Source organism: Bos indicus x Bos taurus, chromosome 8, assembly GCF_003369695.1.
Source record: "Bos indicus x Bos taurus breed Angus x Brahman F1 hybrid chromosome 8, Bos_hybrid_MaternalHap_v2.0, whole genome shotgun sequence".
Taxonomy (NCBI): Eukaryota; Metazoa; Chordata; class Mammalia; order Artiodactyla; family Bovidae; genus Bos; species Bos indicus x Bos taurus.
Genome location: NC_040083.1, coordinates 76,261,675 through 76,327,303, shown reverse-complemented (window position 1 = coordinate 76,327,303; position 65,629 = coordinate 76,261,675). Strand labels below are relative to the sequence as shown.

General features: G+C 39.7%; 1 long non-coding RNA gene across 2 annotated transcripts; it reads left to right on the top strand.

Annotated features, from left to right (window-relative positions):
* The first annotated feature begins 26,852 nt into the window (after positions 1 to 26,852).
* Positions 26,853 to 62,377, top strand: LOC113897387. 2 transcript variants are annotated; one of them, XR_003512334.1, is made up of 3 exons: positions 26,853 to 27,006; positions 45,743 to 45,818; positions 61,347 to 62,377. It is a non-coding gene; the product is annotated as an uncharacterized LOC113897387 (long non-coding RNA). The 2 variants fall into 2 exon arrangements; XR_003512335.1 differs by lacking the exon at positions 26,853 to 27,006 and adding an exon at positions 43,750 to 43,914.
* Positions 62,378 to 65,629: the final 3,252 nt, after the last annotated feature.

Below are 65,629 nucleotides of genomic sequence, written 5' to 3'. Positions count from 1 at the left end.
ATCCTGAACTGGTTATGTTTCCCTGTTTGCAGGAGTGGATAAATATACAGAAAGGAGTTTGTACAATATTATCATGAATTTTCATTTTTGTTTACTAAATTATATAAGAAGATAGTTTTATAAGTACTTAGAAGCATTTTAATAAATTATTTATTTATACCCTACTTTTTCCTAAAATGATTTGAAATATTTATGAAAATGTAAGAAATATGTTTCATTTTGTAAGATAGTAATATCAAAGCAAATGAAAAATAAGGGTCAGACAGAAAAAGTCAAGGGGGAATAAATACAGAGAAATGTACACTCTTTTTATCCTTTCATAATTGTAACATCACTGCACAATGGACTCTGAATTTTACTGGGCCGAGAGAAAAGAGGTGAATGTGCCATATCATAAAATTCTCATTGCTCAGAAAAGAAAAACAAACCAGTTACTTAGAGAAACAGCTTTTCATAGGAGCATACTGTTTGTTTGGGAGACACTTCTGCAGTATTCGTTCGTTTGTTTTTAGGGCAGTGATGTTACTGTCCATGTTCCTTTTTCTGATGCTGTTTAAGTTTTGTGTTTTATAAACACATTTTATCTTATATATGATGAATACATCCATCAGTCAATTTCACAGACACTGTTTCTAACACATACATATTAATCAATTATTTAATAAGTGCCTCTTTGTGCACACTATTGCTTCATACTAAGAGACACAAAGATGAAGACCTCTAGTTATCACGTTGCCTTTTGAAATAAATCTGGATAGGCAAATAATGACAGTGACAGTGATGATGATGGTGGTGGTTATTATGGTGAAATTACAAAGGTAGTTCTCAAATGACTGAAGTTGGAGAATGTGGCTGACAGTGATAGTGGTACAAATGGAAAGGTTTGGGTAAGGGATTAAATAAACAGTTTGTGGTTTAGAAAGATCACTTTGGTTGCCATGTGGAGAACAGATTGGCAGTGAAGAAAGATGGAAGACTGGCCAACAATAAAATCTTGAATTAATGCAAAGACATTATTTGAAGAAAGGCCAGCTCTCAGAACAATTTAATGTGAATCAAGAAGGGAGGAAGACCTGAGGAAAGTCCCTAGATACCTGGCTTGGATGAATAGACCCTTGGATGTAACTAACCAAAATATGGAGTAGATAAATAGAGACCAACAGACTTTGGGGAAAAAGGGAAATTCAGTCTTAGGTGTGTTTATTATTATTATTGAGGTGTTTGTGAGTCATAAAAGTAATGTCCAGTAGGCAGTTGGATTCATGGTACTGAAGTTCAGTGGGAGCAACTGAGGCATGATATATACAGAAAACAAAATGCATAAATGAGATATTGATATAAGATATATAGTAAAAAAAAAAATGTGAATGGATTAAACAATCTAATACAAAGGCAGAAATGTGTGTCAGAGTGGATAAAATAAATAGATCCAACTGTATGTTATCTATTTGACATACTATAAATTCAAAGACATGACATAAAGGGATGGAAAAGATGTATCGTGCAAACCACAGTCAGAAGAAAGCAGAAGTGGCCTTACTCATGTCATACAAAAAGATATTGAAGCTAAAAAATTACTAGAGGTGAAAGGGATGTTTTATAACAGTAAAAAGAGTAACCCATCAAGAAGATATAACAGTTATAAACACAAACACAACAGAGCCACAATAAATAAAGCAAAACCCAGCATAATCAAAGTGAGAAATAGACAGTTTAGCAGTGAAAGTTGGAGACTTAAAAATTCCACTTTCAATAGTAGAATTACTAGGGAAAATATCAACACATAAATAGAAGAATTGAACAACACTTACACAAACTAGATTTCTATAAAGCAGTCTACTCAACGAAAGCTGAATACACATTCTTCTCAAGTGCACATATAAAATTCTCCAGAATATATCAGATATTAGGCCAATAACCAAGCCTGAGTATATTTAAAAGAACTGAAATAGTACAAAGCATATTCTTTAGCCACACTGAAACTAAGTGAATATAGACACAAAGCTTGCAACAAAGTACTAGAAAACCAAGTCCAGTAACATCTAACAAGGATTTTATATCGTGACCAAGTAGGATTTACCAGAAATGCAAAGTTGGTTAACACAGAAAAGAAAAATCAGTTAATACTATATATACTGTATCAATAGAATAAAGACAATAGCCACATGTTCATTTCAATAGATGCAGAAGAGTGACTGACAAAATCCAGTACCCCTCATGATAAAAAAAAAAAAAATCAAAACTAAAACTAGGAATAGAACTTGCTCAATTTGAAAAAAGTGTGTCTATGAAAAGTCCACAGTTAACATAATACTTAGTGATGGAAAACTGAATGGTTTTCTCTATGATAAGGAACAAGCCAAAGATATCTGTTCTCACCACTTCTATTCTAACAACCAGAGCAATGAGGAAATAAAAAGAAAAAACAGGCATCCAGATTGGAAAGGAAAAATAAAAACTATTCACAGGTGACATGCTTTTGAACCTGGAAAATCTCAAAGAATTCACTTAAAAAACTAGTTAATTCTATTAGTAGAACTACTAAATGAGTGTACTAATATAATAGGATACAAGATTAATATACAAAATTTTGTTTTACTTCTATAATCCTACATTGAGTACTCTGAAAGTGAAATTAAGAAAACAATTCCATTTGCAAAAGCATCAAAATAATAAAACATTTGGAGATGAATTGAACAAAAGAAGTGCAAAACTTAGAATATTACAATTATAAGACATTGTTGAAAGAAGTTTAAGAGGATCTAAGTCAGTGGAAAGACATCCCATATTCATGTACCAGAAGACTTAACATTGTTAAAATAGCTGTGATCTCCAAATTGATCTAGAGATTCAATGTAATCCCTGTTAAAATCCTAGCTAGCTTCCTTTTGAAGAAATTAAGAAACTGATTTTAAAATTCATGTGGAAAATCAAGGAACACAATAGCCCAAACCCTCTAGAAAAGGAACAAGGTTGGAGGACTCACACGTCCTGATTTAAAAACAGGTGTCTGATTAAAGAACAAGATGTGATAATGTGATAATGACATGAGGACCGACTTACAGATCAATGGAATCGATTTGAGAGACCAGAAATAAGCTGTTACTTTTATATCAATTTATGTTTGACAAGGGTGTCAAAACAATTCAATGGAGAAAGAATTGCTTTTTCAGTCAATGGTACTGTGACAGCTGAATATCCATATGCGAAAGAATGTAGTTGGACTCCTTCACACCATACACAAAAATTAACTCAGAATAAATCAAAGATGTCACATAAGAACTGTAACTTAGAAGAAAACATGGGGGCAAATCTTCATGACCTTAGACTAGGCAGTGGTTTCTTAGCTATGTCACCAAAAGCACAAACAAGAAAGAAAAAATAGATTAACTTGATTTCATAAAAATTAAAAATTGTTATGCTTCAAAGAGTACCATCAAGAAAGTACAAAGACAGCCAATCAATTAAGAAAAAATCTTTTCAAGTCATTTATCTAATACAGGATTTGTGTCTAGAATACTCAAAGAACTCCAATCACAAAGATATAAAGACAAATTACTCAGTTAAAAATGGCCAAGGGATTTGGCTATGTAAATAGCCAATAAACACATGAAAAGATGCTCAATTAGCCATTGGGGTACTATAGATCAAAACCACAGTGAGATAACATTTCATACCCATTAGAATGGCTATAAAAAAAAATAACAAATGATGACAAAGATGTGAGAAATTGAAACTCTTTTCACTGCTGGCTTCCCTGGTGGCTCAGATGGTAAAGAATATGCCTACAATATGGGAGACCTGGGTTCAATCCCTCAGTCAGGAAGATCCCGTGGAGAAGGGAATGGAAACCCACTCTAGTATTCTTGCCTGGAGAATCCCATGGACAGAGGAGGCTGGTGGGCTACATTCCATGGGGTCGCAAAGAGTCAGACATGACTGAGCAACTAACATACTTCACTGCTGGTGGCAATGTTGGTACAGGCTCTTTGGAAAATAGTTCGGCAGTTCCTCAAATGGTTAAAAATAGTATTAATCTCACGATTCAGTGGGCCCACTTCTACATATATATTCAAGAGAACTGAAAACATACACCCACACAAAAACTTGTGCAGCATTGTTCATAACAGCATTATTCATAACAGCCAGAAGTAGAAACAACCCAAGTGCTCATCAACCGAGGAGTGAGTAATAAAATATAGTGTACCTATACCACTGAATAAAATATTCAGTAATATAAAGGACTCCAATATAAAATATTGATCCAACATGAATGAACCTTGTTAACATTATCCTCCATTGAAGAACCCCAAGGTTAGGACTCTGCACTTTAACTGCCAAGGCTTGGGTTTAATCCCTGGTTAGGTAACTGAGATGCAGCAAGCCACAGTGCAGCCAAAAAATAAAAAACAAAAGAACCCTCTCACAAAAGACCATGCATTGTATGATCCCATTTGCATGACATTTCCAGAACAGTTTAATTTAAAGACAGAAAGTAGATTAGTGGCTGCCTATGGCACCCCACTCCAGTACTCTTGCCTGGAAAATCCCATGGACAGAGGAGCCTGGTAGGCTGCAGTCCATGGGGTCGCTAAGAGTCGGACACGACTGAGCGACTTCACTTTCACTTTTCACTTTCATGCATTGGAGAAGGAAATGGCAACCCACTCCAGTATTCTTGCCTGGAGAATCTCAGGGATGGGGGAGCCTGGTGGGCTGCCGTCTATGGGGTCACACAGAGTCGGACACGACTGAAGCGACTTGGCAGCAGCAGCAGCAGCTTGAGGGAGGTGTGAGAATGGGGAGTGACTGCTAAAGAATATTGGTTTTCTATTTGGGGATGTTAAAAGCATTCTAAAATTGGTTTTGGTGATGAGTGTGTACAACTCTACAAAATTAATAACAACCTCTGAATTGTACATGTTACATGAGTGAGTTGTATGAGAATTATATCAATAGAGAAAAGAAATATAGGTGATGTATCCCCAACATTTATAGAACACTTTTTTACAAAATGTTGCTGTGTCTAGCATCTCATGAGCTTTCATCATCATCTTAGAAAGAGATTGGTTATTGCCAAACTAACCAAGTTGCAAAAAATAAGGCCTAAAGACTTTCGGTGATTTACCTAAGATATTGGCTGGTTTATGGGGAAGCCAGGAAACACCAGCCCTCATCCCTAAAGCCAAGTCCAGTGTTATTTCCACTGTGCTATTTTCTCCCTGGGGTTATCTGCTCACACATTTACTTTGTCTCAATTACCTTATTTCAGTTCAGTTCAGTCGCTCAGTCGTGTCTGACTCTTTGTGACCCCATGAACCACAGTACACCAGGCCTCCCTGTCCATCACCAACTCCCGGAGTTCACCCAAACCCATGTCCATTGAGTCGGTGAAGCCATCCAGCCATCTCATCCTCTGTCGTCCCCTTCTCCTTCTGCCCTCAATCTTTCCCAGCATCAGGGTCTTCTCAATGAGTCAGCTCTTCACATTAGGTGGCCAAAGTATTGGAGTTTCAGCTTCAACATCAGTCCCACCAATGAACACCCAGGACTGATCTCCTTTAGAATGGACTGGTTGGATCTCCTTATAGTTCAAGGGACTCTCAAGAGTCTTCTCCAACACCACAGTTTAAAAGCATCAATTCTTTAGTGTTCAGTTTTCTTCACAGTCCAACTCTCACATCCATACATGACCACTGGAAAAACCATAGCGTTGACTAGATGGACCTTTGCTGACAAAGTAATGTCTCTGCTTTTTAATATGCTGTCTAGATTGGTCATAACTTTCCTTCCAAGGAGTAAGCGTCTTTTAATTTCATGGCTGCAATCACCATCTGCAGTGATTTTGGAGCCCAGAAAAATAAAGTCAGCTACTGTTTCCACTGTTTACACATCTATTTGCCATAAAGTGATGGGACCGGATGCCATGATCTTAGTTACCTTATTTAATTACCTAACTTAATTACCTTATTTAGGGAATCATAAATTAGTCTGACTTTGTACCAGGTAGTTTCTAAGTCCTTCAGGTATGTTAACCACAGTTGTCTTCAGGTATCCATGGGAGAATGGTTTCAGAACCCCAAGTATACCAAAATCCATGGACTTTCATGCCCCTTGTATAAAATGGTGTAATATTTGCATATAAACTTCACACATCCTCCTGTATCTCTAAATTGCTTATAATACTCTAATACAACGTAAATGATATGTAGATAGTTGTAAATACAATGTAAATAGTTGTAAATACGACATAAATGCTATGTAAATAGTTGGTATACGAGGGGACTCAGTCAGTCTGTCAGACTCTGTGACCCCATGGACTGTAACCTCCCAGACCTACTTCAGGTAGTCTTTGCTTCCCAGGGATTGAACCCATGTCTCCTGTGTCTCCTGCATTGGCAGGCGGATATTTTACCACTGAGCCAACTACTTGGGAAGCCCAAATAGTTGACAGTGCATGGCAAATTCAAGTTTTGCTTTTTGGAAAATTCTAGAATTTTTTTCCTGAATATTCTTGTTCCATGGTTGGCTGACTCTGTGGATGCAGAACCCATGGATACAGAGAGCCAAGTATAATTAAATTCTTCCAACAACCCTCTGAAGAAGGTGCTACCTTGACCCCACTTGCAGATTAGGAAATGGATGCACAGAGATGAACTATTCCAGGCCACACAGCTGGTCAGTGGTGAAACTAGGATCTGAACCCAGGGAGTTTGGCTCCAGGCTGCATTGCTCTCAAACCTCTACACTCTGCAGAGACCTGCTCTTCCTTGATGGTTGTATCTTGGATCTAAACCTCAGTTGTAGAAAGAGATGAAGAGAGCCACTCTCTCTGTGCAGGTGTATAGAGCTCTGACCCTGGTAACCCTACTTGAGGGTGCTGGTGGCACTGGCTTCACCAACACTAGAGTCAAAGGCGGGTGTGATCACAGAATTAATAACTTCCAGGCCCAAAGCCTGGAGCAGTGTTTGCTTTGCAACTAAGCAAATCCTTCATCTGTCAGGTGATCCAGCTGCAGTGGGGGTGGGATGGGCAAGGGAGAGGAGGAGCCAGCAGAATTGATAAGTGTGTACTCAATCTTAAGAAAACCCCACCTAGAAACATACCACCACTGAAGAAGAAGCCTGGACAACAGCTATGAGACTCAAATCTTCCTCACTTCACGTATGCGTGTGCCTGCGTGTATAAACACACACACACACACACTTCTTGTGATGGCAGTAATACAGTCCTTACAGCGTCTAACTGCTGACACGGCCACAGACTTGCATATTATTTTACACTCTGGCTCCCAGGATCCTGCGTCAATGGGCAGCCCACAGCTAGTTCCTGGACTTGTCTTTCTGGTTGGTTGTTTAGAAAAGGCTTACGGGTATAATAGTGCTTTTCCTGTGACCTTCATCTCTATTAGCAACTCTGCGTGTCAAATGTAATTATGGATTCTTACCAGTCACACAGTCTGCACCTGACTGTCAGCAGGGAGGCCTAGCCACTCTTGTGTTTGCCTTGTGGACAAGGGCCAGTTTGCCTCTTTCATGATATGATGGGGCACACAAACAGTTAAACGTGCAGCTCCAGGCTTGGCATGGAAGAATGGGCAGTCTCCTGGCACCGACTTGGGAGAGCAGAGCTGCACTCACCTGCGCTAGAAGCTGTCATACTTGCTGTTCAGGTGGTGATTAAATCCAGGACCGTGCTCTTCATTATTCAGGGGACAGTGTGTAGCCTCCATGAGGATTAATAATGTGCCTTTAAGAGCATCCTTTTAGAGACAAGACTTCGTTTCTGTATAATCTGGTGTTTCTACAGTTTGTGTGCTTAGTCGCTCAGTCATGTCCAACTCTTTGTGACCCCATGGAATGTAGCCTGCCAGGCTCCTCTGTCCATGGGGATTCTCCAGACAAGAATACTGGAGTGGGTTGCCATGCCCTCCTCCAGGGGATCTTCCCAACCCAGGGATCAAACCTAGGTCTCCCATATTGCAGGCAGATTCTTTACTGTCTGAGCTACCAAGGAAGCCCAAGAATACTGGAGTGGATAGCCTAGTCCTTCTCCAGGGGAACTTCCCGACCTAGGAATCAAACTGGAGTCTCTTGCATTGCAGCAGATTCTTTACCAGCTGAGCTACCTGGGAAGCCCTTTCCCTTTAATATACCTGAGCATATCGTCTCCTTGATGTCCTCTTTATTCTTTATTTAATTTTGAAAACAACTTAAATTTGAGCTGTGATTTTATTTTAAGAAAAAAAGCGTTTATAAGTGCTTCTGTACTGAAAGTTGAAGAGTAGCTTAGAAATGTTGGTAGAATGAAAGGACCATTTAGTTTTATACTAGTTCTAGTTTATCCTTGTTTCTATTGACTGCAGCTTCCACCACCCTCTTAACTGTTCTCTGCCTTTCATTTAGCTCTTAGTTAGCTAAGAGGAAGAGTAATAAGAGATAAACAGACAGGTAAATTAAGCCAGTTTGTAAAGGTTTTATGACACCGTTATAAGAGCTGTATCTTTTAATGTGGAAGGAGATAAGAAGACATTGGAGATTATTGAGAAGACATATAAAAAACATACTTCTGACCCCATAATCATACCCTACAGATAAACATTAATGGTTATTAATAAAATTATTAATTAATAAATTAAAATTAATAGTAAGCCATTAATATCGTCACACACCCTACTAATATTCATACTTCTAGTTATCCCATGTCATACTTTGAAGTTTTTTTAAAATCAGTATCCAAATAAGAGACACACCTTGCAGTTGGTTGATATGTCTATTAATCCTTTTGAATCCATGGGTTTCTCTCTCTTTCTTTGTATCTGTCTCTCTCTCATTCTCTTTTTATATTCTTAAGCTTTTAGTTTATTTATGGAAAAAATCCAAACTGCTGTTGGATGTGCAGATTCCACATCCTGGACTTGTGATTGTATCTTTTGGTGGACCCTGACATAACTCTTTTGGCTCCTGTATTTCCTATCAATTGTTAATTAGACCTAGAGGTCTATCAGATTCAGGTTCGATTTTTTTTCAGATTGCTTTTTAGATGGTTGCATTATTCCAGCAGGAAATATACAATGTCTAATGTTTCTTTTGTATGTATGATGTTTGTAGCTGTTGATATTCATTGCTTAGATTTGTAAGTCCATTAGGTGTTGCAAAATGGTAATATTTAAATTCTATTAAACTTATCTTTTTCAAAAAAGGATTTCACTCTGAGTTGAGAATAGCTTGGGAGAAACAAGGACAGATGGAATAGAAATGAGAAGTGATGGTGTCTTAGCTTATGGTGCTGGCAGTAGGTAGGTGGGAAGTGATTGGATTCTGGATATATTTTACAGGTAGACCCAAAAGGATTTGCCTATGAATTTAGTGTAGGGTGTGTGAGAGAGAAACAGAGGTTTAAGATGACTTCTAGGAATTTTATAGTTTTGCATTTTAAATTTCAGTCAGATCCATTCTGTGTCCATTTTAAAGAATTATGTAAGATTGTGTCTAGATTTCATCTCTTTGTATCTGGATGTCCAGTTGTTTCAGAACCATGTGTTAAACAAACTGTCTTTGCTCCATTGTATTGCCTTTATATACTCTCCCACCTTTTTTTGCACATGTATCATTTTTAAAGTCTTTATCGAATTTGTTACAGCATTGCTTCTGTTTTATATATTGGTTTTCTGGCTGTGAGAGATGTGGGATCTTAGCTCCCAGACCAGAGATCAAACCCATATCCCCTGCATTAGAAGGCAAAGTCTAAACCACTGGACTGCCAAGGCAGTCCCTGCCTTTGTCCCTTTTTTAAAAGAGATTAGTTGACTATATTTAGGGAAGTCTACTTCTGTACCCTCTAATCTGTTCCATTGATCACTTTGTCTGTTCTTTCACCAAAAACACACTGTTTTGATTAGTGTAGGTTCATAACAAGACTTGAAGTTGGGTAGTAAGAGTCATCCAACTTTGTTCTTCTTCTTCAATATTGTATATTCTATTCTGGGCCTTTTTTTCTCTCCATATAAACTTTAGAATCAATTCATCAATATCATGAACTAGCTTGCTGGGATTTTGATTGGGATTGCATTGAATCTATAGATCAAGTTGGGAAGAACTGACATCTTGACAATATTGAGTGTTCATACTCATGTACATGACATATCTCTTCATTTGTTTAATTGTTCTTTGATTTTGTCCATCAAAGTTTTGTAGTTTTCCTCATACAGATCTTGTATATATTTTATTATATTTATACCCAAGTATTTCATTTTGGGAAGGTGCTAGTACAAACTGTGTGTGTGTGTGTGTGTGTGTGTGTGCTCAGTCAAGTCTGACTCTTTGCAACTGCATGGACTGTAGTCTGCCAGGCTCCTCTGTCCATGGGATTCTGCAGGCAAGAATACTAGAGTGGGTTGCCATTTCCTTCTCCAAGGGATCTTCCTGACTCAGGGATCGAACCCATGACTCTTGTGTCTCCTGCATTGCAGGAGGATTCTTTACCACTGAGCCACCAGGATATTATGTTTTAATTTCAAATTCTACTTTTCATTGGTGCTATATACGAAAGCAATTGACTTTTATAATAACCTGTATCTAAAACCTTACTATAATCACTTATTAGTTCCAGGAGGGTTTTTTTGTCAGTTCTTTCAAACTTTCTACATACACAATCATATCATCTTCAAACACAGATAGTGTAATTTCTTCCTTCCCAATCAGATGTGATGCTGCTGGGGCTATAGCCACAATCCAGGATTGTCCTAAGCAAACCAAGAACGTACTAGAGAAAAGGATGTATGATTACCCCACTATCAGATAGTCAAGTAGAGATAGTCATGTAGGCAATTAGATAAAAAAGCCTGACATTCCTGGGAGGCATCTGTTCTAGAACATATTTGGGAATATCTGTGTTTGGGAATCATCAGTATGTAGATCATATTTAAAGCTGTAGATTGGAGGGGTCACCTATGGGAGTAAGTGTACTCAGGGAAGAAGAGAGGCCCAAGACTACAAGCTCAGTAGACTCCGTCATGGGGAAGGAGATGAGGATGAGCAACAGAGACTGAACCAATTGCAGAACGTCACTTATCAGATTTCAGAGAGTGCTTGAATTTCAGAGAGCCAGAGTATTCACTGAGTGTTTGCTATCTGCTTGGAGTTTTCCTATCCTTACAGGGTTGCTGGAGAAGAAGCTGAACTCAGCTATACCCTACAGGCCTGGGCAAAGAACACAAACCCCATTGCAGGTCAGTATTAGAGCAGAGGGAGGAGTGTGAGTGTGCCAGACAGGTAAAAGCAGACTTCTTCTAAAGGAAGTCTTTTACTTTTACTTTTCACAATCTTGAGAATCAGGGGAGTAATGCCTATGGGCCAGATATGGCCCACAGGCCCTACATTTGTGATACCTGCTACGTGTGAAAACTTTTCATAAAGGTATCCCCATGTTCCCACGCAGGGTAAAAGCGTCCCAGGGCCACATAACTATTAACTGGCAGATCCAGGGTTGGAAACTCACGTCAATTGACTGCAAAGTTGGCGTTCTTTTCACTGCACTAAACTGCTATCCTGGAATTTCTGCAAACCAAACTTTGCTAGAAATTGACTGATAAATCTAAGCATCGAGCTGGCTCCATCTGTATGTCTGTTGAGATGAATGCAAAAGTGGAGAAAATTATGTTTTATTTGTTCCAGAATATTTTCATTGATAGCTTTTAAGTATTTCCACTCCTACCCCATCCAAGTAGTAGAAAATGGAGACACTTTATATATATATATATTTCACCAGAAGTCCCATATTTTTGAAGTCTGAAGAAAAGGTATAGAACGTAGGGCCACAGATGTAAGAAAAGGATTGCAGAAGCATCCAGGAATCTTAAGGGCCATACAGAGTACTAATGACTACCTTAAGATGACTCTGAAGGATTGAATGACCCCAAAATGCTGCCCATTGTTCTTGGAGTCAATGACCTTTTTAATTTCCTTTCTGCTTTACCTCTGGATTCCAGCTTATTTCTGGATTCTGGCTGTCTATCTATAACAGAAGGCCCGAGTGTTCGTGCTGGCTATGCCTCTTGTTTTCCCTATGGAACCCACTAGGGGTAGTGGTCAGCATGTTGATTTTGAGTCAGCAGGCTGGTGTGTGAGACCAGGCTTGGCCACATACTATCAATATGGCCTTCAGGCAAGTCACCCAGTCTTTCTGGCCCCTATATTTTTTAATTCTAAAATAAGGATAAAAACACTTTTCTCCATTATTTCCTTAGGTGGTTTGTGATTTGTCTAAGGAAGAACACTTGATTAACTTTGTGAGCACAAGGATTCTTATTTTAAGAGCAAGGAGGGAAAAGGAATATGCTGGTGTGGAGAGAGGAGATTTGGGAGCAAGGGAAGAGAGAAAGATGGCCAGCTTAGATCAAAAACCTCACACAGAATTCACAGAGAGTTAACTCCAAACTTTCTATGCTTTAAAAGTTCTTGAATTTTTAGTGTTTGGAAGGCAATCATGTGTACCCAGGAAGTAAGCACACAATGTCAGGGCAGGGGAAGGGAGATTGGCTTGCTGACTGCACAGCTGTGAGATTTCTCACTGTGACTCTAAAGCAGAGAGGGAGCCAATGTTCTGGGGTTCTCGGTCCTTCCGAAATAACAGGACCGAAAGTGTGACTATGGATGGTAATTTCAGTGCTGTGGGGAAGGGTTCTAGATAGGTTTGAACTTTTAAATGAGATTTTTTTTGTCTTTTTTTAAATTGAAGCATAGTTGATTTACAATATTGTGTTAATTTCTGCTGTACAGCAAAGTAATTCAAATTGACTGAATTTATAGTGATTCTGCTGTACAGCAAAGTGATACATTCTTTTTCATATTCTTTTCCATTATGTTTATCACAGGATATTGAATATAGTTCCCTGTGCTGTACAGTAAGACCTTGTTGTTTATCCATCCTGTATAATCCCAGACTCCCATTCCATCCTTCCCCCACCCTTGGCAACCACAAGTCTGTTCTTTTTGTCTGTGGGTTTGTTTCTGTTTCATAGATAAGTTCATTTCTGTCAAATTTTAGATTTCACAAAAGAGAGTCTTATAGGCAAATGGATAAGGCAAGGAGGCTCTCACTCAAGTCAGTTTGCAGAAGACTATAGCTCATGGGACTTTCCACATCCCATCACTTCTTTCCTTTAGTAGCAACACTATGCAAACAGGGCAGATATAATTGTTCTTATTTTACAACTAAGGCTGCTGAGGCCATATTGACTGAGAGCTGGTAAATGGCAGAATGGAGACAAGAACATGGGTCTGCTATCTTAGTCTACTCTTTACCTACCAAGCCATCTGAGGTCCATATTTGTTGAAGCTTAGAGAAGTGACTTTTAAAAGGTCACAGAGCAATAAATAGCGGAGCCAGGACTTCCATGCAGGCATTCAGACTCTCTATCCCATGCACTTTCCACTATTACTCAGCTTCACTAAGAGGCAGTAGAAAGGTTATCTGACAACATCTTGGCACTCAGCAGGTACTCTCATCCCAGCCTCAGTGAGACGGCATTCCATGACAGTGGGTGATACACCTGGGCCTGCTATCCCTGCCTGGAAACATGCCGCACGGCCTTCACCACATGGTTAGGTGCTGCTTTTGAAGTTGTATCTTTTTATGTCCCATCTTAAGGACTCTGCTGCTAAGGACTAGAAGAGAATGTCAAAAGAAGGTAAATCAAACAGCCTCATACAATCTGTCTGGTATGAGAACACAGTGGTGTGGAGGTGGAATTCAAGAGTTGTAGACAAACAGCTGAATTGCTGGGTTGGAGGAGAAAGGCCTCTGTCTTGCCAGGGGAAGTATGGAAGGCAGCTCAGGGTCCCCATGATGAAGAAATGAAGCAAAAGGGGCCCCGGTAACTTGCAGTGGGTACAGACCTCCTCTGAGATTTTGACAGCATAAAGATGGGGACAATTTCATAGTGCCTTGGAAATTTTAAAGTAAATAGTGGGTTCCCTTGAATGCTCAGGGAACAATAAGTTTCTTATAAGCAATACATAGTCAAACAGGAAATGTCTTTATTGGGGTCAAGATCGTTTAATAAATGTCATGGGGAGACAGTAGGTCTGAAGTAGAGAAAAGGGGGATGGGAGGTGGTAAGGGGTTGTCTAGGATATGTCAGGGGAAGTGATGATGTTCACAATAATATCTCACTGTGAGCGAGTGAGTGAGTGAGTGAAAGTCACTCAGTCATGTCCAACTCTTTGTGACTCCATGGACTGTAGCCTGCTAGGCTCCTCTATCCATGGAATTCTCCAGCTTTTCCCTTCTCCAGGGTCATCTTCCCAACCCAGGGATTGAGCCCAGGTATCCCACTTTGCAGGTGGATTCTTTACCATCTGAACCACCAGGAAAGCCCAATATCTCACTGTAGGAGAGAAAATTGACTGAATTTACAGCAGTTGGGTTAGAATTGATCAAACTTGCTTTTCATTTCCACTGTATTTTATATTGCAAAACAAGTTTTCTGAAGCTGGTTTTGTGTGTATGTGTGTGTGTGTGTGGCAAGATTAAGCAGCACAGAGTCTTTTGATTAGGCTAGAGTAAAAACATTGGTCTATTCCTTTCTCCAATGGTCTGTTTTATTTTGTTCTGAGTGAAGCGTCACTAACTGCAGTGGAAGGAGTGTATGTGGCTAGCAAGGTTTAGTCTTGTTAACAGTGCTGAAGTTTTCTCATCTCTTTGTCACAGCTGACACTTTTAATACTGTGCAAGGGATCGGAAAGATAGACGGGAAGTAAATAAGCAGAGTTTCTGAGTGATGCTTCAGTTACAGTTTCCATTGTGTATGTATGCACATCCATATTCAGAGAATCAAGTGGCCTTCACTGATCGTTTTTAGTTTGTTATAACATGAATGTGGAATTCCCAGGAATGAACCCTAATGACACTTTTAAATTTTTATTCTTAATTGGAAGATAATTGCTTTACAGTATTGTGATTTCTGCCATACATCAAAATGAATCAGCCATAGGTGTATATGTGTCCCCTCCCTCTTGAACACCCCTCCCACCTCCCACCCCATCCCACCCCTCTAGGTTGTCACAGAGCACCGGTTTGAGCTCCCTGTGCAAAATGACACTTTAAAGAGAAAATATTGAGGGTAGGGGGAAGACCTATAAAAACAGTTTCATTTTAGTTCTATGCATGAAGAAAGATGGTGAACTTATAAGATGAATAGTGGTCTTCTTGAGAAGGAGAAGATGTGGATTCAAATCCTGACATCTTTTCTGAAATAAAGGCTCATTTTCAGCCTGGGCTTCCATAGAACAAGGGGAGTAAAGCAAAGAGATGGTGTGTAAGGCCCCTTCAAGTTCTGAATTTTGAATCTGTGATTCATTCTGATGAATGGAGAGCAAAATGCTACTTATCCTGGAACTGTTTACCCTTTCTGTAGAATTTTAGAGCTAAAAGACACTGTTTGGGACAATCTCAGATGAGTTAAAGTATTTGATTGAGGCTGCATGTTTGATTTTTCCTAGAGCTGGATCTAGGTCCAGGTAATTGATTCCTAGCCCAGTGTTCCTTCAGCCCAACTGATTTACCATCATTTTGCAATTATTGGGCACCTAGCAGCAGCAGCTGGAGAAGGCAATGGCACCCCACTCCAGTACTCTTGCCTGGAAAATCCCATGGATGGAGGAGCCTGGTAGGCTGCAGTCCATGGGGTCGCTAAGAGTCGGACACGACTGAGCGACTTCACTTTCACTTTTCACTTTCATGCATTGAAGAAGGAAATGGCAACCCACTCCAGTGTTCTTGCCTGGAGAGTCCCAGGGACGGGGGAGACTGGCGGGCTGCCATCTATGGGGTCGCACAGAGTCGGACACGACTGAAGCGACTTAGCATCAGCAGTAGCAGCAGCAGCAACCATGTGTGAGACCCTGTGTCTAAACACTGGGGATATTAGAAAATCCAGTCCTGTTCTCAAGGAGATCCTGGTCTAACTGGGGAGAAAATACATCTGCCTCAGGAGGGAGCCATTGACACAGTATAGGTGTCCTCTGTCGTGTCTTGGTTATAGTAATACCATGCTCTCCTGTTTTTCTTCTACATCTTCCAGCAGCCTTCCTGGACTTCCTGAAACTGTGCTTAAATCTTTTAAAAAATCTGTTTATAGAGAAAAGAAATCTGCCTTGCTGCCTTCATACCATCTGCTCTTTAAGTCTAAATTCCAGCTGTCCCAGAGACCATGACATCTGTAGGCAGTTGTCCCCTGGTGTGGCAGAGTGACAAGCCCTATATTTCTTTTCAGCATCTCCAAAGGATATTCCTAAAATGCAATTTGGCTGAGTTATCGGGTGCACGTGATGAGTCAAAAATTAACCCTGGGTTTTCTAACTTGCTGTGGAAAAGTGATGGAACCACTTTGGTTTTCCAGTTGCAAACTGGAAATAATATTTAGCAGTGGATCCTCTTCTAAATATTAGAGTCGTCATGATTGAGAACTATTACATGATTGAGAACAAATGCCTCTCCCCAGGCAATGGCATCAATTCTTATGGCTTCAGTCCCCCTCTACATACCAGTGAGACAGCCATCCCACTGGGTATCCCCTCCGAAACGCTAGGGGCTAGAATGCTCTTCTTCCTGCCCCACCTGCATATCCATGTAGTCACCAAGCCTTAACACCTAACACCTACATCTCTCTCAAATTCACCCTCCCAGTTAAGTCTCTATTTTCTCTCCATTGGCTTCTTTCCTAGTGGCCTCCTCCACATCCCTGGCTTTCCTTCAATGCATCTTTCACACCAGTAGTGTCCCGAGCACCGGGGGAAAGGGAAGATCTGCCCAGGTGCAGTCAGTTGCTGGATGATCTGACTGTAAAGGGTTGAAAAGCAAAAATTATATGTATTAAAAGTCAGTCTGTTGTTATCAGCATGCACAGGAAATTCTAAATAATTTCGGCAGTGAAGTACTAATCCCTGAAAAAAATCTTTTTAAGATATAAGTTCAATTGCTGCGGTAGCTGCTGAATTTTAATAATTTTAATAATGATTATATAAGCTTTAGTTAGCCATTTTAATACTTATCCTCTAATAAACATTCCATTCTATTGATACGTGGAAATTACTCAAGAGATGTCCTAGTTACATAGTAGTCTCCTGAAAATAGTGGACACTTCAGACCAATCTGCATTGATTTGAAAGTTGAGTTCTTGATGGATCGGGATCAGAAATTGTGGATTATTTCTAGTTCATGTCTCTAGTCCTTATGTGACTACACATTCAAGCATTTAACCAGTAGATCCAAACTAAACAGTAGCATAGGGATTATGAAGATAAGGAAACAGAACTTGAGTTACTTCAGTTCTATTATTCTATGTGCCCTCATAGACACGTCATAATTTTAACATTTAAAACAGCAAAACGTTGGTGCATGTACTTTTTTGTTCATACATGAAGTGATTTACTACATTTCAAAAGTGTCTTTAAAATGGAAAATACATTTTTAAAGCTATTGGGGCTTCCTAGGTGGTGCTAGTGGTAAAGAACCCACCTGCCAATGCAGGAGACATAAGAGACACAGGTTATGCCGATTTAAGAGATGCAGGTTCGATCCCTGGGTCAGGGAGATCCCCTGGAGGAGGAAATGGCAACCCACTCCAGTATCCTTGCCTGGAGAATCCCATGGACAGAGGAGCCTGGCAGGATACAGTCCATGAGGCAGCAGAGAGTTGGACATGACTGAGTGACTAAGCACAGCACACAGCACAGCCCTAAAGCCAAACAAGTCCAGAAAATAATAATTATTATAGAAAATAATTTTTCCCTATAGAGGAGGGGAGATTATTAAAAATGATTTATAAAACCTCCATGAGGTAGGCAGAGTGATATTTTCTTAAATTCAAATCTGATCCTTGCTTAATCCCATTGAGTTCAGCCTTCATCGTGCCCTGCAAAGCACACATAGTGTGACCTGACCTATCTTAAGCCTTGTCCTGGGTCACTCCTCATCACTGTCTAAATGCTAGTCATGCCTGCCTTTATTATTTTCTCTGTGCCAAGCCCTCTGGCCTCAGAGCCTCTCTCAACTGCCACCCTCCCACTTTGACATGTGAATTCTCATCCTCCTCCACTCAGTATAAATATCTCTCCACCCCTCCTCTCAGTGTAAGTATCTCTTCCTAAGGAAGGCTTCTCTAACTTTCCAATGTCACCTTGTGATATTGTGATTTGTAAGAAATGTATATTTGGTCATTTAGATGGGCAAAAATATGTTTTTTTTAATATATTTTGTCTTTGTCCATGTTCCTGGCTCACAGCTCCCCAAATCCTTGGACTTTCCTGAGCAATAAGAGCAATGGGAGTATATTTTGTTATCATATTTGGTCTCTTGTCTTCAGTTCCTGAAAATGCTTCAGAGCCATAAAGGTGGAACAGGTATCTTATTATTCATAACTTTTCCATCACAACTGGTTTAGTTAATGAGTGACTTTTGAAGACATGTATGGATAGGGCTGGGTACAGAGAAACTAACCGTAGAACTTGGAACTTCCAACTCGTGACCTCTGGAAAAGGAAGAAGGGCGGGACTCTGAACCAGACACCAATGGCCAGTGATCTAACCAATCATGCCCTTGTAAAGAAGCCTCCATAAAAATCCCAAAGGTTTTTTCAGAGAGTTTCCAAGTTGGGGAACTGGAACTCTTCCAAATACCACCTATTGGGCCTCAAACTGCCTGAGGACAGAGCTCCTTTGTTCAAGACTTTGTCCTGTGTATCGCTTCATCTTGCTGTAGATTTGTATCCTTTGATGTCCTTTGTAATAAACTGGTAGCAGTAGCAGGTAATCTAGTGAGTAAAAAGCTTTCCCGAGTTCTGTGAGCTGCTCTAGAAACTTAATTGAGCCCAAGGAGGGGTTCATGGGAACCTTTGATTTATAGCCAGCTGATCAGAAGCAAAGGTAGCCCCTGGCCTTGCAGTTATCATCTGATGTCAGGGACAGTCTTGTGGGACTGAGCCCGTAGGCTGTGGGATCTGACACTGCTCCAGATAGTGTTGGGACTGAGCTGAATTGTAGGACACCCAGTTGGAGTTGGGGAATCGCTTGGTGATTTGGGAACTCTCCCAAACACACAGTAATTGGGTTCAGAACCCTGACACTTCTAATATAATCGCTCAGCGTCTTATACTTTAGCATTTATCAGGGTTGCTAATTCAGTTTTGCATGTGACCACCTGATGAAGGACAGCCTCCCCACTAGCCTCTGAGTGGCGTGAGGGCCGGCACCATTTCTGTGTGGTTACATGTTTCCTGACACATGTTGGCGCTTAGGAAACTTTGTGGCACGAGTAGCCCTTTTCTGTGGTGTTGTTGAAGGGAGGGCTTTAAGGTTTATTTGTTATTGCTCTTTAACCCCCCCTCACCTTCCCAGGAGGAGAAGGCAATGGCATTCCACTCCAGTACTCTGCCTGGAAAATCCCATGGATGGAGGAGCCTGGTAGGCTGCAGTCCATGGGGTCACTAAGAGTTGGACACGACTGAGCGACTTCACTTTCACTTTTCACTTTCATACATTGGAGAAGGAAATGGCAACCCACTCCAGTGTTCTTGCCTGGAGAATCCCAGGGACGGGGGAGCCTGGTGGGCTGCCGTCTATGGGGTCGCACAGAGTCGGACACGACTGAAGCGACTTAGCAGCGGCAGCAGCACCTTCCCAGGGAAGCAGGTCCAGATTGAAGACTGCTGTATCCTGGAGGATCATTGGCAGGTGGCTCTGGTTCACTGCCAGCCCAGCTCTCTCACTCTGCACTGCTGCTGCCATGCTGGCCAGGCTATGACAGACCAGGGCCTAAAGCGACTTTTCCAGCACTTAAGGGGTGTTCTTCAGGTATCACCACAGGCCCCCTTGTAGAACAGTTTTTGCCCTGCAGGGAATTGCATGGATTGGATTCTAATGACTTTCTACCCACTTTCCCACTCCCTCCCCATAAAACAGTATCTCTTTTGTGTGGAATTATATAAAAATGTAATATAGTGAACGTGCCACTACATTCACTGGGTTTAAAAAATGAACATAGCATAAAAAGGCATCCTTTGAGAAGTGTCACTCTCATTCACATTGTATTAATTTGCTTGCGCTGTGTGTGCTGTGCTAAGCTGCTTCAGTCGTGTCCAACTCTTTGCGATCCCATGGACTGTAGCCAGCCAGGCTCCTCTGTCCATGGGATTCTCCAGGCAAGAATACTAGAGTGGGTTGCCATGCCCTCCCCCAGGGGATATTCCCAACCCAGGGGTTCTTACCACTAGTGCCACCCCAGAGGACCATTAATTTGCTTAGAGCTGTCTTAGCAAAGGTCTGTAATCTGAGTGGCTTCAGCCACAGAAATTTATTGTCTTATGGTTCTGGAGGCTGAAAGTCTGAGATCAGGATGTCAGCAGGGATGGTTCCTTCTGAGCCTGTCAGGGAGAATTCATTCCAGCCCTCTCTTCTTGGTTCTGGTGGTTGGTTGATAATCTTTGGCGTTCCTTGGCTTGTAAAGCATCACCCCAATCTCTGTCTTCATCTTCACATGGCATTCTCCCTATGTGCACATCTTCCTGACCCAGGAATCAAACTGGGGTCTCCGGCATTGCAGGAAGATTCTTCACCAACTGAGCTATCAGGGAAGCCTTATACGTATTACATCTTATTATGGGAAAGACACACGTGTATAGGTATATTGTTGGGGATGAAGAAATTTTCCTCTACCTTTCTAAGTTCTTCTGGCTGCTCTAAGAATTAAATTGGCATTAGATAGAGTAACAGGAAGACAATCACACAAAATTATAATAACATGTATACATGGGAGAGACTCAGAAAGACTAACTCACCAAAATGACTAAAACCCTCACCTTAAATACCATCTTCAACTAAAGATAAAACAGGATGTTGAGGGTAGTGGTTTGGGACTTCAAAAGGGGGAAAGGTAAATTCCATAAAGATGGAAAAGCAGATGTTTATAAACAGATGTTTGCTGGGCCACGAGACACAATGGGACACAGAGTGGACTCAGATCTCTAAGAGTCCCCCCACCACACTCAGCCCATATTCATTGCAGATGTCTCTGGTGACAGCTCTATTCCTGTAAGAGATCACAGCCTCTTTCTAAATTCTTCAGGCAGTTAGGTGGAAGGTCAAAGTTTCTTCCTGAGTTTTTTAGACCTTGATTGTTTTCAACTCAAAATAATCTGCAAGCCAAAGAGAAATTTTAGGTGGCAAATTTTGTTGCCCTATAATATACACACCCATACATACATATGTATAAATATATATATGGTATATGTATGATATGTATATAAAGATACATATTTGTGTTATCTGGGAGGTGCTGAGCATAATGACATTATAAAATGACTTGAAGATTCTACTATTACCATTTAAAATTCCTTTTTAGATTATTAATTTTTTTCTATTCTCCCTTCATTTATTCTCATCCAATTACTGGGGGCTTTGCCTTTTCTGCACAATATTGCCCCAAGTTTTCAAAAGCCCAACACATTTTAGTTATGTTTTCAGTTAAGGGTTTTTAATAGTGGAAAACATGCCTGGGAGTTTGAACACAATGTCCATTTAAAACAATGGTTAAGTGCCTTGTTTAGCATATGCACCTGTGCACAAATTAGTTTGAAAACTTGTCTGACAGAAGCTGTCAACAAAGAGTTTTGAATATTCAATAAGAGTTTCCAGGCTTCATCTAAGTTCAGAGATAAACAGTTTAGAAGGACAGAGGGTGTCTACTCTCTGTTGACTTTCATGGATCATTGGGTGTGCAAATACTAGACTCTTTCTGTCTATTCAGTTCAGTTCAGTTCAGTCGCTCAGTCATGTCGACTCTTTGCGACCCATGAACCGCAGCATACAAGGCCTCCCTGTCCATCACCAACTCCCAGAGTCCACCCAAACCCATGTCCATCGGGTTGGTGATGCCATCCAACCATCTCATCCTCTGTTGTCCCCTTCTCCTCCTGCCCTCAATGTTTCCCAGCATCAGAGTCTTTTCCAATGAGTCAGCTTTTTGCATCAGGTGGCCAAAGTATTGGAGTTTCAGCTTCAACAACAGTCCTTCCAATGAACACCCAGGACTGATCTCCTTTAGAATGGACTGGTTGGATCTCCTTGTAGTCCAAGGGACTCTTAAGAGTCTTCTCCAACACTACAGTTCAAAAGCATCAATTCTTCAGTGCTCAGCTTTCTCTATAGTCCAACTCTCACATCCATACATGACCACTGGAAAAACCATAGCCTTGACTAGATGAACCTTTGTTGACAAAGTAATGTCTCTGCTTTTTAATATGCTGTCTAGGTTGGTCATAACTTTCCTTCCAAGGAGTAAGCGTCTTTTAATTTCATGGCTGCAATCACCATCTGCAGTGATTTTTGGAGCCCAGAAAAATAAAGTCAACCATTGTTTCCACTGTTTCCCCATCTATTTGCCATGAAGTGATGGGATCAGATGCCATGATCTTAGTTTTCTGAGTGTTGAGCTTTAAGCCAACTTTGTCACTTTCCTCTTTCACTTTCATCAAGAGGCTCTTCGCTTTCTGCCATAAGGGTGGTGTCATCTGCATATCTGAGGTTATTGGTATTTCTCCCAGCAATCTTGATTCCAGCTTGTGCTTCCTCCAGCCCAGCGTTTCTCATGATGTACTCTGCATATAAGTTAAATAAGCAGGGTGGCAATATAATAACAGGCAAACAATAGCAAGTCTACTCTTCAGAATAGCAAGATTATAAAATACTCAGAGGGCACGTGTGTCGTGTGTGTGTGTGTGTGTGTGTGTCTGTGTGTGTGTGTGTGTGTGTGTTTAGAATTCTTTTTATCCAGGAAACAGCACACAGGACACATAGTAGGTGCTCAGTAAGAATTTAGTCAAGAATTACAAACATTTTTTCAGAGCTAGAAAGACATTTCTTAGAGATTATCTAGGTTATTCCATCTCCTTATCAGCTCCCCCCTTTTTGTAAATGATGATCCTGAGGTCCTAAGAGAGTGACTGAGTTGCTGGTGATTGCTCAAACACTTGACCTGTTTTGAGGGATCTTATAAAAAGCAGTCATCTTGCATTTTTGTACCGATGTCTTTAAGGATCACTTGTGAGTCACTGTGTGGCTCCCCAAGGAGTAGCACTATCAAGAATGCTTTCCTTTTTGATTTTTTAGCACTTTATTTGCCCTCTTCAAAGTTCATGGATTATTAAACTTTCAAGGCAAAGTATTCTTTATAGCTATGTTACAAATTGTCCTCTTTATAAGGGTCCATGAAATAAATTTCTCAAGAAACTCAGACTGAGGAATATTTGTCATTCTTCTGACAACTTGTTTGTGTTTACTTTATAGAAAGTATGATTATGCTTTCTTCTTCAACTTTGCTGTAAGGAAATCCAGACTCAGATTTGTGAAATTAAACATGTTTTTTAATGTAAAAATAAGTATTTATTTTGTGTATATGGTAGTTCTTAGACCCTGAAAGTGAAATCAAACATCTTAATAAGACAGAGCATGTTATGACTTATATTTTGTAAACTACCCTAAAACTTTGTCCTCAGTTTTTTCTGCCTTCTTTTCCTGTTTATTCTTATTTTCTCCCTTCTTGTTTTTATCTTATTGAACTATGGATATTTTTAAGCTGTGTGAGATCTTTTTCAATATTATGCTTAACAAGCATCTTCTACTATTTATTGCACATCAAAGTATGTGAGAAACTGTCAATAGACCCACTGTAGAATTTGTGGTGAGACAAACTTAAAAGATGGAGAATCCAATTACACTGTCTTTTTAGTACTGGAAAAAAATTGGGAGCCCTAATTTGTGTGTCTGCAAAGAGTTGGACATGACTGAGCAACTGAACATAATAGGTGGGGTCACAAAGAAGTGGACACAACTGGGTAACTGAACAACAATGATAACAATAGGCAGAAAGAATATAAAAAGAATAGAGGGTTCTTTCAACTTCAAAGAGGCACTAAATGGGAAAATAAATATTGTATTAAACACATATTTTAAAATATGGTATACCTTACAAATATACGGTTGACTGCTGAACACTGTGAGAGTGTGGGGATGGAGCAGGAAGCTGGATAGTTTGTAGAATCAGGACTCAAACCCTAGTTCTTTTGATTCCACATATTGTGATCTCTAATCAAATATAGACTTCCCCCGCCATAGCCAGTTAGTTAAAGATCTGTAAAATGAAAATACAGGTGCAATATTTACTGGAAAAAAAAATCCTCATGTAAGTGGGCCCATACAGTTGAAACCTGCTTCAAAGGTCACCTGTAATCTATTAAGAGTGAACATAACCCAGGATTCCCTCAAGTGGTTTAGTAGCCCTGAATGGCAGTTATAGGCTTAAGTCTGACCTGAAAATTATATTGTGGGATGACTCAACCCCAGAAATGTGGAATGTTTCAGTATCTCTTCTGTAAGTTTTATAGTCCTTGTTAAAGATATAAATAGGACTCTGTCTCATCTGTTTTTTGAACAAGATTTCAGTCTGCACTTCAGCTAATCATTCCAGTTGTTAAGGATTTTTAGAAAACTGAGGAAGCAGCCCCAAAAATTGATTGGAAAAGTAGTTTGGGATGGTTTAAATTGTTTTCTTTATGAGTTAATAGATTTTCATCTTAGAAGTTAAGACTAAATTGATGACAATCAAGTCCATATTTTGTGTAAAAAATCGGTAGGTATTTTTTCTATAAGTATCTATAAAGTTTAAGAGGATTTGACTTATAAAAATTTTAACAGATGATCTTATGATTCTAACTGAAAATGTATAACTGAATACACATTTTATTAACATAAGCTAGGATTTATATCCTTAAGACTCTGAGGTCTCTTTTTTCTCTGCCTCCTTGCAAATCACTGTAAGAAAATAATTAGTGTAATTCAATTACTCACCAGTTTACAGGTTAATGCTTAATTTCTAGGTGCTGTTTCTTCTTGTGTGCCAGCTGTCTTATTTTCCCTGGGGGTACTGTGCACTTTCACACCTATTGTGTTTCTTCAGGCTGTTGGACACTCCCTGTCCTGTTTCTGCTTGGAAAAACTTAACCCATCCTTGAAGGCACAGTGGAAAAGTCTCCTTGACTGACATCTTCCACCTCCTCCTCTACAAGAAGGATTTTCTACATCCTCTGTGTGTTCTGGTTTCCCTGCCCTGAAATAAGTATGTTTGACTGTCAGTGGTGTGCTCATGCATCCATAAAGGCAAATGTCCGGTCAATAATAATCACTTAATACATATTAAATTGAGCTAACCTAGTGAGTTAGATTGGCATAAGTTAAATATGCTGACCAGCTAGATAACAGACCATTCATTACTCAGCCAACTCTTATTTAGTATCTCATAGAATCACTGGGGGCTTTCCTGGTGGCTCAGTGGTAAAGAATTGCAAGAGATATGAGTTCAATCCCTGGGTCAGGAAGATACCCTGGAGAAGGAAATGGCAACCTGCTCCAGTATTCTTGCCTGGGAAAGCCCATGGATAGTGGAGCCTGGTGGGCTACAGTCCATGGGGTTCATGGAGTTGGACACAACTCAGCGAGTACAAGCAAAATCATAGGTATTTGAAAGATAATCTAGTTCTAGCTCATATTTTGTGTTCTATGGAGAATTTGATTTGAAGAAAGGTTTCTGTAAACATGGAACAACATGAAAGCCACTTATTCTGGACAAACTATTTTCTGATGAATAAACAAGATTTTTAAATATAAAATCTAGGTAGTCTGATTTCTTTTGAAAAATTAAAAGTCCCAGCAACATGGTTGCAGTTTCTCATTCTTGGAAAGTGTCAGTCTTCTTGGAACCCGTGCCACAGTCCTCACCACTCTCTGATGCAGAAGTGAGCTATCAAGAGCAGTACTGAACCCCCAAATGCTGACTCTGGCCCCATAGAAATACACCTGGCTTCTTCCTTCATGTTATTTGACTATCACTGAAGGCTATTGAACTTGAGGCTCCAGAGATTTGCAGTAGATGGGTTTCTATGAAGTATTGGGGGGGATATTGTTTACAAATTAAACTCCTTCTGAAATGCATATTCTCTGCTATTTAGAGGAATCAATTGTAACTGTAAACTAACTCTTCATCAGACGAGCACTGCTGCTGCTGCTGCTGCTAAATTGCTTCATTCATGTCTAACTCTTTGTGACCTCATGGACTGTAGCCTTCCAGGTTCCTCTATCCATGAGATTCTCCAGGCAAGAATACTGGAGTGGGTTGCCATTTCCTTCTCCAAGGGATCATCCTGACCCAGGGATTGAACCCTCAAATAAGCGCACTTGATTGTATTTCTGTTACCTTGACAAGAGCTACGGCTCAGTTTGGCAGACAATTCTGAGAGCTCAATTTGTCCTATTAAAATTCTATAAAATTTTTTTCCTTTTATTATTTACTTTTGCACAGGGGAAGCTTGGGTTTAGTGTGATTGTTCTTCCTGTGCAGTAATCTGTGTGGCTTTCTTTTCCTACATGGATAAGGTCATAGTGCTTATACAGTTTTTGGCATGAGAATAAAATGGTTGGCAAGACAAGTTGGAGTCTGAGCAACAATAATTTCTGCCAGGGGCATGGTGAGCTCATTAGAGTTATAAATTCAAGCTTTTTTTTTCACCATAGGAGGTTTTCCTTTTTATATATGATTTAAAAAAACTTTTATTAGTGTATCAATTTCATATAAAATTTGCACATGCTTAGTGGTAAAGAGTTCAGTGATTTTTGGCTTCAGAACATTTTCATCATCCCCAAAAGTCCCTTTGTCCTCATTTGCAGTTAATCCCTTCTCCCTCCCACTTGCCAAGTCCTAGCAAAGCCTGAGCTAGGAACATACTCGCGCCAGTCCTGACCTCATCACTCCCACCACCAATGCTACTGGACAAGGGTGTTGCCATCCCTCCAAGTGGAGCGAACTCCCTTCCCCCGGAGCACAGCCTGCCCCCTGCCTACTAAGCTGGAGGGGCTCCAGGCAAGAATGCTTCAGACTCCCACTGTTCCTACTTACAGGTCAGCTCTTTTTTTAAGCACAAATGTTTCACAGATTATTGTTTAATGCTGTTGGGGGGAAAGGGTTTGTTGACCTCCTCACTCAGCCTTTAGCCAGAAGGCTCCCTTTTATATTGGTTTTTCTGGATGATATCAATGGCCAGCTGATTGGAACTTTGTAATCTATTGCTGTCTCTTTTTATGTTACCATCTTCATCTGTTTCCTTTGCTCTGCACCACCTTCAAGATGGGCTGTAGTTAGCTATTGCAACACTAGATTTATTTACATTAATGTCATTTCCTTGCTGTTGACTTTTTATATCAGCCTGGTATCTCAGTTCTGTTTTTATTGGGTTTTTTCATAATTTTGTGAAGTTACTTTCTTCTGTGTTTTTGAAAATAGATATGTTTTTAAAATTTTTACTTGATTTTGTAATATTAATAATTTTTCTCTGTATTTTTATAGCAAGAATATTCTTTGGTTTGCAAACGCCCCATGTTATATAACTTTCCAAAGTACTCAACTGAACAAAGAAGAATAGGTTCCATGACATTTGACCGCTGAGAGGACCCATATTCTCTTGTCATCTACCAATGCACCATCAGAATTCCCTTTTGGGAAATATGCTAGAGGCCAACCAGATACACACATCCCTAGCATTTAAGTTTTTAATGTCTAGAAGACATTTATCCTGTTTAATATTACTTTATTGAGGTGTGACTATTTTTGTTCCCATTACCTGGTTTTCTAACTATAGTGTACGTATTACTGAAACTTTGAATCAGCATATAGCTCATGCTTTGTTGGAAGTAGAACATCCAGTACCCCAAGTGGATGCCTTCCTCTTTCTGCCCCCACCTACTCAGGTCTTAACCCGACAGAGTATAATTTTGATGGGCGCTTGAGCTCATGCTGCTGCTAAGTAGCTTCAGTCATGTCTGACTCTGTGCGACCCCATAGACGGCAGCCTACCAGGCTCCCCCGTCCCTGGGATTCTCCAGGCAAGAACACTGGAGTGGGTTGCCATTTCCTTCTCCAATGCATGAAAGTGAAAAGTGAAAGTGGAGTCGCTCAATCGTGTCCAACTCCTAGCGACCCCATGGACTGCAGCCCACCAGGCTCCTCCGTCCATGGGATTTTTGACAAGAGTACTGGAGTGGGTGGCCACTGCCTTCTCCGCCTTGAGCTCAGGTTCAAATACCGGTTGTTGTAAGTTTCCCTAGGAATGAAACACTGAAGAATCCTCCAGGAAGAATTCTTTTAGGGAGGAAGATTCTCCTCAGGAACTAGGTCTCTAATACAATGGTTATTTTTTACATCTGCGTTGCTATCTTTCAGAGACCTTTATATATGAGCTCACCGGCCATGATTTCTCAGTATGACTCATCTACATTACGGTTAGAACTAATTCCTCACGGTGATTTAAAAACATCCTTGATATCACTGATGATTTAGTTTCTACTGCTATTTTATTTTCTTATCACATTGCTATTTTAAAGTTGAAGTGGAAACTTAGCAACCTGCTAGCATGTAATAAAAGTTTCCAAATACTGGCTAAACTAATGAAATGTTCTCTTGTCCAGGGGAGATTTTTTTCTATGACCCTTAATATTTTTAGCTTAAGTTCCTTAAAAATTTGCATTTTCTGCTCTACTTTGTATACAAAGAAGTATCTTGGAGGAGTGTGTACTAGAGCAGCAAATCTCAAATTTTAATATACAAGGCATCTAAAACTTTGTGTGCACAGATCCCCTGGGGGTGCTGTTAAAATGCAGACTCTGCAATTCTCACAAGCTCCCTGGTGATGTAGACACTGCTGTTAAGAGCAGTAAGGTGCTGGGAGGGCTGACCTGATTTGGAGCCAGCTTGGATTTGGGTTACCATTCAGGAAGATACAAACAGGGAAAATCCTGAAATATCTCCATTTCCAGACTCACTGAGGGCCCAGTGTTCTATAACCTAGTGTTCTATGACCTCTCCCCCCAAAGCAGAGACTGTCACCAAGTGATTACTCTGTCAATAATGTGTGCCATTTCACATTCAAATACTCATGGCCTTTTTTTTTTTTTTAATCTGGGAGGGGATTGTTAGAGGACGAATGTGACAGCCACAGATTAGACTTATCATTTCCATGACACCAATCATATGTTATTTATTTATTTAAAATGTCTAAGAGTTTGAGTTTGTTGTGTAGCAAGTGATGTTACAAAAATTCAGACTGTCCTTTGAGGAGCAAGAGATTACGTAGCTTCACAAAAGGATTTCTGAAAAGAATGTAATCTTCCTAGGAAAATAGCCAAGGTTGTGTCTGGAGCTATGGTTTAGAAAGTTGGCCTTGCTCTAGAAGAACTGTGTTGTGGCTGTTGTAACATTCCATAAAAGTAAATACCCTTTTGATCTGGAAGATTTGACAGTCAATAAAATAAATGCCCTTGTCAATTTGGATGATACGTTATAGAAGTCCCCTCAAAACAGATTCCATTGTAGTGTTCTGTTTGCCAAAGGTCCGTCTAGTCAAGGCTATGGTTTTTCCAGTGGTCATGTATGGATGTGAGAGTTGGACTGTGAAGAAAGCTGAGCGCCGAAGAATTGATGCTTTTGAACTGTGGTGTTGGAGAAGACTCTTGAGAGTCCCTTGGACTGCAAGGAGATCCAACCAGTCCATTCTAAAGGAGATCAGCCCTGGGTGTTCTTTGAAAGGAATGATGCTAAAGCTGAAACGCCGATACTTTGGCCATCTCATGGAAAGGGTTGACTCATTGGAAAAGACTCTGATGCTGGGAGGGACTGGGGGCAGGAGGAGAAGGGGACGACAGAGGATGAGATGGTTGGATGGCATCACCGACTCGATGGACGTGAGTTTGAGTGAACTCCGGAGTGAGTGATAGACAGGGAGGCCTAGCGTGCTGCGATTCATGGGGTCGCAAAGAGTCAGACTCAACTGAGCGACTGAACTGAACTGATGGTGTCGGACTTAAGTCAGAGTTAATTTTCAGGGTAAGACTGCTTTGATCCCCCTGCCTACTTGTCATCCACTATTTCCTAGACATCTCCTCCAGCACAATTACTTCCTTATTCTAGTATTTTCTTTAGAGAATCTTCTTCATGACTGACAGTTTCAGTGTATGGGTTATATATACATTTTTTACCAGTAGGTCCTTCTTGGTTATCTGTTTTAAATATAGCAGAGTGTGCATTTCAATCCCAAAGCCCAATTTATTGGTTATGTTGTGGCTGAGCATTACAAGGCTGAGAATTCCATACAAGTTGTATGGAAATGCCTAAATGGATTTGGCTCCTTAGCATCATGTTTTTAAGGTTCATCCACATTGTAGCATGGATCAGTATTTCATTCTTTTTTTATGGATAAGTAACTCCTTTGTTAATTGATGATACCACATTTATTTTATTTTTTAACTTTACAATATTGTATTGGTTTTGCCACATATCATAATGAATCCACCACAGGTATACATGTGTTCCCCATCCTGAACCATCCTCCCTCCTCCCTCCCCATACCATCCCTCTGGGTCATCCCAGGGCACCAGCCCCAAGCATCCAGTATCGTGCATCGAATCTGGACTGGCGACTCATTTCATATATGATATTATACAAGTTTCAATGCCATTCTCCCAAATCATCCCACCCTCTCCCTCTCCCACAGAGTCCAAAAGACTGTTCTATACATCAGTGTCTCTTTTGCTATCTTGTATACAGGGTTATTGTTACCATCTTTCTAAATTCCATATATATGCGTTAGTATACTGTATTGGTGTTTTTCTTTCTGGCTTACTCTGTATAATAGGCTCCAGTTTCATCCACCTCATTAGAACTGATTCAAATGTATTCTTTTTAATGGCTGAGTAATACTCCATTGTGTATATGTACCACAGCTTTCTTATCCATTCATCTGCTGATGGACATCTAGGTTGCTTCCATGTCCTGGCTATCATAAACAGTGCTGCGATGAACATTGGGGTACACGTGTCTCTTTCAATTCTGGTTTCCTCAGTGTGGATGATACCACATTTTGTTTATCCATTCATCCATTCATCTGTTGATGGACATTTGTATTGTTCCCACTTTTTGTCCACTATGGACAATGTTGCTATGAGCATTTACTTATGAATTTGTGTGTGGACGTGTGTTTGTTTTCAGTTCTCTTAGCTAGGTACCTGGTCGTCAAATTGCTGTATCACATGAGAACTCTATATTTGATATTTTTGAGAAACTGCTAGAGTCTTTTCCAAAGGAGCTACATCATTTTACTGTCTCATTGCAGTTGGCCTTTCCTTTCCTTTTTCATTTAGTTATTCTTCTATAGTGGGCATATATTACTTTAATAATTAGGAAACAAGATGGACTTTTAAAAATTTGTAAACCCCAATCTGTAGGTCCCAGGCCTGTTGCAACGGGCTTTTAATCCATTTGGGTGCCAGTTTTGTCTTTAAACTGAGCAAAGACCCACTTATGCTGTATATAGAAGCTATTGTGATCAAAAGGAAACAGATTCTTTGTTGGAGGAAAGAATCTGCACCCAATCAGTTTATCCAAAATTACAGACCTGTTGCAAAGAGGTGTGAGCTAAATGTTCTTCACAGGATTCCCTGTGTGAGTTGTTAAGGTCCTATCCTAAGTGTTCTCTGTTACACCTACCTGTGAAAGTGCACTGAAACCACCTCTGCTGATCAGGAAACTCAGGATAGGGAAGGGGAGAAGAGGGATGGGAATAACTGTGAGTGGAAAAAATCCATTTCAGTACATTTGGGATAGGTTGCTTTGTCTATACAACCATCTATCTATATACGTCTGTCTGTATACCCGTGTTTATGTCTGTAACTATATCTGTTGAAGTTGGCTATCAGAATTTGACTCATTCAAAGTATGGAAGTGATTTGCTTAAATAAATACTATAACCTATATGTAAAAGTATGTTTCTGAGTAGTATGGGAGAACCTAAACCAATGTAAGCATCGATTTCTTGTCTGTCACAATCATCATGTGTGAGAAACTGGTGGAGCTCAATTTATGTAACTTTAAGGGCTCGGTAACAGTTCTGTGCTGAGCTATACTGGAGCCTGAGGGTAAAAAGAAAAATCAGTAATATTGATCCTGACTTTGTTGAAGGTTTGATGTTTTGTTCATCATGGATTTTGTTTGCATTAACTTTGATTTTTAAAAATATTGCACTATACTAACGCATATATATGGAATTTAGAAAGATGGTAACAATAACCCTGTGTATGTGACAGCAAAAGAGACACCGATGTATAGATCAGTCTTATGGACTCTGTGGGAGAGGGAGAGGGTGGGGAGATTTGGGAGAATAGCATTGAAACATGTATAATATCATGTATGAAACGAGTCGCCAGTCCAGGTTCGATGCACAGTACTGGATGCTTGGGGCTGGTGCACTGGGACGACCCAGAGAGAGGGTAGGGGAGGGAGGAGGGAGGAGGGTTCAGGATGGGGAACGCGGGTATACCTGTGGTGGATTCATTTCGATATTTGGCAAAACTAATACAATATTGTAAAGTTTAAAAATAAAATAAAATTTAAAAAAAAGAAAAAAAATATTGCACTAAATATTATGTATCTTAATAACTAAGATTTTTGGTATTCTCTTAAATTGTGTGCCCAAGGGGCACTAAGGCTTCACCTTAGTCTCAGCTCTGACACTGACTCTATTTAGAATTCTTTAGGTAAAGAAACTAGAAAACTGAGTGGCGATTTATTCATTGAGAAACCAAGACGTAGATTAGATTATTTGCTGTAGTCATACAGTGACCTAACTGGGGATCAGAAGAATTTCTCCTCACTCCTAGTCTTGTATCAAATCATAGGTGATACTCCCTTGTTATATATTTACTGAAGTCTGATCCCTTCACCTCAATTCCAATTTCACATGTTCGATTAGAAAAATGAAAAATTTCTAACTTTTTCAATATTGCCTCTCCAATTTTTTAATACTCACAAAAGCAGTACAAATTTCCCAATCACTAACAATTTAATCCTCATTCCCGACCTTTTAGAATTTTCTGTACAGGAGAAGCACTCTGTTTTAAAACCAAGAAAGAAATTAATACTACCCTGGAGTGGAATTTGGATTTTTTTTCTGCATAATTCCTTCATTCCTCTCAGAGAGATTAGGGACCAAAATCTCTGAATCTTTCTTTTTAGCCTACTTCTAAAAGCTTTTCAGTTTAAAAGTAAGATAGAAGGGCCAGAGGGTTATGGAAATTTAATGCATCGAAATGTTTGTCAAACCCATTGGAAAAACAAACAGCACATCCTGGAGCTATTATTGGCACAGCAAATAATGAGTGACATTCAGAGTTTATGCTGTTTGCTCTCTGATACTGCTGGAACGAGTGTACGTCACACACGGGAGTTACCAAGTGGTGACTCTTTCTGGGCTGACCAATAATTATTTGTTCTTCAGTTTATTATCACAATGAAATAAAATCTTTATTTTTTGTAGTTCAAATCACTGGGGAAGAAAGAAACAGACCCATGAAAAGAGGGCATCATTTTAGCCCAGCATTTTCCAAAGTTATCCCTTGAGGGTAGTTATAAAAATGGTTTCTTGAAAAAAAGAATTGGAAAACACTGCATACTAAGTGCCAGTCTTGGAAATGTACATCCTCATTAACATAGGGAGGCTCTGAGAAATCCTTCAAGGGGAAACAAAAATCTATAGCATTTTGTTTAACTCAATTTTGCCCAATTTTTGTTATAGAAACTTTTTTGTGAAACAAATGCCCCCAAACTTAAAGTCTGAAAACAATAATCATTTCCTTATTTTTCATAGTTTCTATGAGTCAGGAATTTTAGAAGGACTCAGCTGGGTGGTTGTGGCTTGGAATCTTTCATGTGGTCCAGACAGGTGGTGACTGGTGCTAGAACAGCAGGTAGGAGCAGATGGGAATCTCTCTTCATATCTCATTAGGGCTTCTCCTTGTGATCTTTCCATTTAGGCTCCATTGTACTTCCCAACAGCATGGCGTCCTCAGGGCAGTAGGATTGTTCCATGGAAACTCAGAGTTCCAAAAACGTATTTCAACTCATAAGGTGAAAGCCACCGTGATATAACCTTGACTATAACCTTAGAAATTATGCAGCATTACTTTCACTGTTTTCTGTTAATTACAGGTGAGTTACAAGACCACAAGAATAAGGGAATTCAATTCCACATCTTTCTGAGAAAGTGGCAAAGTTCCATAAGAGCCTGTAGACAGGAGATACTCTTGCTACTGTATTTGGAAAATACAGAACCCTGTTTTTCCTATGGTATCTATTCAATGTTGGTTCCATGAAACATACTTTGTGAATTTGCTTTAAGCAGTAATCACCGGAGCTGTTTCTGGTAGAAGCAGAAGTAGAAAGACAGATTGACTGGTCAGAAACATCTGTCTTCACAAGTTCTGGAGATACCCAGATATACAAGTCACAAAAGAATTACTTGGCATGACTGTACTAAAAGATACCATTATTTAAAATCCTGTATGGATGTACCCACTTAGGTATTTAGATTTCATGACTCAGAAAAAGTTAATACTCTAGCCTTCTTCATTGAGGCCAGTGACTGAATCAGGTTGTATGCAATCTCTTTGCACTTAGATTTTAGACTGCAGTAGGTTCACAAGTGATCTACTATAATCCATAATGGCCCTGGAAAATATTCTGCAAGTAAAGTGGGTCTTTAACAAATTGAATGTCTTTGAGAAAAATACCAATAAGCCACTGGTGTTTTAGAGAGACATACCAATAAGCTACTGGTGTTTCTTGAACCTCCTAACCCTTAAATTCTTGTCCTAGGATCTACTTATGGGGCAACCCAAACTATGACATACCATTGTTAGGAGTGGAAAAGTATTGATACTTAAATATTTGAAATATTGTATATGGAATTGCATCAATACCAATAGCACAGAGAAAATCAGTTGAATTTTGCAAACAGAGTGGGGAGAAAGATTATGAAATGCATTGTTAGAGAAATGGAAGGACCTTGTTGGATTTAAAAGCAGTAATTTACTCAAGAGAGCTAGCTTGAGAACAGTATCCCCCAGCTGGAGGTGACTCCCAAAACATCAGGTACTAGACTTTCAACATTTGAAAGTTGGGGCCTTAGATAAAATCTTAGTCATCACACTAAAACCATCTCCTCAGAAATGGAGGGCTTGGTGATATGTCTCTCAAAACTTGGCTACCCTGCTTCATAAATATTTTTTCCCATCTCAGATGTTCTTCATCAGTTAGTTCAGTCACTCAGTAGTATCCGACTCTTTGTGATCCCATGAATCACAGCATGCCAGGCCTCCCTGTCCATCACCATCTCCCGGAGTTCACTCAAACCCATGTCCATCAAGTTGGTGATGCCATCCAGCCATCTCATCCTCTGTCATCCCCTTCTCCTCCTGCCCCCAATCTCTCCCAGCATCACAGTCTTTTCCAATGAGTCAACCCTTTGCATGAGGTGGCCAAAGTACTGGAGTTTCAGCTTCAGCATCAGTCCCACCAATGAACATCCAGGACTGATCTTCTTTAGGATGGACTGGTTGGATCTCCTTGCAGTCCAAGGGACTCTCAAGAGCCTTCTCCAACACCACAGTTCAAAAGCATCAATTCTTCAGTGCTCAGCTTTCTTCACAGTCCAACTCTTACAGCCATACATGACCATTGGAAAAACCATATCCTTGACTAGATGGACCTTTGTAGGTAAAGTAAAGTCTCTGCTTTTCAATATGCTACCTATGTTGGTCATAACTTTCCTTCCAAGGAGTAAGCGTCTTTTAATTTCATGGCTGCAGTCATCATCTGCAGTGATTTTGGAGCCCCAAAAAATAAAGTCTGACACTGTTTCCACTGTTTCCCCATCTATTTCCCATGAAGTGATGGGACCAGATGCCATGATCTTAGTTTTCTGAATGTTAAGCTTTAAGCCAACTTTTCACTCTTCTCTTTCACTTTCATCAAGAGGCTTTTTAGTTCCTCTTCACTTTCTGCCATAAGGGTGGTGTCATCTGCATATCTGAGGTTATTGATACTTCTCTCAGCAATCTTGATTCCAGCTTGTGCTTCTTCCATCCCAGCATTTCATACAAGCTTGTTTTCAGGCTAATCCTAGTCTAAGGAAGAGCCACACATTCTAAAAATAATGAACAGGCTTCCACTTAATATCTCACTCATGTGAATTATAGGCTTAAATGAGAAAAGGGCACTCTTTTAGGAATAAATACTCCAGAATGATAACAATGTTTGACCGTAAAGCAAGAGCTGTTAAATCTTAATTGACTTTAAGTCAAAGTACTTAAAATTCATTCCCACACTTAGTGATGAATTTTTACTAATTTTATCCAGAGTCCTCTGGGCCCAAAGGTACTATTTGAAAGTCATCTGACAAGAGTTAAGAGTATATCAGATCAGATCAGTCGCTCAGTCGTGTCCAACTCTTTGTGACCCCATGAATCGCAGCACGCCACGCCTCCCTATCCATCACCAACTCCTGGAGTTCACTCAGACTCATGTCCATCGAGTCAGGGATGCCATCCAGCCATCTCATCCTCTGTCGTCCCCTTCTCCTCCTGCCCCCAATCCCTCCCAGCATCAGAGTCTTTTCCAATGAGTCAACTCTTCGCATGAGGTGGCCAAAGTACTGGAGTTTCAGCTTTAGCATCATTCCCTCCAAAGAAATCCCAGGGCTGATCTCCTTCAGAATGGACTGGTTGGATCTCCTTGCAGTCCAAGGGACTCTCAAGAGTCTTCTCCAACACCACAGTTCAAAAGCATCAATTCTTTGGCGCTCAGCCTTCTTCACAGTCAAACTCTCACATCCATACATGACCACAGGAAAAACTATAGCCTTGACTAGACAGACCTTTGTTGGCAAAGTAATGTCTCTGCTTTTGAATATGCTATCTAGGTTGGTCATAACTTTCCTTCCAAGGAGTAACGTCTTTTAATTTCATGGCTGCAGTCACCATCTGCAGTGATTTTGGAGCCCCCAAAAATAAAGTCTGACACTGTTTCCCCATCTATTTCCCATAAAGTGATGGGACCAGATGCCATGATCTTAGTTTTCTGAATGTTGAGCTTTAAGCCAACTTTTTCACTCTCCACTTTCACTTTCATCAAGAGGCTTTTTAGTTCCTCTTCACTTTCTGCCATAAGGGTGGTGTCATCTGCGTATCTGAGGTTATTGATATTTCTCCCAGGAATCTTGAGTCCAGCTTGTGTTTCTTCCAGTCCAGCGTTTCTCATGATGTACTCTGCATATAAGTTAAATAAACAGGGTGACAATATACAGCCTTGACATATTCCTTTTCCTATTTGGAACCAGTCTGTTGTTCCATGTCCAGTTCTAACTGTTGCTTTCTGACCTGCATACAGATTTCTCAAGAGGCAGATCAGGTGTTCTGGTATTCCCATCTCTTGAAGAATTTTCCACAGTTTATTGTGATCCACACAGTCAAAGGCTTTGGCATAGTCAATAAAGCAGAAATAAATGCTTTTCTGGAACTCTCTTGCTTTTTCCATGATCCAGCGGACGTTGGCAATTTGATCTCTGGTTCCTCTGCCTTTTCTAAAACCAGCTTGAACATCAGGAAGTTCACAGTTCACATATTGCTGAAGCCTGGCTTGGAGAATTTTGAGCATTACTTTACTAGCGTGTGAGATGAGTACAATTGTGCAGGAGTTTGAGCATTCTTTAGCATTGCCTTTCTTTGGGATTGGAATGAAAACTGACCTTTTCCAGTCCTGTGGCCACTGCTGAGTTTTCCAAATTTGCTGGCATATTGAGTGCAGCACTTTCACAGCATCATCTTTCAGGATTTAGAATAGCTCAACTGGAATTCCATCACCTCCACTAGCTTTGTATGACATACACAATAACTTGATTTTTTTCTTTGTTTTTATTTAAAAGTAACTGATCTATGTAGGGATAAAACCATTGATTTTGCTGAAATTGTGATTAACAAATTACTAGGTATGAGTTTGAGAAGAAAATAATATGGAATAAAAACTATTATATTGAACCTGTCATTATTTTTAAAGAGTCTCAGAATTGCTAAGATGTTCCATAATGAAAATATTTTGTCTTTATATAAATAACCACTTCAGTATTCTTGCCTTGAGAACCCCATGAACAATATGAAAAGGCAAAAAGATAGGACACTGGAAGATGAACTCCCCAGGTTGGTAGGTGCCCAATATGCTACTGGAGATCAGTGGAGAAATAAGTCCAGAAAGAAGGAAGGGATGGAGCCAAAGCAAAAACAACACCCAGTTGTGGATGTGACTGGTGATAGAAACAAAGTTACAGGCTGTAAAGAGCAATATTGCATAGGAACCTGGAATGTTAGGTCCATGAATCAAGGCAAATTGGAAGTAGTCAAACAGGAGATGGCAAGAGTGAATGTCGACATTCTAGGAATCAGCAAACTAAAATGGACTGGAATGGGTGAATTTAACTCAGATGACCATTATATCTACTACTTAGAAATGGAGTAGCCCTCATAGTAAGCAAAAGAGTCCAAAATGCAGTACTTGGATGCAATCTCAAAAACAGAATGATGTCTTTTCATTTCCAAGGCAAACCATTCAATATCACAGTAACTCAAGTCTATGTCCCAACCAGTAATGCTGAAGAAGCTGAAGTTGAACGGTTCTATGAAGACCTACAAGACCTTCTAGAAGTAACACCCAAAAAAGATACCCTTTTCATTATAGGGGACTGGATGGAAAAGTAGGAAGTCAAGAGATACCTGGAGTAACAGCAAATTTGGCCTTGGAGTACAGAATGAAGCAGGTCTAAGGCTAACAGAGCTTTGCCAAGAGAATGCACTGCTCATAGCAAACACCCTCTTTCAACAACACAGAAGACTCTACACATGGACATCACCAGATAGTCAATACTGAAATCAGATTGATTATAGTCTTTGCAGCCAAAGATAGAGAAGCGCTCTACAGTCAGCAAAAACAAGACCGGAGGCTGACTGTGGTTCAGCTCATGAACTCCTTATTGCCAAATTCAGACTCATATTCAAGAAAGTAGGGAAAACCACTAGACCATTCAGGTGAGACCTAAATCAAATCCCTTATGTGTCTAACTCTTTGTGACCCCGTGGACTGTGGCACAACAGGCTTCCCTGTCCATCACCAACTCCTGGAGCTTGCTCAAACTCATGTTCTTTGAGTCAGTGATGCCATCCAACCATCTCATCCTCTCAACCATCTCATCCCCTTCTCCTACCTTCAATCTTCCCCCAGCATCAGGGTCTTTTCAAATGAGTCAGTTCTTCGCATCAGGTGGCCAAAGTATTGGAGTTTCAGCTTCAGCATCAGTCCTTCCAATGAAAATTCAGGACTGATTTCCTTTAGGGTGGGCTGGTTGGATCTCCTTGCAGTCCAAGGGACTCTCAAGAGTCTTCTCCAATACCACAGTTCAAAAGTATCAATTTTTCAGCACTCAGCTTTCTTTATGGTCCTCTCAGGCACTCTATTTTTTTGGCCCTGTTCTTTGAGTTTTGGGACAGTGAATAGGAGCAAATAGCAACTCATCTAAGAAATATTGGGATATATTATCCACCACAAGTAGGTTTGGTTCTGGCTGAAAAGAGTAAAAAAATTAGGGAAATCATCTCTAAATTTGTTTCTGTGAGTCAGTGGCTCCTGCAGACTTTAGGGTACGCATCTCAGTAGACTTGCCAGGTTTCCCACATCCTTGCTATTATTAATAGTATCCTGTTTCACGCTCCCAGACAAAGGGTCACATGTAAAAGTGGTCACACCCCCAGATCAGGACACACTGTAACTAACTCTCACCCGCGGTGCATTGGAAATGAAGTTTCTTTTTGTTCCAGTCTATCATTTCACTTTTGTCCCTGCCTTTTCTTTCTCCACTCTTCCTGCCAGCACATTTACAACACTTTTATTCACATGGCTAGAATTGTTCTACTCTGGCACTCACTCTCCCAATCTCATTATTCTCTGTGACTTTTTATCACCCCATTCCTGCTTTTCCTTTCCCAGCTTGCTCTAACAGAAAGATAACTAAAGTCTCGACTAGGGGACTCATAACCTGGGGTCTCTGGATAGAATTGAAGGGGTTTTGAACTTCAATAGGGGAAAAAATCATTTATTTTCATTTCTACCCTACAATTCATTCATTTAGCATCTCCTTCTACTATGACTCTAGGCAACTGATCATATATTAGCAAAATGTGTGATTTGATCACCAACAGAAATCATATTTTCATTTCACATTAAAATCATTGAATAATCTCAAAATATAGTTTATGTCTGTCACTACTTCAAAACTATGTTAGTTACTGTACCAGGTGGCTAAATCATATTACATACACTATTAATAAACAGGCAAATATGTTAGATCACAAACTTCTTCACATTTTGATTACTGTATTTCAATATAATTGGTTTCCTTTGCAATCCTACATATTATAATTTATTCATTTGCAAACATTATTCAGGCACAGGCTCATATAGGCTGTCAGAGGTGTACATGGCAAAAAAAAGGGCTAAATGCTTCTGTGAACAAATAGACAGGGCTGAGAATCCATGCATGATTCTTTGGTGTCTGAGGAAAGCCCCAGTTATTATTTCAAATAAAAATATAATAGATCAAAACAAAATTAATTTGGTGATCTTTAATTAGAACCCCATTGTGCATAACACTTTTGGTGCTGATGGTGAACAGGAAATGTCTGGTAGTGTTGGTTATTTGTAAAAAGCTAAGAGCTGCCATCCAGGTGAGTAGGCAGCCACTGGGAATCCTCCCAGGGAAAATGTGGAGCTTTAGGTATAATGCTCCAGCTCCCAGTCTTTAGCCTATTGAATCTGGGATAGGAGTAGAAATCAAGTTGAGGCTCTCGGTCAATATTATTTCATATAATTCAGTTTTAACTCAGCCTCTCAAAACTTTTAGATTCTACTGGTAGAAAATTTCTGTTGCCTGGGATGACAAGCTTCTAGCCTAGAAAGACTGATTTCTCTGTTCCTTTTTTACATCAAACAACAGTCACTCCTGTTATGTGTGGAAAAATGAAAACAGGTGTGAACTGGTAAGACAGTAAGGACGCCATTATGGAGAATGTGTTTAAGATGGTCCAGATTCTAGGGGTTTGGTGAATCCTGTTCAGCTCAGATAAAAGTAATAGAGTGACATATCCAACTGATAATATCCTCCAGCTATTTATTTCAAATGAATAACCTTTTAATAAAAAAAGAATACTTACATCCAAGTATCTAATTTAGAATTCTTAGTTTTCACCAACTGGCTTTATGAAAGCCAACCAGTAACTCTTACCTCCAACACTAGTACAAAGCTCTGGTGTGGATTGAAGGACAGACCAGACTTAGGTTTTGTTTGCATTTTCCCATCATTTTGTAATTAAAAGTTTAAAATATGTTTAAAAATTAAAGGAATTGTATAGTTAACATCTATATTTGCCACCTTGGCTCTATAGTTGGGTGATAGCATATTTACTTTACCACAGTTCTATCAATCCATTCCTCTATCTGCGCATCAATCCATCTTCATTTTCTTTGAGTTCTTTTTCAAAGTTATGGACATCTGGTATACTTCACTCCTAAATACTTCAACATGTATATCATTACAATTCCTTTTTATTTTTGAGGTAAAATGTATATACAATTGGAGAAGGCAATGGCACCCCACTCCAGTACTCTTGCCTGGAAAATCCCACAGACAGAGGAGCCTGGTAGGCTGCAGTCCTTGGGGTCGCTAAGAGTCAGACACAACTGAGCTACTTCACTTTCACTTTTCACTTTCATGCATTGGAGAAGGAAATGGCAACCCACTCCAGTGTTCTTGCCTGGAGAATCCCAGGGACGGGGGAGCCTGGTGGGCTGCCGTCTATGGGGTCACACAGAGTCGGACATGACTGAAGCAACTTAGCAGCAGCAGTATATATAATGAAACACACATATTGTAAGTGTACCATTTATGGAGTTTTGACAAATGCAGACACCTGTGTTACCCATCCCATCCAGATGCAAACATTCCCACCATCTCAGAAAGTTGCCCCATGCCACCTTCCCATTCAGTCCCTACACCACCATCCCCCAGAGGTAATCACTCATCTGGATTTTTCCACTATAAATTGGCCTCACTTTGTTCATAAATAACATTTTTTAAGCTACAAATCAATACATATTTATTTAAGGGCATTTTAACATATTTATAGAAATACTGGAGATTATAAAAAGTATAAAACATTTTGTAGTCATTTTCATTTAAGCATTTTCTCAATTAATTAAAAACTCTTCAGGAAAATAACTTTTAATGGCTACATCATCATTGGCTGTTTGAATGAGCTCCATGATAATCCTATCATGGTAATACAGTTATCTCCCCTGTTGTCAGGAGGAAAGTGTGGCAGGTTCAGTAAGCAGGCCTGAAGGAAGATGAGTTGATTGAACAGAGACATACCGAGTAGTTTTAATTGCTCACCTCATGTTTTTCTTCCTCCTTTGCTGAGCTGTTTATATCTCAGCTGTTGGCCTCTGTGTTGATTTCTCTTACTCCCTAGTATTCTTAGTAAAAATCTTCTGATCATGCCCTATTCTGAAGGGATTCAGAAGCATTTCTAATGAAGGCTCACTTGGTTTTAATCCACCCAGGAGCTGACTGAGACAAGCAGCAGTGACCGTGGGCTTAGGGGAGACAAGGTCCTGCTCCATGCAGGGGCCCTTTTTAGCAGATTGACAGCAGTGGATCTAAGTTGGTCTGGAGACCACAGATGTGGGCATGATGGCACTCATACAAGCAGTTTCAAGGTAATGCATCAAAAGTTGCCCTGCCACTTCCCCACTAATTAATTGACAATATATTTTTAAAATAAAACTTTTCTTGTTCCTGTTATATGCAAGCCACTGTTTTACATGTTATATCTGCATTATATTAATCCCTAGAACATCTCTATGAGGTTCAGTTCAGTACAGTCGCTCGGTAATGTCCGACTCTTTGTAACCCCATGGACTGCAGCACGCCAGGCCTCCCTGTCCATCAGCAACTCCTGGAGTTTACTCAAACTCATGTCCATTGCATCAGTGATGCCATGCAACCATCTCACCCTCTGTCATCCCCTTCTCCTCCCATCTTCGATCCTCCCCAGCATCAGGGTCTTTTTCAATGAGTCGGTTCTTTGCATCAAGTGGCCAAAGTATTGGAGTTTCAGCTTCAGCATCAGTCCTTCCAATGAACACCCAGGACTGATCTCCTTTAGAATGGACTGGTTGGATCTCCTTGCAGTCCAAGGGACTCTCAAGAGTCTTCTCCAATACCACAGTTCAAAAGCATCAACTCTTTGGCGCTCAGCTTTCTTTATAGTCCAAGGAAATACGATAGCTTTGACTAGACAGACCTTTGTTGGTAAAGTAATGTCTCTGCTTTTTAATATGCTGTTTAGATTGGTCATAACTTTTCTTCCAAGGAGCAAGCGTCTTTTAATTTCATGTCTACAGTCATAATCTGCAGTGATTTAGGAGCCCCAGAAAATAAAGTTTCTCACTGCTTCCATTGTTTCCCCATCTATTTGCCATGAAGTGATAGGTATTATTATTTTCCTCATTTTGCTGAGGAGGAAAGCCTAGACTTAGTGAGGTTAAGTAACTTGCCTAACTTCACACGTGTAATAAGTAGTAGTTTGAACTGGAACCTAAACAAGGGGATTCAGATTCTGACTACCCTCTGCCTCATATCTATTCCTTACAGAAATAAAACATGAGGATGTTTCCTTCAGGATTTAATGTTTGGCTCTAAGCATGCCATCCATGATTTTTGTAGACTTGGCCTGGGTAGGCTCAGTTCACAACCAGGAGCACCAGGTTTCCAGATGGACCAGCGTCCAGAGCAGGGATCGAACGCTTTGTCTCTCAAGTGCCAGGTAGTTTGTATTTCAGGCCTTGCAGGCCATACAATCTGTCATAACTACTTAACTCTGCCTTTGTAGCTTCCCTAGATGGTACGTAAATAAACTAACATAGTCCTGTTTCAGTAACACTTTGTTTACACAATCAGATGGCGAATGCATTTGGCTGATGGGCCATAATTTGCTAACTCCTAGTCTTGAGAAGTGCTTAAAATACTATGGATAACAACTTCTTTGAGACTCAGATGAAAGTAATGGATTCCTTACCCATAAATGAGCCACATAAGCACATGCATAAAAGCTTTTGCATATTTTAATATATAGGTCAATATTTACAAGTGTGTGTGTGAAAGTTGCTCAGTCATGTCCAACTGTTTAATATACATATGTATATATTTAAATGGTATGATGTTTTTACCTATACTGATATGTTGCCTTGAAAATTTTTTCTTTTTCTGATTTGCAGAAAAATCAGAATACAAAATAATCTTTGCAAGTACTTTACCTTATAAATATTTTTCATGAGAAAATTAATTATATCCCCAACAAACTGAAGTAATTCCAATTTGTATATTGTATATTCAAAGCATAAAGCAAAGATTAAAGAGAAGGAAAGAGAAAACCAGGCATTTGTAAACAGTCACCCGACATCAAAATTGATCTTCACTAATCTTTTAGAGTAGAATTGTGGCCAAAGTAGTTTTAGTTTTCCACCTGCCTCTCTAACCACCTAATGCCCAGCTCTGATGAAGTTAATGGTAGCTCTCTGGCAGTAGGCAAGGACTCCTTCAGATATTTTAATAGAATCTGTGTAGTCAATATATATCAGATGCCAAAGGCAATCAGTGATTATGGCTTTCCGTCCAGAGTCACAAAATCAGATGTGTTGTCAAGCATCACAAATATACTTTCTGCACCGTATAAGAACTGTTTGGGAAACACATGTAGTGTCATGTTAAACACATCATTGTCTTTGCTGTGCTTAGTCACTCAATCATTTCTTTGCAACCCCGTGAACTGCAGCCCACTAGACTCTTCTGTCCGTGGGGACGCTCCAGGCAAGAATACTGCAGTGGATTGCCATGCCTTCCTCTAGGGGATCTTCCCAACCCAGGGATTGAACCCAGGTCTCCTGCATTGCAGGTGGATTCTTTACCATCTGAGCCACCAGGGAAGCCCAAGAATACTGAAGTGGGTAGCCTATCCCTTCTCCAGGGGAACTTTCTGACCCAGGACCAAACTGGGGGGTCTCCTGCATTGTAGGTGGATTCTTTACCAGCTGAGCTACCAGGGACACCCATGTCCCATTATATTTAGTGGTAAATCTTAAAAGAAATGCTATGTAAGACTCACTATATTTCATTTCTTTGTCAATTTCTAACTGAAGCTTGGTGTTGAGCAAAGAAAATAAGTGTAATGATCATGATGTCACTGTATGTTTTCCTTAATTTATCTCCATAGGAAACTATTCTTGGCTGAATAACATGGTGGTGACGATGGAAACTATACTTTAAGTGGCCACACCCAGGAGCATTCCATATCCCTTACACAACCATGTTCTTTGGTCACAATAAAGAAAATAATTTGAAATGAAAATATGTTTCCCCCAAAGATGAAATCAAGGCAACAGAAAAGAAGTTCAAGAAATAAAGATATATATTTGTGTCTGACTCATTGAGCCCTCCAAAGCTATCAAAAGAAAATTAGAGTGCATGGTTTATCAAAACAAAATCTTCTTTAGATATTTTTTGCAGCTATTTGAATAACTAGTGAACTGCAAGCTTTTGGTATGAAATCCTTCTTTTTAAATAGAGATATTATTGACATGTCATTTCTTTTTCAGCCTGCAAGGACTCTGTTAATGGATCCCAGATCACAGACAAAGCCATTGCAGCTTTAGTTAAAAAGCATGGAAACAGGTAAAATAATGATAAATATTTCATTTACATGTAGCTTCCATTTATGTATGTTTGTATTTCTTTATCTGATGTTCTTATCAAGCACTCATTGAGGTAGGCATTACCTACAGTTGTCTGTCAAGTAATCTGAGACTCAGAGACAGTTCAGTTCAGTTCAGTTTAGTCGCTCAGTCGTGTCTGACTCTTTGCAACCCCATGAATCGCAGCATGTCAGGCCTCCCTGTCCATCACCAACTCCCGAAGTTCACTCAAACTCATGTCCATCGAGTCGGTGATGCCATCCAGCCATCTCATCCTCTGTCGTCCCCTTCTCCTCCTGCCCCCAATCCCTCCAAGCATCAGGGTCTTTTCCAATGAGTCAACTCTTCGCATGAGGTGGCCAAAGTATTGGAGTTTCAGCTTTCCTTCCAAAGAAATCCCAGGGCTGATCTCCTTCAGAATGGACTGGTTGGATCTCCTTGCAGTCCAAGAGACTCTCAAGAGTCTTCTCCAACACCACAGTTCAAAAGCATCAATTCTTCGGCGCTCAGCTTTCTTCACAGTCCAACTCTCACATCCATACATGACCACTGGAAAACCATAGCCTTGACTAGACAGATCTTTGTTGGCAAAGTAACATCTCTGCTTTTGAATATGCTGTCTAGGTTGGTCATAACTTTTCTTCCAAGGAGCAAGTATCTTTTAATTTCATGGCTGCAGTCACCATCTGCAGTGATTTTGGAGCCCCAAAAAATAAAGTCTGACAGTTTCCACTGTTTCCCCATCTATTTCCCATGAAGTGATGGGACCAGATGCCATGATCCCAACCCAGGGAATGAACCCAGCTCTCCTGCATTGCAGGCAGATTACTTACTGTCTGAGCCACCAGGGAAGTCCATTACCTAGCCCATGAACCCTAGTTACCTTATTTATAAAATATGGGTAATAATAATCATCAAGGAGAGCTGTTGTGAAAATTAAAAAATAGTATACATAAAACCCTTAGTGACTAGTACTTAGTGTTTGCTCAATAAATGCTACTTTATTTTATTCCAGGCTCCATTGATTATCCCCCACTCTGAATGCCTACAGCACACATTCCCAACTGTTTCTATAATTATAACCTTGTCTTCTTAACCAACTTTTAACACAAGAATACTTTAAACCCCTACAGGAATGCAGGCACAATGCAAGACATAACTTGGGGAAACACCTCGAATGGCTTGTAAATTGTGTAGTAGCTTACTTGGTAGAAAAACACACCAAGGAGTGTGGCCCCTGTGATGTAAAAAAAAAAAAAAAAAAAGCCTGGAACTGTCCAATAAAACCTCATCAAATTGAAATCTGACTGGCAAAGTATTTAAGTAAATTAAGAAGGCCAACATTTCTTATGTAAGTTGGCAGCAGCTTGTGGTTTCTCTGAATTATCTCAAGTCTTTTGAATACTAGTCCTTGAACAATTTTGCCATAGTCAAATGGAAAGATAAAACTAGAAATGCAGTGTTGGCACTGAAATCCAAAATGGTCCCTTTTGCCATAGTTTCATATCTCATGGTCACTCACTTTGGAATATTAATACAATGCTTTGGTTCAGAAGGTTCCAGTGTACTTTTTCTTGTTTCTTTGTTAAAACTATTTTGACTGTATTTGCTTTGAATTATTTCTAATGCATCAGTTTTTAAAAAAATAATTGTATAGAACCTTTGTCTTTAGCATTTTAGCAAATATTTTCCTACATTATAGAAAGCTTGCTATTAGCATCATTTTAACCTTTTCAAAATGTATTAGCCATCTCTTAAGTTTTGAACAGTTAGGATGTTCCTAATGTTTTGAAGTAAAAGCTACACCAATGATACTTTTTGCATGGAGAGTCCCATCTCCCCCTTAATGACTATTAAGGCTAGATTCTTCAAAGTGGAATTTCTGGATTTAACTTTTCTTAATTTACATTTTCAAATGTTCTCAAGGACTGGATTAACATATACTCCATCAACAGTGGAAAAGAATGCCTGTTCATCATACACTTGCCAGTCACTGTTCTTTGGCAGTGGGGGTGGAAAATTGAGGGGTAGAAACAAAGTGAACTTCACTGATTTGATGAATAAAAAAGTTTTTTCTCTTGTAAGATTACTTTCTTATTCTTGTCTTTGATTACTTAGTTTTATCTTTATCTATTTGTTTGCTATTTGCATTTTGTCAATTATTAATTTTCTGTTCAAGTCCTATTGAAGGCATAGTGGGTTTTGTAACAAAGAAATTTCATTAATTTTAAGACAGCACAGTACTTTTCTATCTAGATGTCAGAATCTTCTATGTATGTTTTATTTTACTTCTTATATATTTGCTGAAACAATTTTTTTTTTACTTTAAAACATACAAAGTTAAAGGAGCACATAAAAACTGCCATTAATTTGTTAAAATGGCAACCCACTCCAGTACTCTTGCCTAGAAAATTCCATGGACGGAAGAGCCTGGTAGGCTACAGTTCACTGGGTCGCAAAGAGTCAGACACAACTGAATGACTTGACTTTAATTGGAGGATAATTGCTTTACAATGTTGTGTTGGTTTCTGCCATACAACGATGTGAATCAACCATAAGTATACATACATCCCTCCTTCTTGAACCTCCCTCCCGTCCATCCCCCATCCCACTCCTCTAGGTCATCACAGAGCACCAGGCTGAGCTCCCTACGGTATACAGCAACTTCTTACTAGCCATCTGTTTTACACACGGTAATGTGTATGTTTCAATGCTACTCTCTTGATTTGTCCCACCCTTTCCTTCCTTCACTGAGTCCAAAAGTCTGTTCTCTATATCTGTGTCTCTATTCCTACCCTGCAAATAGGTTCCTCAGTACCACTTCTCTAGATCCCGTACATATGAGTTAACATATGATATTTGCTTTTCTCTTTCTGACATACTTCACTCTGTAACAGACTCTAGGTCCACCCATCTCAGTTCAACTGACTCGAATTCGTTCCTTTTTTGAAATTGCCCTTAATTTTAATACTCAGTGATGAGCACTGTTTACATCTTATTATTTACTTTCAGTCTGTATTCTATATGTGGGGAAATGTTTTAAACAAAACTATAATCACAAGGATAGTTTTTGTAGTATTTCTTTTCATTAGGTGCATGGAGAGAATATTCTCAATTCATTAAATACCCTTTGAAAGTATAATTTTTAATGATTGTGTAAAACAAATGCACAATTTCACTACAGATCTTTGGACAATTATTAAATGTTTGCTGTTTTATGTAGTATGGGACTTCCTTGGTAGTTCAGCTGGTAAAGAATCCTCCTGCAATGCAGGAGACCCCAGTTCAATTCCTGGGTCAGGAAGATCCCCTGGAGAAGGAAGAAACTATCCACTCCAGTATTCTTGGGTTTCCCCTGGCTCAAACGGTAAAGAATCTGCCTGCAGTGCAGGAGACCTGGGTTCGATGCCTGGGTTGGGAAGATCCCCTGGAAGAAGATATGGCAACCGACTTCAATATTCTTGCCTGGAGAATCCCCATGGACCAACGAGCCTGGCAGTCTATAGTCCATGGGGTCACAAAGAGTTGGACATGACTGAATGACTAACCATATATATAATATGATGAAAATTCTAAGATAGAATCTTAGAGGTGGAATTATTGGATCAGAGGGTAAGAATACAAATACTGCAAAACAGCTTTCTAGAAAGGAGTCACAATATGCATTCCAACAGAATTTAACAATGTAATCTAACCTCACTTTGCTAGCACTGACTACTATTATAATTTTAAATAAAAATATTTGCTTCTTTGATAGACTGGAGTTCTATATTATCAATTTGCTTTGCTGCTCTTTGATAGCAAAATTGAACATCATGTTTATTGATTATTTGTCTCTATTCTTCTATGGAGTACATGTTTGTATTCTTTTCACAGTTAAATATTTATTATTTTTTTAAATATTTTATTCTTGGATATTATTCTTTGAAAACGAAAAACATACATAAATATAACTATGTATTTCTAACACCCCCAAATTATCTGCTATCAATATTTAAAAATTTTTTCAGTCTTCTTTTTCCTTATCTTTTCAAGGAAAAAGTCTTCAGCTTATGATTTATATGCCCATTATACATAATTTATTTTGTTTTTCTTCATAATTGAAGGATTGATAAGAATTCTCAGCATTTTACTGTCAGCTTGAATTCTGGGTGTATGGGTGGGGTAGGAATTAAGTCATGCTAAACCGTGAACTTCCTGATGTTCAAGCTGGTTTTAGAAAAGGCAGAGGAACCAGAGATCAAATTGCCAACATCCGCTGGACCATGGAAAAACCAAGAGAGTTCCAGAAAAACATCTATTTCTGCTTTATTGGCTATGCCAAAGCCTTTGACTGTGTGGATCACAATAAACTGTAGAAAATTCTGAAAGAGATGGGAATACCAGAACACCTGATCTGCCTCTTGAGAAATCTGTATGCAGGTCAGGAAGCAACAGTTAGAACTGGACATGGAACAACAGACTGGTTCCAAATAGGAAAAGGAGTACGTCAAGGCTGTATATTGTCACCCTGCTTATTTAACTTCTATGCAGAGTATATCATGAGAAACGCTGGACTGGAAGAAACACAAGCTGGAATCAAGATTCCTGGGAGAAATATCAATAACCTCAGATATGCAGATGACACCACTCTTATGGCAGAAAGTGAAGAGGAACTCAAAAGCTTCTTGATGAAAGTGAAAGTGGAGAGTGAAAAAGTTGGCTTAAAGCTCAACATTCAGAAAACAAAGATCATGGCATCCGGTCCCATCACTTTATGGGAAATAGATGGGGAAACAGTGTCAGACTTTATTTTTGGGGGCTCCAAAATCACTGCAGATGGTGACTGCAGCCATGAAATTAAAAGACGCTTACTCCTTGGAAGGAAAGTTATGACCAACCTAGATAGCATATTCAAAAGCAGAGACATTACTTTGCCAACAAAGGTCTGTCTAGTCAAGGCTATGGTTTTTCCAGTGGTCATGTATGGATGTGAGAGTTGGACTGTGAAGAAGGCTGAGCGCCGAAGAATTGATGCTTTTGAACTGTGGTGTTGGAGAAGACTCTTGAGAGTCCCTTGGACTGCAAGGAGATCCAACCAGTCCATCCTGAAGGAGATCAGCCCTGGGATTTCTTTGGAGGGAATGATGCTAAAGCTGAAACTCCAGTACTTTGGCCACCTCATGCGAAGAGTTGACTCATTGGAAAAGACTCTGAGGCTGGGAGGGATTGGGGGCAGGAGGAGAAGGGGACGACAGAGGATGAGATGGCTGGATGGCATCACTGACTCGATGGACGTGAGTCTGAGTGAACTCTTGGAGTTGGTGATGGACAGGGAGGCCTGGCATGCTGCGATTCATGGGGTCGAAAAGAGTCGGACACGACTGAGCAACTGATCTGATCTGATCTGAATCCTTCTTTGATGCAGAATTTCTTTCTTTCCTTTACCCTCAGATCAGTAGTATAAACTAAAAACCAATTGGTTTTATACTATCATGGGCTCACAGAATTGTGAAGAAGTTTCTAATGCCCTTTAATCCAGTGCTTCTCAGACTTTTATGTGCATACAAATCCCCTGGGGATTTTGTTAAAATGCAGATTATGACTCTGTTGGTCCAGGATGTGACCTGAGAATCTGCATATCTGGCCAGTTCCCGCAAAGTGCTGATACTGTCTGCTTGTAAAACATGCTTTGAGTAGCAGGACTCTCATCTAGTAATCATTATGGATGTGGTTTAGAGACGAAGGCATCTAAGGGTGGTGATGGTGCAAACTCAGAGAGAAATGAGATATTTATGAATGAAATGGATAGAAGTTGCTGAGAAACTGGAATAGTACATGAGGAACAGAAGATACCAAGAATAGTTTCCAGAGGTCAGTCTTTTAAAATTAGATAAATGATGGCAGCTCTAGATATCGATCCAGATTATTATCCTGCTCTGGATTGCTTATGGCCCTGAATCTTTTTCAGCCACTTAAGAAACTTAAGAATTTTGGTTCCTACTGGAGCCACATAGATTTTCCACCATCCTTGTGTCCAAATTTTCAAGATCTAAATACTCTTCATCTTCCTCTATTGGGTTCATTATGGATTTTTTCTCAAGAAAGGCCTGTAATCTTCATGTCATCATGAGTTAGTTCTCATGATGTTACCTAACCACTTCTACTTTTTTTAAATTGAATTATAGATGATTTGGGCTTCCCAGGTAGCACTAGTGTTAAAATCAAAACAAAGAAAAAAACCCACCTGCCAATGCAGGAGATGTAAGAGACTTGGGTTTGATCCCTGGATTGGGAAGATCTCCTGGAAGAGGGGATGACATCCCACTCCAGTATTCTTGCCTGAAGAAACCCATGGACAGAGGAGCCTAGAAGGCTACAGTCTCTGGAGTCTCAAGGAGTTGGATATGACTGAAGTGACTTAGCATGCATAGCTGATTTACAATGTTGTGTTAGTTCCTGCTGTACAGCAAAGTGACTCAGTTATACATATACATACATACTCATGTTTGTAGTCTTTTCCACTGTGGTTTATTACAGGATATTAAATATGGTTTCCTGTGTTATAAAATAGGTTGTTCATCTATTTTGTGTATAGTTGTCTATATCTGCTAATGCCAAACTCCTAATTTATCCCTCCCCTAAGCCCTTTTCCCTTTGGTAGCCTTTTTGTTTTCTATGTCTGTGAGTCTGTTTCATAAATAAGTTCATTTGTGTCATATTTTAGATTTCACATATAAGTAATATCATATGGTATCTCTCTTTCTCTTTCTGACTTACTTAGTGTGATACTTTCTAATTATGATAATTTCATGTTGCTGCCATTCTTTTTTATGGCTGAGTAGTATTCCATTGTAACCACTTCCACTTTTATGTAATAAATATTGGCATTACGTTTGCTTTTAGATCATTAACACATTTTAGGGCTTATGATCTTCAAATGTACCCATATCCATTATATCCTCCACTGCCATTCTGTTAAGTATATATTCAGTTCAGTTCAGTTGCTCAGTCGTGTCTGACTCTTTGCAACCCCATGAATTGCAGCACACCAGGACTCCCTATCCATCACCAACTCCCGGAGTCCACCCAAACCCATGTCCATTGAGTCGGTGGTGCCATCCAACCATCTCATCCTCTGTCATCCCCTTCCTCCTCCCCTCAATCTTTCCCAGCATCAGGGTTTTCTCAAATGAGTCAGCTCTTCACATCAGGTGGCCAAAGTATTGAAGTTTCAGCTTCAACATCAGTCCCACCAATGAACACCCAGGACTGATCTCCTTTAGGATGGACTGGTTGCATCTCCTTGTAGTCCAAGGGACTCTCAAGAGTCTTTTCCAACACCACAGTTCAAAAGCATCAATTCTTCAGGGCTCAGTTTTCTTTATAGTCCAACTCTCACATCCATACATGACCACTGGAAAGACCATAACCTTGACTAGACAGACCTTTATTGGCAAAGTAATGTCTCTGCTTTTTAATATGCTGTCTAGGTTGGTCATCAGAGAAGGCAATGGCACCCCACTCCAGTACTCTTGCCTGGAAAATCCCATGGACGGAGGAGCCTGGTAGGCTGAAGTCCATGGGGTCGCTAAGAGTCAGACATGACTGAGCGACTTCACTTTCACGTTTCACTTTAATGCACTGGAGAAGGAAATGGCAACCCACTCTAGTATTCTTGCCTGGAGAATCCCAGGGACAGAGGAGCCTGGTGGGCTGCCGTCTATGGGGTCGCACAGACTCGGACACGACTGAAGCAACTTAGCAGCAGGTTGGTCATAACTTTCCTTCCAAGGAATAAACGTCTTTTAATTTCATGGCTGCAGTCACCATCTGCAGTGATTTTGGAGCCCAGAAAAATAGTCAGCCACTATTTCCACTGTTTCCCCATCTATTTTCCATGAAGTGATAGGGAAACAGTGGAAATAGTGGCTGACTTTACGTATCACTTCTGCAACATGACCCTCTTACAATAGTTAGAGGTTTTTACAAAAACATGTGATTTTACTGATGTTTATCTCTTGCTTCAGCTTGCCCACAATCATCTCCAGAACTATTGTTCACAACAGCTCATGTTCATGCATGGATTACCTCTTCAGTGAGTTCAAACACACACACATATTATTACATATTTAAGTACTTCATCTACAGAATGATTATGATTACTAATCCCATAATTTATAACAAGCCCAGCCTAAATTTGTAGTAGTGAGTTGTACAGCGCTTTTGCCTATGAGAACCTTTCTACCCTTCCCTATAATTCCAAAGCCCTGTTTTCAAATGTTTACATAAATAACATTACCAGTACAGTCTTTCTTCTATCTTAAAAAATTATGTGTATTTGAAAAATTCCTTGCATATTAAATATTTTAGCACACCATTTAGTAGGTAATTATAAAGTATAAAGAAAACTAATCAGAAATCACTCATATATTTACCATCTTAAGAAACAGAATATCATTGATTGCTTATAAACCTATGTACATTACCCTGCTTATATAATAGAGACCATCAATGGCCTTGACCTTTGTGAGAACCATTAATCTTGTTTTTATTTATAGTTTTACCACATGTGTATGCATCCTTAAAAAATAGCTTAATTTTGCCTATTAAAAATTTTGTAACTGGAGTCATTCTGTACATATTATTTTGTGACTTCCTTCTTTTGTTTAATATTTTTGTGAGATGAACTGATGTTAAAACATATGGTTATGGTATATTCATTTTAATCAATATATGGTATCCCATTGAACTAATATGTCACACTTTTTATTTTACTTAGGTTGTCCAATTTTTGGTTTATTGCAAACTATACTTCTGTGAAAAGACAGAGAAAATTTGGAAGTGAATGTTATTTTGGAGAGGAAAAATGAGTGTGTTCTTGGCTATATTGAGTTTGAAGTGCTTGAGGATATATAAGTGGAGATATTAAGCAGGTATAAGGATAGAGGTAAACCATTCAGATATGACTAGACCATTCAGGTATGACCTGAATCAAATCCCTTACTATTATAAGTGGAAGTGACAAATAGATTCAAGGGATTAGATCTGATAGACAGAGTACCTGAAGAGCTACGGATGGAGGCTAATGACATCGTACAGGAGGTGGTGATTAAGACCAACTTCAAGAAAAAGAAATGCAAAAAGGCAAAATGGTTGTCTGAGGCAGCCTTACAAATAGTTGAGAAAAGAAGAGAAGCAAAAGGCAAAGGAGAAAAGGAAAGAGATACCCATTAGAATGCAGAGTTCCAAGGAATAGCAAGGAGCAATAAGAAAGCCTCCCTCAGTGATCAGTGCAAAGAAATAGAGGAAAACAATAGAATCAGAAAGACTAGAGATCTCTTCAATAAAATTAGAGATACCAAGGGAACATTTCATGCAAAGACGGGACAGAAATGGTATGGACCTTACGGAAGCAGAAGATATTAAGAAGAGGTGGCAAAAATACACAGAAGAACTATACAAAAAAGATCTTCATGACCCAGATAACCACGATGGTGTGATCACTCACCTAAAGCCAGACATCCTGGAATGCAAAGTCAAGTGGGCCTTAGGAAGCATCACTATGAACAAAGATAGTGGAGGTGATGGAATTCCAGTTGAGCTATTTCAAATCCTAAAAGATGATGCTGTGAAAGTGTTGCACTTGATATGCCAGCAAATTTGGAAAACTCAGCAGTGGCCACAGGACTGGAAAAGGTCCGTTTTCATTCCAATCCCAAAGATAGGTAATCCCAAAGAATGCTCAAACTACTGCACAATTGCATTCATCTCACATGCTAGCAAAGTGATGCTCAAAATTCTCCAAGCCAGGCTTCAGCAATATGTGAACTGTGAACTTCCTGATGTTCAAGCTGGATTTAGAAAAGGCAGAGGAACCAGAGATCAAATTGCCAACATCCACTGGATCATCGAAAAAGCAAGAGAGTTCCAAAAAAACATCTATTTCTGCTTTATTGACTATGCCAAAGCCTTTGACTGTGTGGATCACAATAAACTGTGGAAAATTCTGAAAGAGATGGGAATACCAGACCACCTGACCTGCCTCTTGAGAAACTTGTTTGCAGGTCAGGAAGCAACAGTTAAAACTAGAGATGGAACAACAGACTGGTTCCAAAGAGGAAAAGGAGTACATCAAGGCTGTATATTGTCACCCTGCTTGTTTAACTTATATGCAGAGCACATCATGAGAAATGCTGGGTTGGAGGAAGCACAAGCTGGAATCAAGACTGCTGGGAGAAATATCAATAACCTCAGATGTGCAGATGACACCACCCTTATGGCAGAAAATAGGAACTAAAGAGCCTCTTGATGAAAGTGAAAGAGAAGAGTGAAAAAGTTGGCTTAAAACTCAATATTCAGAAAACTAAGATCATGGCATCTGGTCCCATCACTCCATGGCAAATAGATGGACAGACAATGGAAGCAGTGACAGACCTTTTTTTTGGGGGGGGGGAGGCTCCGAAATCACTGCAGATGGTGACTGAAGCAATGAAATTAAAAGATGCTTGCTCCTTGGAAGAAAAGTTATGACCAACCTAGACAGTATATTAAAAAACAGAGACATTACTTTGCCAACAAAGGTCTGTCTAGTCAAAGCTATGGTTTTTCCTTGGACTATAAAGAAAGCTGAGCACCAAAGAATTGGTGCTTTTTAACTGTGGTGTTGGAGAAGACTCTTAAGAGTCCCTTGGACTGCAAGGAGATCCAACCAGTCCATCATAAAGGAAATAAGTCCTGAATATTCATTGGAAGGACTGATGCTGAAGCTGAAACTCCAGTACTTTGGCCACCTGATGCAACGAACTGACCCATTGGAAAAGATCCTGATGCTGGGAAGGATTGAAGGCCAGAGGAAAAGGGGACGACAGAGGATGACATGGTTGGGTGGCATCACGCACTCAATGGACATGAGTTTAAGTAAACTCCAGGTGTTGGTGATGGACAGGGAGACGTGGTGTGCTGCAGTCCACGGCGTCGCAAAGAGTCGGCCACAACTGAGTGACTGGACTGAACTGAACTGAAGGATAGAGGACTCTGGAGCTCAGAGCAGGATCTGCCTAGAGATGGACATTGTAGAAGCTATGGCTGACATCTAGAAAGAGATTATACTGTGAGGGGAGAAGAGGGTCTTGCCATTAGCCTTGAGAAGCCCCATTTGTCAATGATTATGTAAAGGAAGCTGAGTCTACAAAAGGAATGAGAAGGAAAAGCCAAAGATATATGAGGAAAACAAAAAAAAATGTGTTATTTTGAGAAATGGAGAAAAATTTTAAGAAATAGGCAGTGGTTAACAGTGTCCAGTGCTACTTAAAATGTATATAAATTGGGGATTTTAGCATGTTTATTGGATTTAGCTACTAGCAATCATTAATGATCTTCATGAGAACTGTTTTAGGGGTGTGACAGAGTAAAAAAACACATTGACATGAAATGATGAATGAATGGAACAGAGAAATTTTGTCTAAAAGGGTAGGAAAAAAAGGAAAAGTGATGACTGGATAGGAACAGGAAGTCAAAGGAGCCTTTTGGCTTTTCATTGATGGGACTTGATCAAATTCTGGTGAAAAGGTTCCATTTGAGACTCTCTGAGACTTCATACCAAGACTTGCTGCTGGAAGATCTAACAAGCTAATTGGAAGCAGGTGACAGTCCTGGGTCAGGTAATTGGGTTGGAGGTCAAACACTAAAAGAATAGCAGAAGGGGACAGACAATGAGGTCAACAGCATGTGAAAGACATCATAACTGAATAATAATTGGCAATCATTCAGTTGTCTTGCTAGCTTCCCAAGGTGGGCTGAATTCAGGGGAATTATATTTTTCTTAGATATGAATATCACCTCAAATACATTCCTCTAAGACTGTAGGAAAGGCAGTGTTCTCTCACATTCTGATGTTGAAGCTTCCCCAGTATTTCTTCTCTTAGGTCACCATGCCTGCTGGTCCTGCATACCTCATCCAATTTTGCAGTAGTCAACAGTAAAGGGTTATATCTGAGATTCTCAGTACCTGACTCTACCTCAAGTGTTTCCTCTTCTCTGAGACTCTAGTTCTCAAGCTAACTCTTGCATTTCCAGCTCAGTTTCCACCTTAGGCAGAATGTTAGATCAGACCCTACTGCTGCTGCTAAGTCGCTTCAGTCGTGTCCGACTCTGTGCGACCCCATGGACTGCAGCCTACCAGGCTTCTCCGTCCATGGGATTCTCCAGGCAAGAACACTGGAGTGGGTTGCCATTTCCTTCTCCAAGATCAGACACTACGGACCCTTAATAATTCAACATCCTCATTTTACATATGAGGAAACGAGCCTCAGAGAGGTAAAGGACTGGTCCTAAGAGTATCCACTGCAAAAAGGTGTAGGCTTTTTAATACTAAAGTACACATTCTTTCATGGTGTTGATAGGTTTAGTCACTAAGTTGTGTCTGACTCTTACCACCCCATGGACTGTAGCCTGCCAGGCTCCTCTGTCCTTGGGATTTCTCAGGCAAGAATACTGGAGTAGGTTGCCATTTCTTTCTCCAGGGGATCTTCCGAACCTAAGGACTGAACCTGGGTCTTCTGCATTACAAGCAAACTCTTTACTGACTGAACCACCAGGAAAGCCACTGTGTTAACTTTTAGTGAAATCTAACTTCTATTCAGTAACAAGTTCTAGTGGACTATGAGTAACTTGGCTGTAACACTATCAAATCAATAGAACAAATATGTATTTAAATAACTGGGAAATTAATCATGTCCTCAGAAAAAATGTTCTTATAATGGTTTGTCGTATTTTATTATAATACTTACACTCTATAATATGCTGTTTTTATTTCTGATTTTTGCTTCTATACACACAAATGTAGTCACAAACACACAACATATACTCATTCTACACCTGAATACTCTCCTATTGTCTTAAAAAAAAATTCCTTAATAGAAATTAACCTATCTAGATGGATGGGGCAATAAATTAATAGTTCATGTGTTAAAATGTCCCACAATAACTCATTCATGGTCCTGCATACCTCATCCAATTTTGCAGTAGTCAACAGTAAAGTCAACATATTACTCATGTAATATGAAATGATTTTGAAATAATGTACTAAAAATACACTGTCAGTTTAAAAAGGTATTTTATTATGTTGTGCTGGTTCTGGGGAATATAGATTAAAGCTTCATTATTCCGTAGTGAATTCAATTATCCAAGATGTAATCATGGACTCAGGACCCATGTGCCTGTGCTAACTACTCAAGTGACCTGGGAATAATTAGGAAGATTCCTGAGGTCAGTGATTGTCAAATTAAAGAGGCATGAGAATCACCTGGAGGGCTTGTTAAACCACAAGTCACCGGGCTCCACCCTCAGAGGTTCTGGGGTGGGCTCTAGGTATTTGTATTTCTAACAGGTTACTGCTGGTTACAGAACCACATTTGGAGGAGAGCTACTGCTTTAGGTAATCATTCAACTGAAAGTCACACAAAAAGAGGGACTGGTGGGAGTTTCCTGATTTCTTCAGAACCAACGCATGGGCTTGCAGTCTAATAGCAAGTACCCAATGTGCTCTTTTGTTCTGTTTGTTTTAAAATATTTACTTATTTATTTAACTGCGTGGGGCCTTAGTTGTGGCACACAGGATCTTTCCTTGTGGTGCATGGACTCTCTAGCTGTGGCATGCGGGCTCAGTAGTTGTGGCAACAGGCTTAGTTGCTCCGTGGCATGTGGGATCTTAGTTCCCTGACCCAAGGATTGAAGCCACATACCCTGAATTGCAAGGCAGTTTCTTAACCACTGGATGACAATGTAAGTCCTCCAAGTAGACAGTATTATTACTTATTATCTTCCCTGTGCCCTCACTACGACCTGAAATTTTCTAGGTCATAGTAGTGACTCAGGTCAGACAGATATGTGTGAAAAATATACCAAGAGCACCAAGCTGCTAGAACAGACACAAAGAACTGCGAGCTTTCATGTTTTAAAACAATCAGACAGGTTTACACGTCCTGTAATTTGAGAGTAAGGGGTGGTTTCATATTCCTGAATATAATCAATTTATAAGAAATGCGAAAATATTTTTATATAAACCTCCACTGCCATTGAGCATTGCTATCCTATAATTTAGGTGTCACTAAGATCATGGCAACTGGTCCCATCACTTCATGGGAAATAGATGGAGAAACTGGAAACAGTGTCAGACTCTATTTTTCTGGGCTCCAAAATCACTGCAGATGGTGATTGCAGCCATGAAATTAAAGACATTTACTCCTTGGAAGGAAAGTTATGACCAACCTAGATAGCATATTAAAAAGCAGAGATATTACTTTGCCAACAAAGGTCCATCTAGTCAAGGCTATGGTTTTTCCAGTGGCCATGTATGGATGTGAGAGCTGGACTGTGAAGAAAGCTGAGCGCCGAAGAATTGACGCTTTTGAACTGTGGTGTTGGAGAAGACTCTTTAAAGTCCCTTGGACTGCAAGGAGATCCAACCAGTCCATTCTATAGGAGATCAGTCCTGGGTGTTCATTGGAAGGACTGATGCTGAAGCTGAAACTCCAATACTTTGGCCACCTCATGTGAAGAGTTGACTCATTGGAAAAGACCCTGATGCTGGGAGGGATTGGGGGCAGGTGGAGAAGAGGACGACAGAGGATGAGATGGCTGGATGGCATCACCGACTCGATGGACATGAGTTTGAGTGAACTCCAGGTGTTGGTGATGGACAGGGAGGCCTGGCATGCTGTGATTCATGGGGTCGCAAAGAGTCGGACACGACTGAGCAACTGAACTGAACTGAAAAATTGAGTTGTCCAAGGTGCATGTTCTCAGCTGAGATCCAATAGGGTGAGGTTCTATCTTCTTGTTTTAGTCCTACTGTAAGGAGGTATCCTTTTCATGGTCCATTTAGTGCCATGTTTTCCCATTGTTTGTGCTTTTTATTAGTGACTTGCTATTAAAATGGCCTCCAAATATAGTACTGAAGAGCTATTTAGTATTCCTAAGGGTGAGAGGGCTATGGTGTGTCTTGTAGAGTAAATACACATGTCAAACTGGCTTTGTTCAAGTACGAGTTATAGTCCTGTTGGCCATGAGTTCAGTGTTAATGAATCAATAATATACATTAAATGAGGTGCTTTTAAACAAAAACACACATTAAAACAAGGTTATGTATTAACCAGTTGACAAAAACATTATGCCAGAAGCTCACAGTTATCTAACCCTGTATTTCCTTACGGGCAATGATTGAGGATTTGCTAACCCAGTGTTTGAGCAGCTTCCTAGAACACAACTACCATAAATAAGGCGAATCAACATGGCTTGGATTTGCTGAGGGCACCACGCTTAGTGAATTTTCTTTATCTGTTGATCAAGTCTACCAGTTCATTTCGTGTTATCAGCACTATATGTTCACTTCTCAAATATAATGTTAAAATGCAGACTTTCCACCATGAAAAAGTAAAAATGTCATTCAGGTGACTTGGGGAATCTGCTCAAGTGCAGTGAATCAGGGAGTACAGTATAATATTTTACTTTTTTTTTTTCCTTCCAGAGTCTCCACAAAATAGAAGTATTTGGCTGCCTTGCTCTTACTGCCAGGAGTGTGGGCTCCCTGGCCTCGCAGTGTTCACACCTTCAGATCCTGAATATTGGGAGAGTCCCCAAGGTCTCTAAGGCCTGCCTGGTCAGGAGCCTGGAGAACTTACAGGAGGAGACTGCCCTTAATGTTGCTGGCCTCAAAATGATGAGACTTCTTGGACTCAGACTGACATTTTAATTGGTTTCCACCTGCCTAAGTTTTCAGAACATAAAACTAAATAATGCTTCCATGTCTTTCCCACCTCATCATGAAATAATGTTCTGAAATGTACATTTTACAGGGGACAGAATCACAGAGTATCGGTGTGATAGAAAGGGTTTGGACAGTGGACCATTTCTTCTACTCAAGAGAAGAAATATTTGAAACTGTTTCACTGAGAAAACATTGCTATTTGGTTATAGAATATGTAGGTAGCAGATCTAAAAGTTGACCTAGTTAACTGAATCTTTTCCATTCTTCTAACTGAGTTAGTATTTACAATAATTCAATGGAACTATTAAATAAGAGATAATGATAATAGCTATTATTTACAGAGCCCCTTCCATGTTTCAGGAACATATAAGGCACTTGTTACACACATTATTTCACCAGCTTCCCATCTACCTGTGTGAGAAGAAGCATTGTCCCCAATTTACAGGTAGAGTCATTGAGGTTCTGGGAGGTGAAAGAAAAATGGTCCAGGTCATGAAGCTTGTAAGTCTGGACCCAGGTTTGCTGGTTTCCCCCACTATATTCACTTGGCTTCAGTCTGTGTGAGAAGGGAATCTGTCCTCCCCCTCAGACATGATTAGCCAAACGGTGATGTGACAATGGGACAGGCTGCTTTTCACAAATTAAATGTTGATTGAAATTCTGTGAGCTTGGAGTGGATAGTACTTCTGGCTGAAAACAGATTATTATCATTCTGTTTGATGCTGGTTGATTGGAAGCCAATGAAAAGATATTCTGACTTCAGCAGTTGCATTAAAAATTTTAAGTTCTCAGTTTTCTCTTTTTACTAGGATTATCTTGGGTTCTGAAGTGTTCTTGCCTTAAACCCTGAATGAATTAACAAGAGAAGAACAATACTATATTTCTCCTTCTTTTTAATCAAAATGTCATGTCTTTGAAAGGAATTCTTCTTTAAGAGATGACAGTTTGCTCTTAGCTTGCTTGATGTTGTATTTAGATATGTTTGGGGAAGTCTTTCACAAACTCAAAATTCTGGGAATAAGTAAGCTTTCATTCTTAGTCTCTTTTCACTCAAAACAGCAAACTCACACAACAATAGCTCAATCTTACTCAGTTTCTAGGCATTCACTTTTAATCCATGAAGAGTTCCTAAATGAGCATTATGTGAGCCATTCTGGATTACTCAATATCCTAAATAAGATGATGGGTGCCCTACAAGGACAGGGCCTATTGCTTAAATTATTTGAGTGTACTAATGCTGTATTACTATCATATTTGAGTTTCTGTTGTTAATCTAAACACAATATGGGATAAACATGTCCATGACTCTCCTTGATATTCAGATGGGGATTCTGTAGATTCTGGCACTAAAACAGATGTGCAAGAGCACAGATTTGGAGCCTAGCCCCAAAAGGTCATTGGGGCTTTCGGTGTTGATCACGAAGCAAAGCTCAGTTCCCAGCACATATTCAGTGCACTGTAAATTTTTGTTAACTTCATGATTGGGTTGAAACCAGGTTCTGAAGGCTGTATCACAGTAAATTATGTGTCAATTGAATTTTTGAGAATCAATTCTCATTTTGAATGTATAGTAAGAGCTTGTTATACTTAAGAACTTTGCCTAGAATCATCTGTAAAATGAATAGCTTCTTCTTAATTTGCCTACTCTGTAAGTTTTACTTAAAAAAAAAAAAACAATTATATATTCCCTCACACTGCACATTTCATACCTGCGATTCATTTATTTTGCATTTGGGAGTTTGTATCTCTTAATCTCCCTCAGCTACTTCTCTCTTCCTCCTACCCTCCCACCTCTGGAAACCAGCTCTTTTTTTTCTCTGTATCTATAACTCTGTTCCTGTTTTATTATATTAGATTCCACATGTAAGTGAAATCATACAGTATTTGTCTTTCTCTGACTTATTTTACTTAGCATATACCCTCTAGGGCCATTCATGTTGTCACAAATGATAAGATTTCATTCTTTTTTATGGCTTGGGTCTGTGTTCAGTGCCTAGCACCATCCTAATTACAATTAGGTGCTTATTAGTGATTTTTTATATAATGATGATATTAGGGAAATAAAATATTTATGTTAATAGAGTACTATGTAGTCATTAAAATGATGGTCAAAAGTAAAAACCTAATGAGCAATAGTTAAGATAAGTAGAAAAATCATATAAAATCTTGGAGTTAGCCATAGATTATATTGATTTTCCAACATTTATCAGGTTCCAGTTTGGTACATCCTGATCCTTTATAACATTAGTTTATTAGCATTTCATAACTTGTTTCATTAAAACACAACCTATGAAACCTACACTTTTCACTGTAGAATCTTACAGCTAATTTCATTTTATATCATCAGTTTTTCAAGGTCTCTCTTACTTGCTGATTTTACTAATAAAGAACCTTGGTGCTTGCATCAGATCACAGTTTATTTCTAAACTGAAAATGCTTTGGAAAAAGCATGGGCTTTGGAACCACCAGTTCCAGATTTGATTTTCAGCTTTGTTTTTTACACAGGGGTAGCTTTAACAAGACATTTAATTACCAGACCCACAATTTCCTTATTTGTAAAGTGGGGATAAAAATATCTATTTTGTTGGGACTACTGAAAGATTTAGAGCTAACACACATAAAATCCCTTGCTCAGAATCCAACATACCTCAGGCAGTCCTCCAATGAAAACTATTAATATGATTGTGATGATGATTATAACACAGCTGAGAAAAACGAACATTTTAATCTCTAACACTCTCCATTCATTGCCCCATCTTCTCTGTGAAGAGAGACGTGTGCTTGAAAATAAATCCTGTCTGTATTCTCCTGTAGGTGAGAGATCAGACTGTCCATCTCATTGCACATGATGTCCTAAATTTGACAGTCTGGTCCTCAGCTCCTGCTCTCAGGTAACAGACCTGAGCTTGGTGGCAATCAACACCTATCTGGAAACTCTCGGGTACTTTCTTCTCTGTGGGATCCTAACCAGACCCCAGAAAAGTGGTTACATAAATCTTTAGGGTTTTGGCTTTGTTTTTTTGATTTTTCTTTATTTAAGTCACTGGAATAACCAATACACTCTAGTCGATGGATGGATGGACTGGAAGCCAGGATTCCACCTGATACATTTTTGTGTCTTGGCAGAGCAGCCAGCATCATTCTCTGCAATGACTTGACCCATCATCACTGACTGGAATTGAGGCAAAAGGAAAGGAATGGATGCATGATTTGGGGATATGTGAGACTTTGTTGGACCAAAGATTTTTTTTTCATGTTTTTTTTAAATATAAATTTATTTATTTTAATTGGAGGCTAAAAACTTTACAATATTGTATTGGTTTTGCCATATATTGACATGAATCTGCCATGGGTGTACATGTGTTCCCCATCCTGATCCCCCCTCCCACCTCCCTCCCCATCCCATCCCTCTGGGTCATCCCAGTGCACCAGCCCTGAGCATCCTGTATCATGCATCAAACCTGGTCTAGCGATTCATTTCACATATAATAATATACATGTTTCAGTGCCATTCTCCCAAATCATCCCACCTTTGCCCTCTCCCACAGAGTCCAAAAGGCTATACATCTGTGTCTCTTTTGCTGTCTCACATACAGGGTTATCATTACCATCTTTCTAAATTCCATATATACGTGTTATTATACTGTATTGGTGTTTTTATTTCTGGCTTACTTCACTCTGTATAATAGGCTCCAGTTTCATCCACCCCATTAGAACTGATTCAAATTTATTCTTTTTAATGGCTGACTAATACTCCATTGTGTGTATGTACCACAGCTTTCTTATCCATTCATCTGCTGATGGACATCTAGGTTGCTTCCACGTCCTGGCTATTATAAACAGTGCTGCGATGAACATTGGGGTACACGTGTCTCTTTCAACTCTGGTTTCCTCGGTGTGTATGCCCAGTAGTGGGATTGTGCAATCCCACTGCTGTCGTATGGCAGTTCTATTTCCAGTTTTTTAAGGAATCTCCACACTGTTCTCCATAGTGGCTGTACTAGTTTGCATTCCCACCAACAGTGTAAGAGGGTTCCCTTTTC